We start from the raw sequence: 72,089 nt of genomic DNA, 5'->3' as shown, positions 1-72,089 counted from the left end.
CAATTAGGGCCATGGATTGCCTTTTATTATAAGGTGGACGAATTCTAATGGGGAAGCCCATATGAAGTCGTTCAAGGCTTTAAGAAAAGGGCTCCATGGGTTGCTTAGGGCTTAAGCAACCAAATTAGGGTTTTCTTGTTAGATAACCCTAATAGCCTTACTATATAAAGACCCCTTATGCCTCAAAAACGTGGACAGGCAACCTTCTAGGGTTTCACATGTTTTTGGGCAGCCTCTAACCTCTCTCCTCTTCATCCTCTTGCTTATGGTGTTTGTGAACCATTAGAGGAGTGACACTTGTGACTCTAAGCCTTCCAAAGTCAATTCAAGGAGGAATTGGGATTGTTATTGCTACATAACAATCAAGGTAACATTATAAACTTATTCTAATATCTAATATGATTACTTGTATGCTAGAATTAAGGTTTACAGTCTTGGATTCAAAGCATGTACAATAGAGAAACCTAGATCCAAGCATTAGAATTTGTATGAGCACATAGGATGTCATATGACTAAAACCCATCAGTCACATCATCCACCCGTTAGAGGGAATTTCATCCCAAAATTTTGAATTTAGGCAAGGAGTGGGCATGAACAATCGAGCCATGAAGTGGGGATACTGTTGGGGTTTGAGCATTCTAACACTTCCTAAGTGTACATGCAACCCTAAATACCTTGGATCTATGTTTTCTCTATTATACATGCAAATAAGAACTTCCAAGGTATTATCCTAATCTAGCATACAAAACAATAATGTAACAAGATAGAATACATACCTCTTGATGTAGAAAGTCTTCATGAAGCTTGAGTGCTTAGTGCCCCAAGTGTGACACCTCAAATGGAATCACAATCATCAAAACACTTAGAATGACTTGAGAGAATTCTACACTCACCAAAATCGGCTAGCCCTTTCTTGAATACTACTAGTGGCCCATTTTTCCTCAATAATAAGATGCTTATATAGTTACACAATTAGGGTAAACTCTTAATTGTCATGGCTTTCCATTTCCTTGGATCCATGGGTTCAAATACACCATGGAGCATCCATGGACCATCCTATGGGTTTTAGCCCAACTTGATTATCCATGGAGCATTAGCCCACTATACAAGTATGGATGATTTACACAATCAACCCATATATTTAATTAGTCTTCTTTTTGATCACTTAATTAATCCTAGATTAATTCTTGATCAATACTAATTGAATAATCTTATTATTCTTATTATTAATATACTAGAACTTATAATATATTAATAACCATAAGTGTCTTATTTCTCTCATTCAAGTGCATGATGGTATGCAACCCAAATGGACCATGCCGGGTCGGGTCAAGTCTTACCAAATATAGTTATGGACTTAGACATTAATCCAACAGTCTCCCACTTGGATAAGTCTAAAACTATTATTGCGTATGACTTCAGGAACCAACCGGCAATCGTAGCTCTCAAAAGCTTCTGTCGAACTCTGACCTTGTAGATGAACTCTGACCTTTGTCAGTGACTTGTCCATTAGATAAGGGATCATATATTCCTCCATTCTAGATATCATATGGACTGAGACATGGATTATAATCATTCTCTCTGTCCATTTGTTGTTTCCCGATTTCCGATTTATGACGACTGACTAATTGAACAAATCAAATCAGTCCTGGCCCGGCCGAGCACTTCCATTTGTCATCATCAAATCATCGAGGGGCCCACAGATATCGCTTTTATCCCGAAGGTAAAAGGAACGGATAAACTTCGACTCATATGGCTTGTTCTACTACTTGTTGAATCATACACAAAGGCACGTTTTATAGCACAGAGTTACCAAATGCGGTTTCGTGCAATCAATGTACTATCAACTCATAGTAACAACTCATATCTCTAGGTTTGAAGAATATAAGATATTATCGTCTCATGATCACTCGTGATAAAATCCATGAAGTGTTTCCAATGAGCGCGGGTTGAATCCAATACTCAGAACTTATGAGCACTCATGATTGTTGTAGCCTTGTCCAACACCTTAGACCTCTACAACCCATCATGACAGTCTTAATTCATATCTACTTCCAAAATATGACCGACTGTGGATGGTTTGAATAACTTAGTCATTCCGGAAGAATAACCTAGTTTATTCGGGAAGTCAAAACATGCAAAGTGAAACACAATAATAATTGAATCTAATATGGTATCAACCCTTTGAACATAAATAAAACACCTTTTATTTATCACCATATGATTACACATTATTCATTGTATACTGTTTCAGCTATCAACTTTATTCTTGAATTTAAAACAATAGTTGTCCCATGCTCCAAGCATGTACACTATGTTTTCTTAAACACTAGTCATGCCACACACCAAGTATGCATACTATGTTTGTCTATGATCTTTACTTTGTGAACTAGATCAATTGAGCATAACTTCAATGATTCTCTTTTCACACTCCCAAATCCTTACTGCAAATGCAAGAATTCCAAATTCATGCCATTTACTGAAATCTGTTAGATTCTAAACTTATATGCATTGATCCTCTTGTAACGATTATGCACAAAGTCAGAAAGACTTGCCAAAAATCATTACAGAGTATTCCAAAGGAGATCAACTCCTTGGAAACATCCTTCTTGCATTAAGTTTCCTAATCTTAAACAGATTGAAAATTCTAACTTTGAAACATTTCCAGATTCCATTTTGACTATCACTTCTGAACAAGAGTTGCCTCCTTACAGATTATGTCAATATGGTCCTTCTAGAATTATCACTATACTTCCAACTGTCCTTGAGCAACCAATCTTTGGTAAACCTTAGATTGTTCTCGACAATTGTTTAATCCTTTTAGTCATATCCAGTTCTAAACCTTTTTCCCTTCTTAATGCCCTAGGCATTTGGAAAATTTTTAGAAAGGATGAATATAGCACATGTAATCAATCCTATATCCGAAGCATATGGGACACGATTCATGATGTCTCACATAAAGACTAAACCAGTCTTTTGCTATAACATTTCCATTTCTATTTGCCAAGTTCTCATATTTCAGATTATAAAAAGGGATGCCGTAATCATAATCGAATTTTAGAACGCAAATAATGGACCCGTATACAGAATTTCCTTATGTTGAGCCATTCCAACATGAAATTCATATATATCCTTGACTAAATGATTAAAACCTCACGATCTAAGCTTATAGATTTGAGATGAAGTATAATTTCCTCTCCCTTAATTATAGCAAAACAACTCTTTCCCAATTGAAACTTTTGTTTTCTATAATTAACATTGCTAACTTGCAATACTTATCATAATTATCATGCTCCCACTAACATGATGATTATTAGCATAACACTTATGCTCCCACTAGCTTTGACATTTATTCAGAAATCAGCTGGACTTCTAGAAATCAATACTTCATTGACTTTCTTACCAAAGTTCAAATTTCTGATGCTAGATTGTTTTGATAAAGTTGTATCAAAATCATACACCTTCCCTTAGATAGCACACTTGTGAGTCTAAACAATTATGAAGAGGTATGCCGTAATCATAATGGTTAGACCTTTTTGCCACTTCTCACAAGTCCAGGTTAGTGTGCCGGTTAACCACACGCGCTCCACTAACGACTTTGAGAATGCAAATATCACAATTGCTATCTAGATAAAATCTACTTAGTGAAAGTGTTTCCTCACCATCATTTTCATGAATCGGAGAGAAACCTTATGACACTTAGATTTATATGGTGTATGTGTTCTTATCCATGTGAATTGTCAAAACCATAATCACAAGACAAAGATAATGACAAATCCAAACTCATATGGACCGAACTCAATCTTAACTTCTTGCCACCTGGCAGCTCAAGGGCCTGCCATTGCTTCCAAGTTGTTGTGCAACAAATTGAGAACTCTAAGAACTCATATGCAAAACCAACTTTAACTGGAATGGGCACAGAATATGTCAACACAATAGATTATAAACCTCAAATTGTGTGCTAGAGAAGAACTTTAGGTTTTATTCTTGATTAGTTCTTGAGACTTTCAAGACCTTTAAGACTCCCACTGTCCTCTTGACATATAAGACTCCCTTGTCAAACATCCAAGAGATAGTGCGGATTCTAATCAAGAAAAACACTTTACCCAATTGGCCTAAGTTGGTCTTTGTTTTATCCAAAACATCACAACTTACCAATTTCAAATGTACAAGAGTAGAAAACTTTTACTCTTACATTTGACAAGTGTTTTAAACCTTCTTTAAGACATGTCACTCAAATGACAATCTTGGAGTATGACTCTAAGACTTGTATTGGAACGAAGTATGACTCATCTTCTTGATTTAACCATTTCAACAATTCAAGTTCCTCTTCTTAGTCATAAGAATGCACTAAGATTTCCTTAGAGAACTAATTGTGATATGGTTTCTTAATCATTAAGATGATCACAAAACTGATACTAAAGTACTCTCCCATCTTTTCAGATTTGAGAAACTTTTATCCTTCTGCCTTATTTGATTCTTCTTATCGATCTTTAGTGGTGGACTTAATCAGTGCACAAGAATGTGTACTCGATCCCTAAGTCCTTTACTTGACTCACACATCCATGTGAACAAGTAATTAGTCTTAATTTTCCAAAACTTGAAAGTTCTCATTCATCATGCTATACAACTTGCATGATTCCAAGTTCCGGTCCAATTGAAACTTGGGTGATGAGAATCTTTCCTTATTTGGTAAATTTAGACATTACCACAAATGAAAGAATCAATTTCATATTTCCACTCTTGCTCTTAACGGAATTATATAAGCAACAATTTTTCCTCAAATGCCATTGTAAGGATATTTTAAAATAAATAAAATCAAAAAATTCTCTTTTATTTTAAAACTTTGCGGAAAAAACTTATCCTTACAATCCATATGAGAAATTGTTGTTATCTATTCCTAGGCAATATCTCATAACTCCTAAGAAGTAGCTCAAGAATCCGATTTTTCAAACTATGCGATAGAAATCCATCTACGCGATCAGATTCAGCATATTCTTTCTTTAAGTTTCTTCACTTTTTTTTCCTTTGATTCTTAAAACATCGCCATGTGACCCAGTCACATCATGTATCAAGAATCTCAGAATAGAAACTTAACAGAGTTAGATAGTGGAATTTACCTGAAGTAGAGTCAAACTTATTGACTTTAACATCCTTAGGTAAATTTGGCAGCTTCGCAACCAATGCCCTTTCTTTGGCAATACAAACATATGGACCCTTTGATAATGGTACACAGGACTATCACAGACTTAGCTTTTCTCTTTACCATTTGGTCAACCGAGTTGACTATAGCCGATCCCTTTCCATTGGGAAGAGAATGCTTTACTGGATATCCAATGTCATCATTGTCAATGTCCATAAAGTTTTAGGAAGTTGATCTTAACAAATAGACAAGATCATTAAGGGTCTTGTCATAGTCTTTTTCATAGGTGTTCCAAAAGAACTCACTATGTGACTTAGAAAGTAGTTGAACCACCAACTTTCTCAAGACTTTGACACCCAACTCTCCCGGCTTGTCAATATGTGACTACATCTCCAAGATGTGACCACACCTAGACCTTGCCTTGCCAATAGGGCCTGAGTGACCTTAAACTTTTCAAGAACTTGTGGGTTAGGGAGAATAATTTGAAGAGGTGAAGAAGTATGATATCCATGGGACATCATCTTCATTAGGAAACCTTGTTTCAAGAGATTTGGGAAGATCATAGGTGTCTAAACCAGACATCTTTTGGGAGATATTCAAGATAGTTGATTTAAAGTCCTTAATATGACACCCAATATGAAATATTAAGGCTAGGACCCAACAAACTATTTTATAACTTAGAAGAGGTATGCCGTAATCCAAGCTATAAAATATTTGAAGGTAGGTGAATGACGATTCACCAATTTCCACCAAGATAAACGAAATGTATTATTAGGTTTTAATTGGTTTTGAAACTCCTAGATCTTTGAGATTCATTGAACTTTTCAAAGGCATGTTTCAATCTCGAGTGTGCCCTTCAGGTTTTGTGACTGGGATGCCGAGGATCACAAAACAAGGTGTGAAGTAACCATGCAAATCACTTGGTACCCTTAATAAATTACCCCTCAATCGATGTGCCGGTTAACCACACACGCTCCATCGATACTATGATAAATATTAAGTCACCCTTTACCTACCTTGTTAAGTCCAAGTTAGTGTGCCGGTTAACCACACACGCTCCACTAACGACTTAGACAAAGTGTAAAGTGCAATTTCATGGATTAGCACCTTATTCACATTTTTCCTAAGTAACTAAGATTGGGTATTATTAAGAGTTTAGTTACTTAGTATTATCATTAATACTTTTAATGAAGGGAGAATTCTAGTCCTGTCAAACCCGTTCGGCTAACGACCCTCCACCAGTCAAGCAAGCGGTGGGTGAGAGTGGACACCCATTAAGTTGCCATTTTATAGGCAACAACCTTATACCCACCTTATAGACCGGCTTCGTGAATGAGGCGTACTAGCGGTAAGACTGACTTTACTCTTATACATATATATATTATTAACTTATAATATTATAAAGTATAAGGGTTGAATTTTAACTTTTAAAATTCTAAGGGCTAACTTGGAATTAAAGTATTCATAAGTGAAAACTTTACAAATTCCAAAACTTGAGGGCAAGTTTTGAAACTATTCAAAACTAATTAATTCCATAACTTATGTGTTTAAAGTAGTTTTAATCCAAAAACTCTTCAAGTTCCATAACTTGAGGACAAGTTATGGAAGACTTTAAACTAATAAAAGAATTAACTTTTCTTTATTTTATAACTTATGGAATTAATTAAGGTTACACCTTTTTTTTATTTTTATTTTATTTTATTAAATGAAGAGACTCTTGGTCCTCCATAACTTGAGGACAAGTTATGGAGTCATAAAACCATTTAATTAGAACTAGACTCTTCATTTTTTGTAACCTTTGCCAATTTTTTATGAGTTTTATGATTCTTAAATGTGACTTTTCATATAACTTGATGACAAGTTACAAAAACACATTTTAGAATCAATTCTTAGATTAATTTGGATTAAAACCAACTATCACATAATTTTATTCATTAATCTAAATTCACTCATAAAAAAGGTAACACAAAAAAACTTTTGGTGATCCATAACTTATTCTTAAGTTATGGAATCCTTTAAAACATTAACACCAAATTTTGTAACTCCAAAAAAAACTTTGAATCAATTTTTTTTTTAAAACCTTTTCATATCCATAACTTATGGAGATTTCAAAAAAAAAAAAAATAAAACTCTTTAGATCAAACTTTTAAAACTAATAAAATAATCATATTATTTTATCTTTTATTAAATTTGACCTAATTCAACTCATAAAGCAAATTATTCAAATTTTACAAATAATTAGTTTTTCACAAGAACAAGTAATTATTTTAAAATTTGACAAACTTCATGTTTTTTTTCTTTTTTTTTCAACTTTGAAAATAAAATATTTGCATCAATATAACAGAAAACAACCCGTGGCTCTGATACCACTGTTGGGGTTTGAGCATTCTAACACTTCCTAAGTGTACATGCAACCCTAAATACCTTGGATCTATGTTTTCTCTATTATACATGCAAATAAGAACTTCCAAGGTATTATCCTAATCTAGCATACAAAACAATAATGTAACAAGATAGAATACATACCTCTTGATGTAGAAAGTCTTCATGAAGCTTGAGTGCTTAGTGCCCCAAGTGTGACACCTCAAATGGAATCACAATCATCAAAACACTTAGAATGACTTGAGAGAATTCTACACTCACCAAAATCGGCTAGCCCTTTCTTGAATACTACTAGTGGCCCATTTTTCCTCAATAATAAGATGCTTATATAGTTACACAATTAGGGTAAACTCTTAATTGTCATGGCTTTCCATTTCCTTGGATCCATGGGTTCAAATACACCATGGAGCATCCATGGACCATCCTATGGGTTTTAGCCCAACTTGATTATCCATGGAGCATTAGCCCACTATACAAGTATGGATGATTTACACAATCAACCCATATATTTAATTAGTCTTCTTTTTGATCACTTAATTAATCCTAGATTAATTCTTGATCAATACTAATTAAATAATCTTATTATTCTTATTATTAATATACTAGAACTTATAATATATTAATAACCATAAGTGTCTTATTTCTCTCATTCAAGTGCATGATGGTATGCAACCCAAATGGACCATGCCGGGTCGGGTCAAGTCTTACCAAATATAGTTATGGACTTAGACATTAATCCAACAGATACTTCCTAATTGACTGATTCTCGCGCTCCCAAGTGACTCTAGGCCCTTGGTTAGTATTCCAGCGAACTTTCACTAATGGGAAGCGGCGTTGCTGCGTTCGCTTAATCTCTCGGTCCATGGTCACTATGGTTCTTTCACGAAGGTGAGGCTCTTGTGGAACTCAATCTCGTCAAGGTGGATTACAAGAGTCTCGTCGGATAGATACTTCTGCAAGTTCGGGACGTGTCGGGTAGAATGTACTTTACTAAGCTCGCGGGAGTAGATTGAAGTTGCGATTACAGGGCTGATTTTGACAAGAATCTCGAAAGGCATAATTATCTGGGGTTTTGGCTTTCCACGCTTTCCGAAGCGTACTAAGACTTCCCAGAGTGAGGCTTCCAGAGCAATTTGGTCTCTTATTTTGGAGTTCTAAAGGTTTCTCCCTCTTGCTTCTCTTCCCAGTCAAGGGTTGCTCCCTTCTGGGTCAAAGTCGTAAGGGGGTTCCGAAATTTTACGAGAAGTTCTAAAGGAACTAAGACGGTAGGTCAGCGAGACTCGGAATTTTAGCGTATTCCCGCTGACGCCTTTGGTGCTGATTGTTTCTCAATGGTTTTTGATCAATTAAAAGAGTCCTTAAGGATTTCCACATTGATAATGATGTGTCTTAGGAATTTGAGTCCTTAATTCCAAAACTCGTATCTAGAGAACTTCGGGTAAAGCTTCTCTGATCGTATTGCTTTCGCGGTTTGTTGTAGCTGCTCTCCTTGGTTTCCTTCTTAGTACGAGGGTAGATAATCAAGTCATTTACAATGCTAATGACTAACGGATCCTAGTAAGAATGACATATCCTATGAATACTGCGAACAGGTTGGTCCTATCCGAGGGGTATCACTACGGACTTGCAGCGTCCGCATCGAATTTGGAGGATTGTCCTCGGACATCCTTCTCCAATACTCGCGACTGGTGATATTTAGATCTTAGGTCCAATTGCTGAAGGGTACTTCGTTCCTCGCGGTTGGTCAGCCTATTCGTCTATGCGAGGTAGATAGTAAAGGTTTCTATTGGAGATATTGTCAGGGCCTCTGAGGTCAATGGGCCCTCGAGCAATTTTTCCTTTCTATTTGAAGAATAAGACCGGAGCTCTCCAGGGTGAGAAGCTTGGTTCCTTAATTTCATTGCTGAGTAGTTCGACAGGTTTAACCTGACAGTTCTTGTAGCTCGGTAGGAAGCATGTGGGTTTGGTTTACGCGACTAGGCCTTTTCGGATGGTAGGACATTTACTCGTCCGTCTGGGCAACCTTCGCCCGAGGTTCATGGCAGGACTCGTACCTGGTCCATCTATCATTAACTTGCGCATATAGGTCGTATGTGCTTAAGATTGGCAAGACAGTTGGATGGGTGACTCTGCCCCAAGTCCACAACCAGACATGGAACAGGAAATAGGGAGGAAGCACACATCCAATGTCTGTAGAATCTTAATTATACATTATCCTCGCGTATACACGTAGTAGTGGTGGACTAACCGTATCCGCCCCAAGCTTCTGTGCTTTAACCTTGTCTGCTACATGCGTGACATTCCCGAAAGTCTCATTTAAATACTTGTGATAAGGTTTCGGGATGTATAACACTCCTCTGGTGCGTGTTTTGGGGTTTCACCGTGAAAGATGACCCGGAGGTCCGTGCTGGACGCGTTTATGGGAGACAAAGATTCCGATATTCGGTGAGTTAGGTGAAGGGTTCTTTTGTAGCCGTTAAATCGGGAAGATGAGGGCTATATCCTTAAAATTGGATGATGACAACAATATCTTTTTAGATAACATGTGTTAAGTTGTAGTCATAAGAAGAGATCACTAGAGTGATAGAGTATCTCGTGTTACTTTTTCTTGTTCCGTTTTGTTTGATGTTATTATTATTGTAGATGATTTATACCACAGTATCTAGCACTGGTAGTGGGTGTGTTTCGATAATCAGTAATGATACTTGACATCGTGATCCCTGACATGTCTCTCTATGATCGAACGGTATATGAACATCATATGAGAGTTGATGTTGGCGAGATTGTCGAGTGGGTGGCCCCACTTAGTTCTTACTGCTAGACACGAAATAGTAGTCAGGATGGAATTATTTGTTTCATGACTTCGGTAATTTGATTATAACTAGCCCCGATGCATGTACAAGTCATCACATCTTACAAGTAATGATCCTAAGATCATATATGAATGCCTTTGGTTTGATTTGTACGAGGGAGTATTTTAACTACCCTTAGAAAGACATGGATTTTAGCAAGCATATAAAATTCATTACAAACATATGATACTTAAACGTTTTTGTCGTTGGAAACATTACAAAGGTCCTAATATGGTTCCATGTTACTCTTGTTGGTTCGTTGTCACACTCCTCCGGCTTCCCCATCATTCTTCTTAGTTGGACAATTTCTCCTGAAGTGTCCTGTTTCGCCACATCGGAAGCATGATGGGATTACTTTGGTAATGGGGGTTGAAGTGATGTACTGAGTCGGGGCCCTACAGAAACGGACGGTATGCCCTTTCATGTTGCAGTTTTTACAGTGCATATCTCGGCAAGCCCCATTGTGATGGAAGCCACATCGGTTACACTTTGGGAGTGATCCCTCATATGGTCTGGCCGGCGTTTGGGCGGCAGACCCCGTGGCTAGCGTCACGGTGTTCGTCATGACTGCTACTGTAATGGCAGGTGCAGCTACGGATTGCTTTCCTCTAGCGAGTTTTTGAGGTAGGTTACACTTCTTTTTGTCCCAGAACTTTCTCTTCTCGTTCGTAGGTTTGTGGCCTGAGGTATTTTTGTTGGCAGACACCCGTTGGTGTTCCTGATTGTTACCACAATCTGTATTGTCAGTACCGCTTCCACTCCTGTTGGCGTTGTTAGTATCGAATTGCGCCATGACGGCTGTCATGGCTGCTGTGACTGCAGCCTGAAAAGTAGCAGCATCTATCTGCAGAGTTGGCGCCTTGCTAGTTGGTTGGTTGCCTCTTGGTGAAGACATAGCTCTGTTTCACGATGAAAAACAGCTTCGTTAGTAGAAATGATTATCTTAAGTGCATCTCTACGATTTATATTTACGCATATAAATTCTTGCACAATACTGTACTATTCCTCATGTTTCCGCTAACGTTCCTGAGACGGATTTATGGTAGTGGGTATAAGTAGGTTTCGTGCGGGCGTTAAGCTTTTACTCATCTTAGAATCATGTTTGTCCGAACACGCTTGGCTGAGGAGTTTTGATGGGACCCGGTGATTTAGTTCCTGAACGATCGCAGTCCATAGGTCTATGGAGAAAGCATCCCCTCAATCATAAGGGTTAAGGGGAGAAACGGTAACGAGTCTTTAGAATGGCTATACATCGCGAGTTTTCTAACTAAGTTTATCGATCTTTGTTCAATTTATAACGTATTCCGGTTGTTAGGGGCGCTCTGAAAACTATTCATAACGGGAGTCTTTATATGGTAAACCCATGAATTTTTAGTAGTTCAATATCCAAGTGAAACCTTGTAACTTGACCCAAGCTAGGTCCTTATTATGACCAATTGATGGATGCTTAGTTATATAATTAAGGCTAAATAGATCTTCGAGTATGTTAGGTATGTCCTAAGCCCATCTTGTTAATATGACTGTAGTAATTCTGGTTTTGGCGAATTTTTTTTTGACCTAGATGTAGGTTTACCTCACATCCGTGCATGGAAAGTTTTGATAGCAATTGGATCTCTCGTTTAGTATGACCGCTTAAATCACAGTGTCATGCTTACGCCTAGAATAGAGTAGCACCAACGCATACTCACGAACCTAATTTACAAGGTCTTGTGAGCGGTATGAACTCTACTTACGACGATCTGTCCCTTGTGATGCCTGAGGCAAAGTCGATGCACCTTGCAGCTCTATCAATCGATGCTTGGCTGCAATCCTCCTCTTTTTGAATGTTGTGTGTCTACCCCGTTACTCTCTTGCCTCTGCCTGAGTGACGATAAGGTCCTAAACAGAGAGTTGGTCTCCGAAATAGTAGCCTCTTCCCGAGTCTCGGGTACGTGAGACAGTAGGGCCTGTAGTAGCGCGCAGTTTCCGAACTCGGGTTGTAGTCTACCTACTTTAATCCCCGATGTTCGTGATCTGCCGGGTCTTCGCCGTGAGGGCTCTGTCATTCGGTCCCCCGTGGTTGAGGTCATAGCACCCTCGTTGGTCTCCACATGGTGGTTGTTGTCATTGCTATCGACATTCAACCCTCGATCACGATTGCCCAACGGGGCACATGTTCGATGTAGTCAAAACGGTTCGCGGAAACCCTTGCTATGCATGGAGGATTGATTACCTCCGGTTCCGCTTTTGATTCTCCTCATAACCATTCACCATTTCTCGGGTTCGGATTGAGAAAGTAGGGGTCGTCCGGTAAGTAGGATCTTGCTATGTTGTACTTGCGAGAATAAGAGTGGAAGAGATAATTACTAGGCGTATAACTCTATAATTAATTACTTATAGGGGTGATCCTTATTAGTTACTTCTATAATGACATAGTTCATACTAATTACATATAACAAGATATGATAGACCTTCGAATAAGTGATCCTACCCTAGATCCACATCCAAACAAGGAAAAGGAAGTAAGGCAATGACCACAAATTCTAAGTCTATGATTTCTAAGTTATATAATATCTTAGGGTATCCACTTAGGGACTATAGACCTATTATTAAGGATCTATTTAGTTTTCATATAAGTTATGAAATCACAAAATACTCCTCTAGTATTTTAAACTCGTGTTCTGTTCTAATGTTCTCATTGTGGTAGTGTCGGTAAGTATTTAGACTTGTTGCCATATCACAACCATTCTTGGGCATGTGTTAATCACTCCTCGGACTAGCATAGTTGATCAGGCTATGCCACTCCCAAGACTGACCATACATCCCCGAGCTTACCTGTGATATCCAACAATCATTACTTTTGTTTTGTTCTAGAATGATGCTGACCTTAGTATGTATGCATGCATGTATACTTTTAATAAGAAATTATTTATTTCTAAAAGTATAGTTGTTTTAAAAACTTTAATCAGAGACCTTAGTCCCAATGCATTTATAGTTTGTATATCTTATGTGGTTCGATATACTGAGTTCACTATAAACAATGCTTTGATACCAATCTGTCACACCCCCAAACCAAGGATGGCGGAAACGTCCGGGGGTGGAGGACTTCATGTAGAGTATCACAACAATGAGTATAATAGTGCTCAAAGTAAATACAACCATCATAAATATAATTTAAAAAGTTACACCAAAGTATATGTTTACATGATTCGAATCAATTACATTATGATACAAAATGAACTGTTTGATGATTTATCGTCCCATCCTCAAAACGTTGTTGATTTCCTGTTTTCACTGAATTCCTGAGAATACAAGTAGTTTTGAAAAGTGTCAACACAAAGGTTGGTGAGTTCATAAGCTTTTGACAGTAAGAGTTTAAAAATCAATCTTTGTAAAGAGATGTATGTTTCCAAGAAAAATCCAATATTTTCCTTATAAAAGTTATGTGGTCCTAAATGCCAGTACCGAAAAAGTACAAGCATTTGTCATACTTAAAGATATAAAAGTGGTTTCAAATTGGCGTAAAACCCTTTCTGATTTGAGAAAAACTCCCGTAATGAATGGTGTGTAGTCTTAAATACTAAGACTGAAAATATACAGCTATATTTGTAATTGATATAAATTTTAAATTAACATAAAACCCTTTTTAATATGAAGACGTACAAGTATTTTTCCATACTTAAAGTAATTTCAGTGAGCTAAATAGACATAACTCGCGATTTTATAGTTAGAACCCGTAAATCTTATGATTTGTTAATACCACATGTGAGCTATCATAACCATACTTGACTTAGACGGCCTCGTAATTGCGACGTTCTTCAGGCGTCGCAAAACTGAAATGACACTTGTCACCACAGACCTGCTGGTCTAGCTGTTGCAAGCAGCTCTGGTGTGGGTTTGTCAAACCCAATATAGATCTATACACAACTATCACGTTCTCCCTACAAGAGACTCTGGTTACAATTTACAGGACTTTTTGACTTTGTTACTTTGGAAGTAACCCGAAGTGAATGACTCACAAATTTATTCATTAACAGATTTACGTGAACTAAACTGAAAACCTTTGGTAAATAAGTTTGAGAAGTAAATGATACATAAACTATACCTATTATAGTTTATCCAAAACGTTTGTAATGTATAAGAATTCTTTTATGAAAATGCCTTAATGCTATGAATCCATAAACTATGCTCATTATAGCTTAATATACGTGTTCTAAATGAATGAATAATCTTATCATGAATGACTATGTTTCAGTTTATGATGATAAACTAACAAGGAAACACATTCAATATTTAGAACTTATCGTTATACACTTTGCTCAACATAATACAAAGTGTTATGACAGTTATAAGCTGTTAACTAATTTTCAACATTTCTACACTGTTTTTGAAAAGTCATAGAAAAATTATACGAAGTCGAAAACTAAATCCGTAAATTCAGAGAGTTCCCAAAATGTGTCTAGTTTACTCATAATTTTTATCGTGATTTTTAATGACCTTCAACTTGGGTGAAAAAGTCCATAATCACAGACTGGTCCGGATTGGAGTTTGAAATGATAGGCAGTTTTGTAAAAATCACCATAAATTGTAGAAAAATCGTATGGAGATGTGCAAGTAGTCATTTTAAAGCTAAGAACTGGAAATACTTACACCTAAAACAGTTTTTCAAACAAAAATGCTTAAGTTGTCCAAAACAGTCCGTGAATGGAGTCCAACTTTTCTGATGAAAGCTGTAAGAAAAGTTTAGTTATGTTCTTGGTGTTTTAACTTGTATTCCCCCCCCCCCCCCCCTAAAAACTTGAGAAAACATGAAAATGTAGGGGTATGAACTCACCTTGAGTGATTTCAGAAGATGAGTGTTGAAGAAGAGAAGCGTTCAACCCAAGAACACTTGAAGATTCGAAGATCTAACACAATTATGATGGAGTTTGTGTAAGATATCCATGATTTGAGTAAGAAGTGAAATAATCATAAGGAGAATCGATTTTGCTTACCAAATGTGGAGGAAAAACCCAAGATCATCCCTTGAATCTCGAATTCTAGAGAGAGGAAGTGAGAGAGAAAAGAGTTTGATCTTTTTGGTGAAAATAGAGATAATGAGAGAAGTGAGGCGAGAGGAGACTTTTCTAGCCTTTGACCAATTGTGTGGTTGGAAAAAGATGGTAAAAGTACAATGAAGTGACTAGGTAAAGGCTGATGGGGAATAGTGACATGGAGTGGGTATTGGAGGTTGCTTGTGTCATAAAATAAAGGAAAGTCAACACTCCACCTTTGTACTTCATCCACTCTTTTGGATAAGGTTTTATCCTTAAAAACATGATAATTTAATAATTATGGGTCCTTATATGTTAAAATAAAGTTTTGGGTGACAATCCCACATTAAAACAATTAAAAACGAAGCTAAAATGAAGTCGTAGTCGAAAACCGGGAAGAAAAGCACTTCCAGCGAGACCTCTCGGTCCTAGGACGAGGTTCGGTCCCTAATGATGCCGAGCCGGAGGCGAGATGGGCGAACCAGAAGTGTGAAGCGAAGGCGAAGGCTCGGTCAAAGGCTCAGAAGCGAGGGCTCGATCAAGGCATCAGGATCCGAAATGGACCGAAGGTTCGGGTTCGGGTGTGTAGGCAAGGTTCGGGCCCGAGAGGACCTTTCGGGTTCGGTTCAGTAGCCTTCGGCTCAGAAGGGTTCGGTCCCTTAAGAGGACTTTCGGCTCCTAAGAGAGGTTTCTAGTCCTAAGAGGACTTTTGGTTCCTAAGAGGAGTTTCGGCTCCTTAAGTCTGTTTTTCGCGTAGACTTCCGTTTTTGGGCTGTTTTCGCCAAATTCGAGGGTCGGGATGCCCCGAGTGATTATAGAAAGTTGAGAGAGATTTTGAGAGAGATTTGGGAGAGATTTGACATGCTTGGAGAGATTTCTCATACAAAAAGATATTTGGGAGAGATTTCACATACTTAGAGAGATTTGGGAGAGATTTCACATAGTTAGAGAGATTTCACATAGAGAGGGATAAAGTGAAAACGATTGAGAGAGGTTTCATTTGTGACCTTTTTGAGTGTCTGGCTTCGCAATGCAAGGTCTGTAAACCCCGTTAAGCCTTGTTTAAGGATCTTGCATACTCCCGATGAGTATGCAACATTGTTTTATCGGCTTGGCTCGCCACGTACCACAGTTTTAGGTTAAGGAGAGCTAGATTTACACACTTTTCGATTTATAATCTCTCGTTAGAATAGCGAGTTGTTTAGTAAATACATAACGTAAGCCCTCGTACACAAGGGTTAGTTGAGTTGACCGGTTTGACTTGTTGACTTTAGTTGACTTTGACTTGACCAAAAATTGATGGTTGTCACACTGGATTACCGGCTCCCACTGATAGCTAGTCCCAACACCACCACTAGTCGCTCCCAGCAACTTCCGAAGAAACTTCGACCACCAATAACTGCTCAATCTATTCCGCCATTCAGGCACCACAAACCTGGGATCCCCGATCCCCTAACTTGACTCTAAGGTCCCTACCAGGTCCCACCTGCGCTGCTAAAACTCACGGGCCTCGCCCATGGGTCCCACCCGCCTCTATCCTTCTAGTCCCACTAGTCTAATCACTCTCGCTCGGGCCTCGCCCACGGGTCTCACCCAACCATACTACTGAGCAACCCTGCTCTCAGGTCTCATCTACACTGCTAATCTCATACGGGCCTCGCCCATGGGTCTCACCCAACTATATCCTGGAGCGGCCTCTCCCAATGTCTCACCACTCTAGGGCTATACAGGCAAACTCCCTATCATACTCATCCACTACCCATCCCTGATCCCTATCTGATCACTAGGAGATAAGGGCCTCGCCCCAACTCTGCTAACGAAGCTACTAAGGAATGCTACGGCTTACCCGTAGTCTTACATCACCATCCATTGCTGACTGCTAGTGAATGCTACGGCTGCCCCGTAGTCTTATATCACTTTCTACCACTGACTGCTACTACGAGGGCACCCATGTGCCATTAGCTCTCAAGATCCTCATTCTGACTCCATCGAGCCCCACGGGCGATCCACATCCTGAATTCCCAACCACATACTAACCATTACCATCACACGTACTAGCTGATGGGGAGTTTCTCAAACTCCCAACCCTGAAATCCTCGATCCATCAAGCGCTGAACCACTTCTTTTCCTTCTCGGAGGATTCTCCCGCACCTCGATCCTGCTTACCCCTTGTTGCTCAATACTCAAAAGAAATCCTTGCTACCATTCCAGAATCAATCTGCTGAGGAACCCAAGCTTACCATAGCTAGGGATCTAACCAATCCATTTCTAACACTATACAACTCCGATCTAGCGAGGCATACCAAGTCCCTCCCAAGCATGCTATAGTTACTGCATCCTATGCAACCTTCTCCAATAGGGCACATCCCCCTCACTACTATTCGGATATCCAAGGTATGCAGATGGCATATAACTCGATCACAATCAACCGCTCAAAAAATAAAATACTCATACCGATAATGATCCAGAACCATAACAATATAATCATGCACAAATAAAAGAACTGAAAACAGAAATCGCATACCTGCAACGTCCGGTGCTGATCGCGCCTATAAGGTAGTCATCTGAAGAGCTCTGCCTCCTACCGCAGGCGCCTCTGCACGGCCCTGACGGCCATCTGTGATCCTCAAAGTTGCAGGAGCAGGCGCCATCACCCGTCCTGCTGAAAACAAACTGGGGCACTGGGCCTTCTTGTGACCCCGCTGGTTGCAGTGAAAATATAACAGGTCTGATCCCTATGAGGTGGTGACAGTACAATCCCTGCTGAAATGACCAGTCCGACCGCACTTGAAACAGCCAGACTCACCACCGCTACCACTCCTGCACGCGCCCCCGTGCGCCCTGCCACACTTTCCGCACTGGCTGCGGTCCTGATAATCCCTCGACCTCGAATCTAATCCCTTGGGCCTTTTGCCCGAACCGGTAGCTACCTGAACCTCATCTGGCTTCCTCTTCCGGATTTGCTCCAAATCAATTTCCCTCTCTCTAGCCCGGGAAATCATATCTTCCAGCGTCTTACAGCTGGATTTGCTCACGAACTCCCTAATGTCATCCCTCAACATCTCATGGTATTGGGCCTTCTTCATCTCCTCATCCGCGACATACTGCGGTACAAGAAGAGCCCTCTCCCTGAACTTGGCGGTGATCTCCACCACAGTCTCAGTGGTTTGCGTCAAATCCTGAAACTCCCGTGCCAACTGCTGCACCTCAATAATCGGCAAAATCTCCGCCCTGAACCTGGCCGAGAAATCGCTCCAGGTCATCGCGTCCAACGCGGCATCATCCCCCAAAGCATGACCAATCTCCTCCCACCAATCCCTCGCTCTGTACTTCAGAAGACAGGAAGCGGGTCTGACCTTGTCCCCCTCAGGGCACCGGCTCGTACGGAATGCATTGGCAACATCAGCCAACCATCTGCTGCTAGCGATGGGGTCCCTAGCCCCATGATAATCTGGTGCCCCGCAAGCCCTGAACTCCCGATATGTCAAGGTACGCGTTCCCATCAATGCCATCATCTCAGTAAGGAAGGCTCCCAGCCTTTCATCCAAAATCTCCAATATACCCTCCTTGACCGTGCCAAAGATCACAGGAGTCTGATCCAAAATACTGCGTGACAACCCAAAATTTCCATTCTGTACAAACAATATCACTTCAATAGAAGTTATAACAATCATAGTCAATTTTCAGACTTTTCGTATAAGTTGGAGTAATCCAGGGTTTACACTTCAGTAAATATCAGGAGAGTGGATGCACTATGGTTTTGTGCAACACTTTTATTCCAACACTCTGTTATATTAGAAATCATTTCAGGAATAAAAATATTTTCTGTCCAAAATATCTCAGGACTATAAATAGATTTATGAACCAAATTCATTCATTATTCACATTTCCAACTAGAGAAAAGCCATTTTCTCTCTCACGGATCTTCGGGTTTTCATCCCAAATCACGAGTACACTTCTCTAGTTGTTTTATAATGCTTATTATATGCTTAATAACGTAGATTACATGTCAAATATGTGAGATCCGGGAGTTTACCGCCCAAGAACGTTCTTGGGGAGTAAACTCCAAAATGAAGCTTAAATGCTATCTAGTCCCATTTCCTTGTTAAGTAACTAGCTTAGGATAATATGTATGTACATTTGAGACTAGAAAACAATCAAAAACACCAAGTTTAGGGTGTTCACGGCCCAAGAACTTCTTGGACCGTGAACTCCAAATTCAAGGGCTAAATGTGCCCTAATCACTCCTAAGGTTTTAGACATTAACCCTCATTTACTTCTAGCTAATTTGTGGACTTAAAAACATCAAAAGCACCCCTTAAAGGGAGTTTACGGCCAAGGAATACTCTTAGGCCGTAAACACCAAATAAGGGCACCAAAGTGTGCCTAGGGTCCTCATTAGCCTTAAACAAATGCCTAGAAATTATCCTACTTGTGCTTGGGACTTGAAAGAATAAAAACACCAATCCCATGAGAGTTTATGGCCGTAAACTCTAAGGGATTTGGCCTTAGGTCCGTAAACTCCTCCAAGGAGTATTTCTATGCCCTAAACTACCCAAAGGATTAAACAACCAAGCAAGGCTTATTCTAGAAATCCAATAGCACTTCAAAACATCAATTACCACCAAGATTGGAGTTCGCGGCCGTAAACTCAAGGGTTTACGACCGTAAACTCCTTGTGTGGGGTTTATTGAGGAGTAAACACTTATATAAGGCCCTTTTGTACATTAAACCCCTTTAGCCTTGTCCCATAACAACTTAGATGCAACCATTAAGACCTATAACACTTATGCAAAGTGTTTACATGTTCCTGAGTGTCCCAACTTATTTCATTAGTTATTATTTGGCTAATTAGTTATATATATATGCTCATTATATGATAACTAGGCTCGGGCGTGTGAACAAGTCTCCGTTTGCCACCTAGCACGGTATCCGACACTTCAATCCAATCCACTCACCACAAGTGAGTTCATACCCCTTTAATTAACCTTTGAAATACTTTTAAATGTTTTAAATACTTTATGGGGGGATACAAGTTAAATACTTATAGTTATTACATCAATCACATGTGATTAATAACTAGAAAACCAATGATTTTATTACTGTTCAAACTGTTTATCAAACTGTTTTACTTCAAACTATTTTACAAACTCTTTTACTTATTAAATACTTTTATTTAAACTTTGTTATACTTCTTATAAATTGCATGCCCATATAGATATATAAGCAATGTTTAAAGGGCTTAGGAAGGCCATCCGCCCTATTTCCTTTTCGCGCTTGAGATGTGGTCTGGTGGGATTTCGGGTAGCCCTCCGAAGGTCGTTTCAATATTAATTATATATCAAATGTACATATATAGACATAAAAGTACTCCTTTATTCATGCGTATCAGTACATCATTAGTAAGTTACCATCGGGGTAACACAGGATCACACTACTACAATTTCTAGATCAATAAGTCAGTTCATTCATGAGTCAATACTTATTACTACAAGTACATATACAACTATACTAGAAAGAGAACATATACAACTATACTAGACAGAGAACATATACAACTATACTAGAGGAAGAACATATACAACTATACTAGAACAGTTCATTACATTACATATACAAGAATACGTTCATTATTGTGATATGAATCGAAGCATGACTTAAATGCCATGGCCCGAGTTGTAGCCAGAGTCTCTTAAAGGGAGAGCGTGAGTTTGCGTATAGATCTATACTGGATCCTACACCTTGCTGCTAGCTACAGCCGGACCTGCAGGTCTGCGGGTGCCAAACGTCATTCCGTTATTACGACCATTCGTATGTCGTTGTTACCAGTCGATAGTATGGTGCAATTAGTCACATGATACCTTAATATAAATCCGGTTTAAGGTAGTTAGTACAGCAGTAGTTCCTATAATACAACACTACAATACTACAATGATTTACCCATTACATATATTTAGTGATTATTTCACTTAAACATTAATGTACAAACTATATTTTGCTAAATGATAGTTACACTTGGGAAATTACACACTTTTACAACAAACGAGCATACAAAATAGTTAAGCCTTGGTAGAAGGCTACTTTAATAGAAAATATAGGTTTTTCTGAGAGATTCAAACTTTTACAAACACTTACAAACATTTACATACATTTTACAAACTTGCACTTGAGACATGTTCAAACGTTTTGATAACAAACACCGACACTAAAATACTTATGAACTCACCAGCTTAATGCTGATAAACTCTTTCAAAATAACTTGTATTCTCAGGTCATCAGTAGACAGGTACCGAGGCCAGCTTTTGAGAAGATGGAGCGCATCCAAGACTCATCTTATTATTTTGATTTACATTATATTTTTAGTGTCTAAAACTGTACAGAACATGCTTGTATTAAAATTATATATTTAATGCAATGGATGATGTTGTTTGCTTGTTTACATTTACTGTGTTGTGATAATTTACATGACGTCCTCTGCCCCAGAACGTTTCCGCCGTTCTTGGTTTTGGGGTGTGACATACTGCGCGTAACCTCGGCGGGTATCAACTCCCTCATTCGCTCCTCGAGCTGCTCGGCCCCTGAACCCGAGCCTGATCCCTCTCCGGCGCCTGATTCGCCCGCTGGTCTCTCTCGCAATGTCACCATACTGAAAATGTAATACATCCACTGTCAGAATACTCATCACTGCTACGAGACCAAACTCACTCCCTACTAGGTTCCTGGTCTTGTCTTGGCCTTTCCCGAATCGAGTACGGATCCTCTGCTTTCATTAGTACGGGCCCATACTACCTTCCACATTTATCCGTACTTTCCTCAGGAATTGCTTTGACTCCACCAGGTCCCTTAACCACTACTACTGCTCCCAGCACGATCTCATCCTAGGCTTACCCTAGGGAAAACTTTGACTCCACCCAAACCAGTCCTCAACTGTTGAGGGTCTCCTTGTGATGCCAATTAGCCATCACCTGAATATTATCACATGTGATGAGGCTCAGATAATCCTTCAAGTAAAAGACTCGTCCCTACAACGTTTGGACTCAAACAAGAGCTGCACAATAGGACCAAATCCAACACTCTGAGATTATTCAACCCTGATCACATGTGACGTGTCGTATCCACCTAATGGCTAACTCCCATCACTCAGTATCCCACAATGCCCAAAGCAAACAGCATTCAGACAAGGGAAAATCTAACCATAACATACTCAAGCAATCATATGCACATAGCAAGAAACTGAACTAGTATGCAACACAAACTCATAACCTCAGGCATAACCTAAACAGGCTATCCTACCACTGTCTAATCAGCACTATCATGCAGCTCAAAACACATATAACAGGCACATAAGGCATCATCCCTAGATCCTTAGCCCTATTCTAGCATGCTGTTCTGTTAGTTGATAATCAAAACATAAACTTGTATGGGTATTTTGGGGTACTTACTTGAGCTCGGTTGATTGCATGCACCACACCCTTTTTCTCTTTTCAAAGTTCTTTTCTTTCTGAATTATTTTTGATTTTCTAAAACTGTTTTCTTTCCCAAACTCTCTTTTTACAAAACTATCTTTTTATTTTGAAAACTTCTATACCAATTCCTCGGTTTGAGTTCAGACACACCCGAGAGTATGTCCGAATTCCTCAAACCAAGGCTCTGATACCAACTTGTAACGTCCCAAAATTCAAGACTAAAAATTTCTTTTAATAAAACATTACTTTAAGCAAATTCATCATTTTAAAACATAAACAGAGTATTAGTTTCCAAAATACATGTTCGTTATCAAAGTAAACATTCCCAGGCTGTCTTAAACTATGGTGTGTGCCATGCGATCACCCCGAGCTCTTCCCTCCGCTACCGGAAGTACCTGAAACCGAAACTGAAAACCGTAAGCACGAAGCTTAGTGAGTTCCCCACCCTACCACATACCATGCATAACCACATACTGCACATATTGGGCCACGCCCGCTATCCTGGGCCTCGCCCCTACCTCGGGCCTCGCCCGCTACAACGGCCCCGCCGCTCCAGGCCCCGCCTGGCTTCGAGCCCCGCTCGGATACAGATCTGTTTCACTTAGGCCTCGCCTGTCACAAGGCCTCGCCTACTAACATATAATAGCACGTAAGCATATCACATCACATCACATAATCTAAACACATACTAACGGATCCTGTCCTAAGGCCTCGCCTATCTCTGGGCCCCTCCCTTGTCCTGCTACTGATGAGTCATGGAACCCCGTCCATACTCCTGCTGATAGTGAGGTACGGGCCCAACCCACCCTCACTCCTTCCCTAACTTGGGCCTCGCCCCCGCTCTGCTGCTACTGAGATGTGGAACATCATCCACACTCTGCCATTGGTGAGATACGGGACCTCGCCCACACTCAACTCCTTACCAGGCACATACAAGTATCACACAGACAACAAGTATAAACTATCACATAAACCATTCCTTGGGCACCCGCCCTCTATCATTGGACCTCGTCCCGAATATCATACTAGCATACTGTGCATAGGGCTAACCCCCGGGTCTTCTACTCATAACTACATGGGCCGGCATTGTGGCCGTAGACCCATTCATACAAAGGGAAACTCACCTGCACTGGCTAATCTGGCTGATGAACCCACTAGCTGCTGCCCGGCAACTCTCTGAACTCTGGCTCCACCCGCTCCCCGAGCTACCAATGACAATGCAACACTGAGTCTAACTAACCCCCGAAAGACTACCAAGTCAACTCTGGTCAAAGTCAAAGTCCTGGTCAAAGTCAACCTTCCAGGTCAACCCTACTCGCCGAGTCACCCTATTGACTCACCGAGTTCATATGTTCAGAGTCCTTCTCTTTGCGACTCGACTCGCCGAGTCAGTCCATGACTCACCGAGTCTACCGATTTCCGAGTCCTGACCTATCCAACTCACCGAGTCTCCATTCGAGTCTCAACTCGAAGGGTTTGGGGTTCCACGACCTGACTCGCCGAGTCCAAGAACAGACTCGCCGAGTCCAAGGCAACCTTCAACAGACTCGCCGAGTTCCTGCCCAACTTCACCTGACTCGACAAGCTGTTTATCCCACTCGTTGAGTTCCTCCAAATCTTCATGCTACTCGTCGTGTCCACTCGAAGGACTCGCCGATTCCATTCAGATCTCCATACATGCAAATGACTTTTGAGTCATGCATGGACTCCAAACTGTAGATCTACCCTTCCCAAGCCCATTCCTCACGTAAAGTTGCAAACTTTACGTGTAGAGAAGAAGATCTAGGCAAAATACACCATAAACTAGGGTTTAAGGCAAGGAGGCTCCATAACCAACTCAAGGGCTGAAACTTTATGCTTCCCAAGACCAAAATCGGCTTAGATCTAAAGTAGTAACTCCAGATTCGACTTCTAACTCAAATGGGCAACTAATCATGGCTAAAAAGCCCCAAAACTCACAACCAAAATAGATCTAAGGGAAGGAAATGACTTAATACCTTCAATACCTCAGAAAGGCTCCACAAACTCTAGATCTGAAGCCAATCCTTGAAGCTTCACTGATTCCCCTCTTTCTTCTTCCTTCAAATCACCCAAAAATGGCTTGGAAGCTTGAATGCACTACAATGGAGGCTTAGGGTTCGCTTTCTGAATGAGGGAGGCTCTAAGGAACCCTAATGGAGAGAATAAGGAGCTTAAATAGCGCCAAAAGTCCCGGATTTAGGGTTTTCCTCGCACAGACCAGACTCGCCGAGTCTCCTTGGCCGACTCGCTGAGTCGGTCACTTACTCCTCGACCTGGATCCCGCTCAGACTCGCCGAGTCTCCCCTTAAAATTAGGGTCTTCTTTCCTTTCTTGGCCTTCCAGATTTTGGGTGTTACAATAAAACTTACATGGGCACAATAGAAACTTTTTCACAACACAAGGATCAAATAACAAATAATAGAAATTAAACAACTAATTTTTCATTATCTATATTTGACCTAATTTCAATTTCTTACAAGATAAATTACCCAATTAATACAAATAATCAATCTTTAATCATATAAGGAAGTTATTATCTAATCAATTGATAATTATCTTGTGTTTTGGCAAGGATAATCTTTTAAAAACATTAAAAAATCATATTTTATAAGTTTAAAACAAATATGGTAATTATCCTTAAGCAAAACAACAATAAAATCCGAAATTCCCTCTGTCTAACGCTCCGACTCGCCGAGTCACACATTGGAACTCGCCGAGTAGGGCAGACTCGCCGAGTCCATGTAGTGACTCGCCGAGTCAGTTCAAACAGAAGGCCATAATTCGATTTTCAGTTAATAATTCAACATAGCATCACGTACGACAGAAACCAATCAAGGCTCTGATACCACTGATGGGTTTTAGCCATAAGAACATCCTATGTGCTTATGCAAACCCTAATGCTTGGATCTAGGTTTCTTTATTGTACATGCAATTCATCCAAGGCTTTAAACCCTAGATCTAGCATACTATTAATCATATTAACATAAGAATGGGGTTTAGATCTTACCTTGATTGTTATGTAGCAATAACAATCTCAAATCCTCCTTGTAATGGATTTAGAAAGCTTAGAGTCACAAGTGTCACTCCTCTAATGGCTCACAAACACCAAGAGCAAGAGGATGAAGAATAAGGAGAGAGGAGGCTGCCCAAAAGTATCCAGACACCCCTAGTGGAATTCTTAGCCACGTTTTTGGGGCTTAAGGGTACTATATATACATGTAGGCTATTATGGTTTTCAACTAGGAAACCCTAATCTGACTGCTTAAGCCCTAAGCAGCCCATGGACCCTTTTAGAATATCCCTTGGACGATTTCTAATGGGTTTCCCCATAGAATTCGTCCAACCTATTATTCCAAGGTGATCCATAGCTCAAATGCAATTATCTTATAATTACAGTTCCAGTCCCTTAAGTTTAATTAATCTCTTTTAGCCACAAAATTAATTCTTGACTAATATTAATTAAACAATATGATTTCTCCTTTAATATATTATTCTCATAATATATTAATACATCATAATTAATCCTTTCTCTTCATAATTCATCCTATCAAGTTCCTTTGGTGAAGACAACCCAAAAGGACCATGCACCATCGGGTCAAGTACATACCAAAATAGTCATGGACTTAGACACTAATCCAACAGTTATAACGTCTTGGAAAGGGTACAAAGTGTAATTTCATGGAATAACATCATTTTCACATTTTTCCTAAAGTAACTAAGATTGGGAGTTTTATAAAAAAAACATTTAGTTACTTTATTAACCATTATACTTTTAATGAGGAATTAGTTGCCCTATCCCACCCGTTCGGCTAACAACCATCCACCATCAAGGAAGCGGTGGGTGAGAGTGGACACCCATTAAACTGTCATTTTATAGGCAGCAACCTTATACCCCCTTATACATCGGCTTCGTGAATGAGGCATACTAACGGCAAGACTAACATTAATCTTATACATATATATATATATATATATATATATATATATATATATATATATATATATATATAATCATTATTCTTATCATGTTATAATAGTATAAGGGTTGAATTTTAAACTTGTAAAATTCTAGGGTTTAGAATTTAAATATTTTAAAATTAAAATTTTTAATCAAAATTTAAAATTACAAAACTTGAGTGCAAGTTTTGAAACTTCTCAAAACTTTCTAGATCAAAATTCAAATATTTTAAATAAATAATTAATCGGTGATAATCTAATTTTGACCTAATCAAATTCCATGGCAAGATAATTCTTTCAAATAATTAAAGTTTATCATATAAGACAATAGTTATCTAATAATTGACAATTATCTTCTATTGTGATAAGGATAATCACATCATATTTATAAAATTCGGATTTTATCAATCAAAAACGTTTTTGGTAATTATCCCAAGTCAAAATAGGTCGAAATCTCGAAATTTCCTTTGTCTGACTCTCCGAGTCACCATCTGGACTCGTTGAGTTCATCTGACTCGTCGAGTTCATCAGGTGACTCGACGAGTTTGTCAGGCAGAAAGCAAAAATTTTGATTTTAAGCAATGAATAATCATACAATGCATCAAATACAATAGAAATCAATCAAGGCTCTGATACCACTGATGGGTTTTGAGCAATACATCAATCCTATGGTGCAAATGAAAACCTTAAAGCTTTGATCTAGGTTTCTCTATTGTACATACAAATCATCCAAAGCTTACAAACCCTAATCTAGCATACAACAAAACTTGAAAAATAACATAAATAACTAATAAGAATGTTACCTTGATTGTTGCTTGAAGATCTTTAGCTTATGAGAACCTAGCACCTCAAATGTGATGCCTTTAATGGATCACAAACACCAAAGCAAGTTGAATGATCTTGGAGAGAGGGGATGGGAGGCTCAGAATCGGCTCTAAGACTTCTTAGGGTTTATGGGTGCCAATTTCTGAAGCCCTAGGGGTCCTTATATAGTGGAGCTGCCAGGGTTTCAGTCAAAACCCTAATTGGATAGCTTAGGCCTTAAGTAGTCCATTGGAACCTTATGGAATAGGGCCTTAGATGATTTCAAGGTGGGCTTCCAACCTAATTTCGTCCACCCCTTTATCCATATGATCCACAACCCAAAATCCAATTATCTTATAATTGCAATTCCAGTCCCCTAAGTTTAATTAATATATTTTGATCACATAATTAATTTCTTAATTAATTATTGACCAATATTAATTAATCAATATGATTTCTCTTTTAATAGAAAAACCAAACGGGTTAAAGGAAACATAAACAAGATTATCAGTAGTAAATTTTAGAACGAAACATAGATTTTTAACTAATTGAGGTGACACCAAGACATCTTTTAACAAAAATTAGTTTTTGGAAAACGGTAGTGTAGTGTAACCTATAAAAGTAGCCGATATGATAGCACCATTTAAAACCATAATAGACTTAGACATACAAGGTATTAGAGAAAGCATGTTACCTTGGTTGAAGGACATGTGTGAACTTGCTCTTGTATCCATGTAATAATTGTTGTCTTGCGGAGGTTGAATGGACATGGCTTGAAAAACATAGCTCAAGTCGGTAAATTGAGGTTGATTGGTTGGAACATAGCCACCATAAAAGGTGGCTGAAGGCATCATAGAGGAGGGGCCAGGGGCCTGATCGGAACAACAGAGGGCTGCTGGAAAACACCGACGGGATGTTGCGATCCGGCAAGAAGAGCGGCAGCAGCCAGCTGTGTCGGAAAAGAGGCTGCAGCAACAGCGTATCGTGGTGGTAGCTGGTAACAACCGGAGGGAGGTCCAAGCAAGGGATGTGGCGTGATTCCAAGAGATGATGACATGAAAAAATGCTGAAATGGAGAGCCTTGAATGTTGTTGTTTGCGAGTTGTTGCTTGTCTTGAGGTGCACTTCCAAGTAAACCTGCAAACTAAGACTGAGAACTCGTGTTTGTGCCTGCAAAAGGATTAGCATTCACAGAAGTACCAAGATTACCCCCCCTTGTTAGAACCCTTACCACCAGTGTGATTTTTATTCCACCTATTATTTTTCTGTTTCCCGGTTGTGGTAGAAACCGAGTAGAGAGTAGTGGTGATGGCGTTGTTATCAGTGGGCATGTCAACATTTTCTTCACGAGCTTCATGTAGTAACAACATATTCTTAGCCTCAAGAAAGAAAGGGAACGTATCCTTGTGAATGATGAAACTTACAATGTTGTGATAAGATGACATGAGTTGTCTCAAGATCCGCATCACAAGTTTCGTTTCTGAGATTTCAGAATCGACATTTGCTAGAGAATCAACAATGTTTTTCAATGTATGACAAAAATCTATAATTAAAGAAGCACCCTTCTTTGTATTGCGGAATTGGTCTTGAATATGTAGCTTATCCCATAAATCTTTTGTTGTACAGTCATCACTAGATATAATTTTGAGAAGATTTGAGTCACATGTAGAGTAAAACCAAGATCTGACTCGGGAATCAATAAAGTACCAATCTTCATCATCATCTCTAGTAGGGAGAGATTTCCCATTAACATGACCTTGAACTTTTGCACTTCTGCAAAGGTCTAGAAAAATACGCCTCCAAAGTTTGTAATTGGATCCATCCGATGTTAGTTTAAAACTAAAATGGTCGTACACATTCGTAACAACATAGACCGATTGCTGTTTTGTGGGAATAGCAGTAGAGGATGTTGTTGATGTTGTCATAGATATGGGGAAACAGAAACAATAACATGTAAAATAAAGAGATGCAACAGTGATAAGAATTATACCTACAAAGACGGTAAGGCCAACAAACTGGAATGATGAACCCGTAGATAACTAGTGTAATGCTTGAACTGATCCGAGAGAAAGGGGTGAAGCTTCAACATTTGATTCGGGGGGCCGAAAATATAATATGTATAAAAATTGGTAAACAGGGGGGCCATAGCAAAAATTTTATATTTTTGGGCCTAAAATGTATAAAATGCAACTATAAGGACTATTTATAAACAAAAAGGGGGGGGGGGGGGGGGGGGGCACAACCCCCTTTGCCCTTATAAAGCTCTGCCAATGCCGAGACAGGTAGCAACGAAATGGAGCATGAGATGAATGACCAATTGATCGATTAATCACCGAAAATAGGCACGATATTGATCCAAGAGAGGTAGCAGCAAATTGCAGTTGACAGGGATGTTGATGTTTGCAGCAGGTCCAACGAAAGAAAAGAATTTTTTTTTAGGGTTGGCGCCGTTTGAATGCTAGGCTTGATATCATGATATATATTTAAAATAAACCCTGTTAGGGTATGCATGTATTCCATCTAATATATATAATACAAGAGTATACAATATTTACATATAACACCCTACATTATAAACAATGATACAAAACATATAAAATCTAACAGAATCAAAAGTTTAGTTTTATGTGTTTCGAATAGTTTATTAGTCGGAAAATAAAATTTGTTTTATGGTCATGCATTCAAAGTAACAAAACCTAAATTATCGTCTATTCAAGGTACTCCTTTATACGTTTTAGAATAATAAATCTAATTAGCTTTTATCTATCAAATTGACTCTGTGGCCCAATGGATAAGGCGCTGGTCTACGGAACCAGAGATTCTGGGTTCGATCCCCAGCAGAGTCGTTCCTTACTTTTTTTTTTTTTTTTTTTTTTTTTTTAATTATTATTTTTTTTTTTTTAAATTATTTTTTATTTATTTATTTTTAAAATCATGAACTGAAATATAAAATATCTGAGTTCGAGTGATGGCAAACTTGTAAATTTTAAACATTATTGCACACGTAGAACAGTAGAGGTTTTTGAGACGATACTCTGTTATAGAAAACGAACGCAGATATTTAGCTCTTCATCACAGGGTTTAACTAGGGTTCTTCCAAAATCCCAATCCCCACGTCCAACCATGACGGTTGCTCGATTAATTCTCCGATCTCTCCGCCGTCCCACTTCTATCCTTACCACCACCGCCGCCGCCGCCTTCAACCTCCAGTCCCTATCTCTCCAGTCTCCAACAACAAACCCTAACTTCCTAATCCCTGTTAGAACCTTTGCCTTTACTTCAGCAGAGGAAGCCGCCGCCGAACGCCGTCGTCGCAAGCGTCGCCTCCGTATTGAGCCCCCACTCCACGCCCTCCAACGTGATCCAAATGCTCCACGCCCTAGACGCGACCCTAACCAACCCGATACTACGTCTGCCCTAGTTGGACCTCGACTCAGCCTCCACAACCGTGTCCAATCGTTAATCCGAGCCGGAGACCTCGAAAACGCCTCTGTTGTTGCTCGACAATCGGTTTTTTCCAGCACACGTCCTACAGTTTTCACCTGCAACGCGATCATTGGCTCTATGTATCGCGCCAAGCGGTATTTGGATGCCATAGCTCTTTTTGCCTATTTCTTCAAGCAATCTAACATAGTTCCTAATGTTGTTTCCTACAATTTCTTGATTATCTCTCACTGTGAAAACGGAGAAGTTGATAAAGCCCTGGAAGTCTACCAACACATTAAGGACAATGCTCCCTTTAGCCCCTCTGCAGTTACTTTTCGTCATTTAACCAAGGGTTTAATTGATGCTGGGCGTATTGATGAAGCAGTGAACTTGTTATGGAAAATGGTGAGTGATGGCCACGGGGCTGACTCTATTGTCTTCAACAACATCATATCTGGCTTTCTCAATTTGGATAATCTGGAAAAAGCCAATGAATTCTTTGATGAGCTGAAAAGTAGGTGCATGGTTTATGATGGTATTGTTAATGCTACTTTCATGGAGTGGTTCTTTAGTAAAGGTAAGCCAAAAGAAGCCATGGAGTCTTACAAATCTTTATTAGATAAAGAATTCAAAATGGTTCCTGCTACATGTAATGTTCTTTTAGAAGTTCTTCTTAAATGGGACAAGAAACCAGAGGCTGAGGCTTTGTTTGATAGCATGTTAGATAGGCACACTCCACCTGTTGTCCAAGCAGTGAATTCTGATACCTTTAATATCATGGTAAATGAATGCTTCAAAATGGGGAAAGCATCAGAGGCTTATAGTGTTTTCAAGAAGGCTGGTAATGCACCCAAGTCAAAACCTTTTTCAATGGATGCAGCAGGTTTTAACAATATAATCATGAGGTACTGTGAGAATGACATGATAGATGATGCAGAAAGAATGTATGTGGAATTATGTGGCAAATCTTTATCACCTGAAGTCAACACTTATAAAACCTTGATTGATGCTTATTTCAAGGCGGGAAGAATTGATGAAGCTATAGATAAATACGCCAAGATGGTGGATGTTGGTTTGAGAGTGATTCCTACTTATGCCAACAAATGGTTCTCTAGTATGATTGAGAATGGAAAGATTGTGGAGTGTGAGCCCATTTTGACTAAAATGGCTGAAAGAGACCCGAAACCAGATGCTACTACTTATGATATGGTGATCAGGGCACTCTGTGTCGCTTCAAATTATGACACGACTTTGATTTTGTTGCAACAAATGGTTACCTATGGTGTTGGGGTTGCCCCTGTTCTCAAGGAGTATGTGTTAGAGGTGTTTGATAAGTTAGGGCGTAAAGAAGAAATTGATAGACTTTTAATTGCAAGAGGGACAGGTTATGTGCCAGGTGTACCTCGAACTGTAAATGGCTATGGACAGAGGAATCAGTATGGATATGGGCAGCAAAATGGTAATGGAAATGATATTATGAATAGACAACAATACAACAATGGAAACACACAGCAATATGGTAATGGAAACGGGCAACAATACAATGGAAGTTGGAATGGAAATGGGCAGCAGTACAACAATGGAGGCTGGAATGGGAATGGAAATGGCCAGCAGTATAACAATGGAGGCTGGAATGGGAATGGAAATGGGCAACAATACAACAATGGAAGCTGGAATGGGAATGGTGGTGGACAAAACCATGGGAATTGGCAGCAGAATGGGAATGGAGTTGAGCAGCGGAATGTAAATGGGGAGCAGGGATATGAACAAGCTCAATCTGGTTCTGTAGCAGCACTTTAAGGTATTTATATTATATCTGTTCTTTGATTTGGTTAAAAGGAAAAAAGGGCTGCAAGATTATATTTTCCAAGAAATGGATGTCTCACATGCTGATCAACACTTTCAAGTTTTAACAGTCATTTATGTGAAACAGTTTCTTGGTTTATGCTATGTCTAACTTATACATTGAGGTTATAATGACAAATTATTATGAAAATTTCTTATTGGTTGAAGACACTAAACATGCTATGAAATACCTATTTTTCATGATGTTAATTCATAAACTAGTATTTTATATTTTAGTTTTATTTAATGTTCTTTGAATCTTTTTAATTATTTACATAGTCTTCTTCTATTTGATTCTTTTCTGTAACAGTTTTACCACTTCCATCATCTTTCTTCTTTGAAGAAGATTTAACATCACCTAAATTACCAGCATTACCCTTTTTAGCAGACAGCTTAAGTGGCTTGCTATCTGAATCACTTTCCTCATCTTCCTCAACATTTTTACTTTCTACCTTACTTTTCTCCCCCTTTTTAACCTATTGTTTCAGTGGTTTAGCATCTGAATCACTATCTTCTCTTTTCTTCACAGATTGTTTTTATAGTCTCATCTACTTTCTTACCCTGTTTTTCCTTCTTTTCCATCTGATCACCCACATCCATTTTCTTACCAGCCTAGTTGCTCTTCTTCCTTGATTGTTTTGACGATTTTGCCCCTGAACTACCTGTGTCCACTTTCTTGTTGTGCTTCCTCAGAGGTTTATCATCAGAATCACTAGCGGCTCCACCATCTTCTGATTCATCAATGGTGGCCGGAAGTTTGACCTCCTTGGCAACAACCGCCTTTGGATGGGGAATCGGCGTTTTCAGGGGCGATTTCGTCTTTTTTAAGAGTTTGTTTTTTAAAGACCGGACGGGTTTCTTGAAGTGACTTTCATTTGGAAGGCTGTCGCTTTGAGATGGGGAAGGGGAAGAAACATTCTCAGCCTAACTTTCAGGGGCAGTTTCGTCTTTTTCTGTTTCTGATGGACTATCTGCTTCATTAGAGGACTCTTAACAGGCGAACAATGAACTTCATGTTGTTTCTCTGCTTCTTCTTTCTCACCTTCAACGTGAAAAGAATCAGAAGGCCCCCCAGAGTTTACTGCTGTTTCGGATTTAGTCCCTCTCCTTTTGGAAGTCTGTTCTGGTTTTAATTCCAACTTTGCCACATCAGCATCTGACTCATCATTGAGCATTTCAACTGAACTTTCTTGCACTTTCTTCTAAAACCAATACCATGGTCATCAATGTCCTCCTGAAAGAGTGTATTGAATTAATGCTCTCATTGATGGTTTGAGTGCATCTTGCATCGACTTTTTCAGGGACTGGTCAATATGGGCAATGTACTTTGTTCTTCACACATAAATAGCAACATATTTACATTTCTTTACTGATAATAGCAATGTACTTTATTTGTTTTTTTGTACCTATAACAGCAATATACTTGCATTTTGCTACAAATATAGGCATTGTACATTATTTATTATATATTGCAATTATTTATAAAGAATTTTACTTGTTTTGCTATTATGAATAAAGAATTGTAAGTACAGTGCTATAATGCTATAATGAGTTAAATATTGTTCTTATTGGCAAAAATGTAAGTATGTTGGCTATATTGGTAAAAAGAGTAAAGTATGTTGCTATTTCTTGCAATTTGTTCCATAGTGGTTTGATATTAATAAATGTACATACTTGAAGGCTGTTGCACACATTACAGAACATAAAGTACACATTATATTGGATTACTTGGCCATAACTGTTTAATTTATATATGTGCTTATGAATATTTGTTAAAGCTTAATGTAAAATACAAAATACATACTAGTATTTGTTTTATAAAGCTTCATTTAAAACACATAAGAATTTGTTTCAAACGTCAACTATCCATTATCAAAAAACCTTTTCTTTTAGAGTTTATGTGCATGAGGGAAGCAGATAAAATAAGAAGCAAAAAAAAAAAAAAAAAAGAAAAAGAAAAAGGAAACTATACCATTCTTTTTAGAACGACAAACACGCATAAACAACTACTAATCCTATTTTTAATCCATATTTTTTTTGCACCATGGTACTTGAACCCTCTGCCACATCAGTTAGGAGAGAGAAGCATTTCCAATACATTTGATATTATGGACTACAAACCTTTGGTAAAAACCGTACAAGTAAACTACGATAGATTACATTAATTTATTTTTGTGCAACATTTCAATCAAACCAGGAAATCGAACATAATAATAATAATTTATTTTTGCTAAAGTGGCCATTCATTTCTATATTAATAATGATAATAACTTATTTCTCTACCCTCCTTATGGTGGTAAATGATGGTCTCTTTATGACATGTCCATATCATCTCAAACGTCACTCCCTTAATTTTTCATTGATGCATGCGCCTCCTATATGAGTTTCTTATAACTCCATTCGGTACTCTATCCAACAAAGTTTACCACAAGTCAACTTCAACATCCTCATTTTAGCTAGCTCCATCTTCCTCTCGTCCTTTTTCACCGGCCAACATTCAAATTGATACAACATAGCAAACCTAATTACTACTTTGTAAAGTTTCCCTTTCGGGTTCAACAAAACCTTCTTGTCACACAAGACATTTGACTAGGGTTAGCCATCTTAACCTAACTCGTCAACTTAACCCGAACCCATCCTAGTAATTAGCATGTTGGGTTGATATTCTCAATCGTTTAATTAAACGGGTCAACCCGTCTAACCCTTTTAATTAAATTGGTTGGGTTAGGGTTGAAATTTCCAACCTGTTTACAACCCGCCGCTGTTTAAATTTTTTAAATCTTTTTTAATTTATATTTATTTAGTATTATTATTTAATTGAATATTATATTTTGATTATTATTTGGGATATATACAGTAAAGTCCCAATATTTTCATCGATTTGACAAGAAAGTCCTAAACTTTATTTTTTTGACAGTAAAGTCCAAATCACCGGCAGTTTTTGACACTTTTACCCTTTTTTCCCGGTTAGCCGGTAATTAGGACTTTTTTGTTAAAAAAAATAAAGTGTAGGACTTTCTTGTCAAATCGTCAATTAGGACTTTACTGTCAAAAAAATAAAGTTTAAGACTTTTTTGTCAAACCATTGAAAATATTAGGACTTTAGTGTATATATAATTTTTTTGGTTAAAAATTTAATGGTATGATACGCTTTAAGCATAAGAGTTTTTGAAACCTTCACTAATCTGCTAGATCCTGTTGAAATCCTTAACGTTTGCTTATTGTTAAATCGTTTTTTTAATCTCAACAAACCGACATTGAAAAAAATTGAGATAATCAAGAAAAAAGAAAGAAAGAACCAGAGTTCTGTTGGCTTTTTGCAGCCCCAAAAATGGAGAAATAAAAACCGAAAAAAACGAAATTGTTCTTCTTTCTCTTCTCCACATTCACACCCTTTTGACTATGCATGTGTTGTTTGTGTTTGTATAAAGCCAGGACAATTTTGTTTTTTTAGGTTTCTAATTTCTCCATTTTTGAGACTGCAAAAGGCCAATATAACTCTGGTTCTTTATTTCTTTCTTGATTATCTCAATTTTTTTCAATGTCGGTTTGTTGAGATTAAAAAAACGATTTAACAAGAAGCGAACGTAAAGGATTTCAATAGGATCTAGCTGATTAAAGAAGGTTTCAATAACTCTTATGCTTAAAGAGTATTATATCATTAAATTTCTAACCAAAAAAAATTATATATACACTAAAGTCCCAATATTTTCAATGATTTGACAAAAAAGTCCTAAACTTTATTTTTTTGACAGTAAAGTCCTAATTGACGATTTGACAAGAAAGTCCTAAACTTTATTTTGTTGACAAAAAAATCATAATTACCGGCTAACCGGGAAAAAAGGGTAAAAGTGTCAAAAACTGTCGGTAATTTGGACTTTACTGTCAAAAAAATAAAGTTTAGGACTTTCTTGTCAAATCGATGAAAATATTGGGACTTTACTGTATATATCCCTTATTATTTTTTATTTCTCAAAAAATGCAGGTTAGTAATCATTATTGGAAGTCGAGTTGGTGAAAATGAATCGAGTTGGGCAAATTCAGAAATTAAATATTTATAATGTTTTATGGTCGTAAAGATTTGATTTGTATTTTGTTATGGACTTATAGACGTATGGTTGTATTATTTCCAAACTTCAACAACTATTGGAGTTTTAAAGTTTTAAGTTATTTTTTAAGGATTATTTCAAATATGTACTCTCGTTATTTTTTTAAGGATTATTATTATTATTATTGTAAATTTAAATGGATGAACCCAAGTTCAACATGTTTATTAAACAAGTTAGGTTGGAAAAATAATACATAGGTCAACTCGATTTTAACCACATTACTAAAAAGGTTGGGTTGGATTGAGCTGAGAATTCTCAACCTATCTACTTAAACAAGTTAGGTTGGATTGAGTTGGGTAGAGATTTTCAACACGTTTGATTAAACTATTCAACTGCTTTATGACCCAACACACCCCCTTGCCACCCCTACTCCTAAGGCCGCCCTCCACTTATACCAATCAACCTTTATGCAACGTGAAACGTGTACCTCCACACCTCATCTTGTATGCATCATAGAACCTAGATACTTGAAGCTTTCTTTTGAAGAAAGAGCCAACTCCCCTAAAATTACGTCTACTCCTTCTTTATTTACTTCCCCACTAAAATTGCACCACAGATACTCAATTTTAAGCATGTTGATGTTGGATAAGGTGTCTAAGTCCATAACTATTTCTGGTATGTACTTGACCCGACCCGACATGGTCCATTTGGGTTGCATGGCATCATGCAATTGGATAGACTAAATGAGAGAAATAACACTTGTGGTTATTAATATATTATAAGTTCTAATATATTAATAATATTATTTAATTAGTTTGATCAAGAATTAATTTTAGAATTAATTAAGTGATCAAAAGATAACTAATTAAATATATGGGTTGATTGTGTAAATAATCCATACCTTATATAGTGGGCTAAGAGGCTCCATGGATAATCAAGTTGGGTTGAACCCATTGGATGCTCCATGGGAGTTACAAACCCATGGGTCATGGAAATGAAGAGTCATGACACATTAGGGTTTACATGGTGTAACCCTAGATGTGTCAACACTATATAAAGCTCATGTGTTCTCCCAAAATCGGTTAGACAAGAAACAAGAGGGCTAGAGCCGATTTTTAGAGTGTTATACTTTCTCTCTAAGTTTACTCCATAGCAGTTGGTGTCGTGTGAAGCATTTGAGGCATCACACTTGGGGTGCTAGGCTCACAAGGTTTCAAGGACCATTTACAACAACAAGGTATGTAGTTCTATATATTATTTAAGTTAAAATTGTTCCCCATGTATGCTAGATAGGATCATAGCCTTGGAAATCAACTTTGCATGATAATTAGACAAACATAGATCCAAGGTTATTAGGGTTGCATGTACACTTAGGAAGTGTTAGAATGCTCAAAACCCTTCAGTGGTATCAGAGCCTAGGCTTGTTTGTTTGTTATTTGTGCTAAAAAGTTGAAACAAGTCGAAAAACTTGCTGTCTGCCTGATGAACTCGCCAAGTCCATGGGGGGACTCGTCGAGTTCATGTGTATCTTCATCCTACTCGGCGAGTAGGTTCGTGCACTCGGCGAGTAGGAGCCACAGAATGCAGATTTTCGACTTTTGCTGCTGGAAATGGACTAGAAACATTACCCTAAACTGTTTTGGTGTCTTAAAACTTGTTTTAGATGGTGTAATGTTTGTTCTAATCCATTTACAATGGCTAATATCAATTTTTCATGATTATATGTGTTCATATGGTCTTGAAACTTTGATATGGATATTCATGTTCTTGATCTTATGAATTTAGATGATCATAGGAATTACTTGTAACCTACTTGGTAGTTTAATTCTTGATCATAATGTGTTTTAATGGAGTCCATAACTTGTCCTTAAGTTATGGAAAACCAAGACTCACACTTGAATTAAAACCATTAAAAGAACACAAAGAGTTGGAAAAATGAAGAGTCTTCATTTTTAATACTCTAATTAACTCATAAGTTACAAGAAATGAGAAGTTTTGAAAGTTTACAAAACTTGCCCTCAAGTTTTGGAACAAGTAAAGTCTTGATTAAAACTTTAGTTCTAACCCTTAGTTTTTTAAAAGTTAAAATTCTACCCTTATACTTATAATATTATAAAGTTATTAATAATATATATATATATATATATATATATATATATATATATATATATATATATATATATGTATAAGATCAAAGTCGTCTTACCGCTAGTACGCCTCATTCACGAAGCCGGTCTATAAGGTGGGTATAAGGTTGTTGCCTATAAAATGGCAACTTAATGGGTGTCCACTCTCACCCACCGCTTGCTTGACTGGTGGAGGGTCGTTAGCCGAACGGGTAAGACAAGGACTTATAAATTCTCATTAAAAGTATAATGATTATTATAAAGTAACTAAATGTTATATAAATTCCCAATCTTAGTTACTTTAGGAAAAATGTGAATAAGGTGCTATTCCATGGAATTACACTTTGCACCTTGTTTAAGTCGTTGGTGGAGCGTGTGTGGTTTACCGACACACTAACTTGGACTTAACAAGGAAGGCAAAGGGTGACTTAAGGTTTTTCATGAAGTCGGAAGGAGCGCGTGTGGTTTACCGGCACAACGATTAAGTGAAAAATATTAAGGGTACCAAGTAATTTGCATGGTTACTTCACACCTTGTTTTGTGATCCTCGGTATCCTAGTCACAAAACATGAAGGGCACACTCGAGATTGAAACATGCCATTGAAAAGTTCAATGAATCTCAAAGAATCTAGGAATTTCTAAAAGCCAAATAAAACCTAATAATTTATATTTCGTTTTCATGGTGGAAATTGGTGAATCGTCATTCACCTACCTTTCAAATATGTTATAACTTGGATTACGGCATCCCTCTTCTAGGTTATAATATATTGTGATTGGATCCTAGCCTTAATATTACATTTGGGTGTTTTATTAAGGATTATCCCTATATCTAAACTAAACCTTTTTTCCTTCTTTTCAGATGTCTTCCAACAATGCTACTCCTGGCTCAAACCCTACAGGCTCCTTCTCTCTCATGAACCTTTGTGGGGGAGTCATCTTTGATGGATCCAACTTTACTGATTGGATCAGAAATATCAGGATGGTCACTCGTTACGAGAACAAGGAATATGTTCTTGACAAGGAACTCAAGGTGCCTGAGCCAACTGCTACTCCTGAGGAGTTTGCTGAATACGAGGCACATGAAAGAGATGCTACCAAAGTGGCATGCATCATGATGGCCACCATGACAACCGAACTCCAAAAGTCCTATGGGGACTACTATCCTTTTGAGATGCACCAGGATTTGATGGACCGCTACCATCAGAGTGCTCGTCAAGAGCGATATGAAATCATCTCCTCTATGATCACAACCCGAATGAAAGATGGCGAACCCATCACCGGCCACATGCAGAAAATGCAAAGGTATGTGGATAGATTGATGAAGTTGAATGTGAACTTCCCTGAGGAGTTAGCAATAGATATTATTTTGCACTCCTTACCTTCGTGTTATGATCAATTCCGCATGACATACCACATGAATAAGGAGGAAGTTACACTTATCAAACTTCAGGGACTCCTAAAGACCGCAGAATCAGGTCTTAAAGGTAAGTCGGTTGTGACCACTCCTGCTACTACTCCAAACTCAGCACCTGTCTTGGCAATCGGGAAAGGTAGAGGGAAGAAGAGAAAGAACCCTTCGAAGGGTACCAAGGGTAAGACCCTTGATGGCTCCTCTTCTAGCGGAACCAAGAAAGGTTTCGTTACACCTTCTTCTGATCCCAAAGAGGCTGAATGCTTCTACTGCCACGAAAAGGCGCACTGGAAGCGTAACTGTCCAAAGTACCAGCAAGATTTGAAGGATGGGAAAGTTAAACCCAACCATGCAGGTATTTACATTATCTCATCTAATAATTCACTATATTCTAAATCTTGGGTCCTTGATACCGGTTGCAGTATTCATAGTTGTACTGAATTGCAGGGACTAAGAAGAAGTGAGAATGTGGAGCATGGAAAGATAAACTTGATCATGGCAAATAGGAAAGTTTCACTTGTCACCAAGATTGGAGTTTATACTTTGTTGCTTAGTAGTGGATTTACTTTAGATTTGAATAAATGTTGTTATTCGCCAGAAATGGCAAGAAATGTTATTTCCTTTCATGCTTTGTATAAACAAGGTTTTACCTTTTCTTTTGATAATGAAACTGGTGGAATAAATGCTTTCTTTAATAATGTGTTTTATTTTAAAGCATTACCTTGTGATGGTGTGTATGAAGCTGTGTCTATTGTAGATAACTTAGGAAATAATGTATTGTGTATTGATTCTACTAATGATAATAACTTGGATAAAGCATCATTATGGCATTGTCGTCTTGGACATATAAGCAAGAAACGCATAGGCCAACTCCAGAAGGATGGAATCTTGGAGTCATTTGACCTAAAGTCAGATGATAGTTGCGAATCATGCTTACTTGGAAAAATGACAAAGTCACCCTTCACTGGTTCAGGTGAGAGGGGTGAAGGTTTGTTGGATCTTGTACACACGGATGTATGTGGACCCTTCAAACATACCACAAGGGATGCTAATCGTTATTATGTGACTTTTATGGATGATTATAGTAGATATGGATATGTCTACTTAATCAAGCATAAGTCAGAGACTTTCGAAAGGTGTAAGGAATTTAAATAGGAAGTCGAGAATCAATTGGGCAGGAACATTAAGATGCTTCGATCCGATCGTGGTGGTGAGTATCTTAGTACTGAGTTCCTCGATTATCTATGGGAATGTGGGATTGTCTCACAATTGACACCTCCCAGGACACCACAGTTGAATGGTGTAGCTGAGAGGCGTAATCGAACCTTGTTGGACATGGTTCGTTCCATGATGAGTCGAGCTACGCTACCAATCTCATTTTGGGGGTATGCCTTAGAGACTGCCACTCATATCCTTAATCTGGTCCCTACAAAGAAGGTTGCCAAAACACCTCTTGAGATGTGGACTAGAAAAGTTCCTAGTCTAGCCCACATCAAGGTTTGGGGTTGCGAGGCTTTCGTGAGACGTGAGACTCATGACAAGCTCGAACCTCGAAGTGAGAAGTGTATTTTCATCGGCTACCCACAAAAATCCTTTGGTTACCTCTTCTACAGACCTAGTGAGAATGTGGTCTTTATAGCAAGGAGGGTTGTCTTTCGAGAGAGAGAGAGTTCATAAGCCAAGGAGACAGTGGGAGGCTAATTGACCTTGAAGAACTTCAAGAGTCAAGTGGTGAAGGAACCTCAAACCCTAACAGTCAACTTGAGGAGGAACCTCCTGTTGATCCAATTATACCTCCAGTTGTACCTCTGAGGCGTTCCACAAGGGTTAGGAATGTACCTGAGCATTACTATGGTTTCCATATTACTGCGGAAGGTGAGACACTTATTAGTGATGAGACACTAGTAGGTCTAGATGAACCTAACAACTATGCGGAAGCCATGGCAGGCCTTGAGTCTGCTAAATGGAAAGAGGCAATGGATAGCGAGATACAATCCATGTATGACAATCAAGTTTGGAACTTGGTTGAGAATGTACTAGGTCGTAAGACTGTAGGGTGCAAATGGATCTTCAAGAAGAAGACCGACATGGATGGGAATGTACACACTTATAAGGCTCGACTGGTAGCAAAGGGCTTCTCTCAAACTCCTGGAGTGGATTATTATGAGACCTTTTCTCCAGTAGCCAAGATCAAGTCCATTAGGGTATTGCTAGCCATAGCTGCATTTCATGACTATGAAATATGGAAAATGGATGTAAAAACCGCTTTCCTTAATGGAAAGTTGGCTGAGGATGTTTACATGAATCAGCCAGAGGGTTTTGTCAGCACAGAGTACCCTAATAGAGTGTGTAAGCTTGAGAAATCCATCTATGGATTAAAGCAAGCACCTCGCAGATGGAATATTTTCTTTGATGAGAAAGTCAAGGAATTTGGCTTTTCTAGGAGTGAAGATGAATCTTGTGTATATGTCAAGGCTAGTGGGAGTATAGTTAGCTTTTTGGTACTGTATGTGGATGACATACTACTCATAGGAAATGACATCCCAACTCTGCAGGAAGTTAAGTCCTGGCTTGGGAAGTGTTTCTCTATGAAGGACCTAGGAGAAGCTGCCTATATTCTAGGGATAAGGATTTTGAGAAACCGGAGTAAAAGACTAATTGGACTTAGTCAAAGTACCTACTTGGACAAGGTGTTGAAGAGATTCAACATGCAAGATTCCAAGAAATGAGAGTTACCCGTCCAGAGTAACACTAGACTGAGTAAGACTCAGAGCCCGAGTACTGAGGATGAGATAGCAGAAATGAGTCGGATACCTTATGCTTCGGCAGTAGGCTCGATCATGTATGCTATGACATGTACTCGTCCTGATGTACCCTTTGCTTTAAGCATGGTTAGCAGGTATCAGGGGAATCCTGGTAAGGTTCATTGGACAACGGTAAAGAACATTCTCAAGTACCTGCGGAGGACTAAGGACTGGGTCCTTACCCTCAGTGGCTGTGATGACTTGAGAGTTGTAGGGTATAGTGATGCTAGCTTCCAGACTGATAGGGATAATTTCCGCTCTCATTCGGGCTGGGTCTTTACCTTAAATGGAGGAGCAATCTCTTGGAAAAGTTCCAAGCAGGAGACAGTGGTTGATTCCACTTGCGAATCAGAGTATATAGCGGCAAGCGAGGCAGCAAAAGAGGCTATGTGGCTAAATAACTTCATTGGAGACCTTGAAGTTGTACCAGCTATATCGAATCCTATAGAGATTTTATGTGATAGTGAAAGTGCAGTTGCCTTAGCAAAGGAACCAAGGGATCATGGGAGATCCAAACACATCGACATAAAATATCATTTCATCAGACATCGTATAGAAGAAGGACTCCTCGTGGCGAAGAGGGTATCATCGGATGAGAACCCGGCAGATCCCCTCACGAAGGGACTGGGTAGGGTTAAGCATCTCCAGCATGCTAGGAGCATAGGGCTGAAGGATGGTATTAGTTTTAGTAGTTAGATAATTTTGAAATTTGTAAAATGTAATTGACATTTGATGATGAATAATAGTTGTGTTTATTTATGAGTAAAGTGTTACTATCTTTTGTCAATCGTTTACTATTATTTCTTTTGCATGTTTTGACTTCCAGAATATTTATGTTGTTTTACATATTATTCAAATTATCCACAGTCAGTCATATGTTGGAAGTAGATATGAAGTAAGACTGTCATGAGTTGGTTGTAGAGGTCTAAGATGTTGGACATGGCCTCAACACTCATGAGTGCTCATAAGTTCTGAGTATTGGATTCAACCCACGCTCGCTGGTATCACTTCATGGAATTTATCTCGAGTGATCGCGAGACGGTAATATCATATAAGTCTTCAAACCTAGAGATATTACTTGTTAACTATGAGTTAGTTATGCATTGAACGTACGAAACCGCATTGGTAACTCGATGTTATAAGACATGCGTTTGTGTGTAATTTAACAAGTAGTAGAACAAGCATATGAGTCGAAGTTTATATGTTCCTTCTTGGATTAGAAGCTGATATCTGGGCCCCTCGATGATTTTGTTTTGACCTATGTACCGGGCCCGATCAGAACTAAGTTGATGTGTTCAATTAAGTTCTTTGTCAAACAAATCGGAAATCGGGAAACAAACTGCTGGACAATAAGCAAGACAATGTTCCATGTGTTTGTCCGACTGATATCTAGAACAAAGGATTATATGATCCCTTATCTGAAATGGCGTACCATCATCTTCTCAGTTCCGAGAAACCTTGAAAAGAGCTACGATTGTCGATCGGTTCCTGAAGTCATACTTGCAGTTATAGTTATTAGACTTATCCAAGTGGGAGACTGTTGGATAAGGTGTCTAAGTCCATAACTATTTTTGGTATGTACTTGACCCGACCCGGCATGGTCCATTTGGGTTGCATGGCACCATGCAATTGGATAGACTAAATGAGAGAAATAAAACTTGTGGTTATTAATATATTAATAATATTATTTGATTAGTTTGATCAAGAATTAATTTTAGAATTAATAAAGTGATCAAAAGATAACTAATTAAATATATGGGTTGATTGTGTAAATCATCCATAACTTATATAGTGGGCTAAGAGGCTCCATGGATAATCAAGTTGGGTTGAACCCAGTGGATGCTCCATGGAGGCTCCATGGGAGTTACAAACCCATGGGTCATGGAAATGAAGAGTCATGACACCTTAGGGTTTACATGGTGTAACCCTAGATGTGTCAACACTATATAAAGCTCATGTGTTCTCCCAAAATCGGTTAGACAAGAAACAAGAGGGCTAGATCCGATTTTTAGAGTGTTATACTTTCTCTCTAAGTTTACTCCATAGCATTTGGTGTTGTGTGAAGCATTTGAGGCATCACACTTGGGGTGCTAGGCTCACAAGGTTTCAAGGAACATTTACAACAACAAGGTATGTAGTTCTATCTATTATTTAAGTTAAAATTGTTCCCCATGTATGCTAGATAGGATCATAGCCTTGGAAATCAACTTTGCATGATAATTAGACAAACATAGATCCAAGGTTATTAGGGTTGCATGTACACTTAGGAAATGTTAGAATGCTCAAAACCCTTCAGTTGATTCATAGCCTTTCTCCTCTAATGTCGCTCTCCAGGTGTCTAATGGGGAATTCAACTCAGCCTTCGACTTAGCCACCAAGACAATGTACTCGGCAAAAAACATACACCAAGACAATGTAGTGGCTGAGAGTTGAACCTGATATAGGCCTATTTCTGACAGAAAAGGCTATGTGTCTCTGACAGGAGTCTAGGCACATGTGCTATGTCGGCAATACACACCGTGAATAGCCATGACATATCTCCTAAGGACCCTTCTAGTTTCTAAAGTCCTCTAAATCGCCTCCGGTGAGATTGTAACGCTCGTAGATTTGGGCTAGTCAATTTAGAGATAATAAACGTTAAAAATGACTATTTGATAGAAGATTATTTATTATAAATAATCTTAACCAAATTTATATTATGTGTCACAAGAATTCCGTACATATAAAGAACATTGAAATCCGACCTATAACGAAGAAGTTATGACCCGTCGAAGTTTCGCGATTAAACATACACGTCTCCGCATATCGTAAAAAGTAAATTTTTGATAAATTACTTTTTAGCCTTAGTAATCTAAACGAAAGTCGTAGTAGTTGTTAAACCGAGAGTGTGCATATAGAGAACGTCCAACTCTGACTTCATTTGAGGAAGTTATGATTTTTCTAAGATTCAGCGTAGTAGTGTACAACTCAGAAATCGAATTTTAGATCGATTGATTATTGGCCGACACAATCTAAATGAGAATTAATGATCTCGTTAATAGGAGCTCAACAATATAAAGACAGTCGAAAACGGACGTCGGATGACAAAGTTATGAATTTTTAACGAACTTTAACTGTCTAAGACTGTTAAAATATAACTTTAAAAATAAAGTTAAAATTAGTCGACGGAGTATAAATGGAACTTGTAGATCTCGTCGATAGCTACACGTAAATATAAAGAACGTAAAAAAACGGATTTCGTATGCGAAAGTTATGGATTTTACAAGATAATTAATTTTCGGATTAACAAGAGGGCGACGTATGTCGCAATTTGACACACACCTTCCTCCCCAAAGCTTGTGATATGATGCTAAAACATGCCCCCCAGTACGCCCTACATAAGTTGAGTACGCCATGCGTACTGGACCATTTGCAACCTATAAATAGAGGCCAAATTTCACTCTTTTCTTCACACATTTCCATCACTTCTCTTCCAAAACCCTCCCAAGGTCCCAAGACCTTTCTCTAGCACTTCCTAAGTGTTAGTAGTGAAGCTCCTGAGCGCCAGCAAGCCCAGAGAAATAGAGCTTTCATTTTAGAATTTTTCCCCGCATAGAGTCCGGTTTCTCGCTAAACCACCTGTTAGTTGAGTTATGCTTACTGTACTTTAAGTATAACTTACATTTAAGTTCAATATCATTATTATGAACCTATAAACAAGATTTATCAGTGTTTCCAAGTTGTTATACTGATTGATCTACTTACGAGAGATGTGTTTAGAATGGTCAAGTTGGTTTGGTTGTTGGAATTTAGAAAAGTTATACTGCGAAATGATCCTGCCTCCCAACTGTCTTGTTCGGCTGATCCTTACTTGATAGATCTTGAAGTAGACTTTGAATTAATGATCAATCTAGACTAATAATTAGTCGCAATAAATATTAGACCATGAATTATTGATAATGATACTAGGTTACGTAAAAGGAAAAGACAGTTGCTAGAAGCGAAGCGATGTCCGAATTTCGAATCGTCACTTTAACAAGTGAGTACATAGTTACTTTCATCTTAAAAATAATATGAAGTATTTAATATAAATACATGTTATATGTGCCTATTATCCGTGTTCCTAATATCTATGCTACATTAACGATTTATACATGTTTTACTTGATTTAAACTGTATATGTATTTTTATACATAAATATATTAGGTAAAGATGGGTAGATGAAAGATGATATAGATGATGGGAGATGAAAGATGATATAGATGATGCGAGATGAAATATGATATAGATGATAAGAGGGCTTGACTTTAAAGATGATGTCATCTAGCAGAGTATAGATGACAACCATAGACTATTCTAGACAGTCCAGTGGAACGCTAGTAGGCGCACAACCTGTAGGCGTTTGTGAACCATGTGTTCATCAGATGTACTCTAAAAGACCCATTGACATGTATTGTGGATGGATTCCTAAAATAGTATTAAACTCTGGCGGCTATGGACTTAATGCCTATTAGATAAACATTGGTAACTATTGACTTAGTGCCTAATAGATAACACTGACAACTATCTTAGTGCCTATTAGATAAACCTTGGAAGCGATAAACTTCATGCCTATTCCTTAGGACAAATCCTTAGGAATAAATATGGAAGAATACCCACTGACATGTATCATGGAGGAATCTCTGAACTAGTACTACCAACATAGTTGATCCTTATGATAGATCTTTAAGAATAAAGAAGATAATGGAGATGAGAAATTGGGTTAATTGTTTGATGGTTAAACATATTAATTATATTATTATGGGTTGAAAACCCTATGTACTCACCAGGTTTCCCAACCTGACCCACTCAGTTTATTGTATCACAGGTAATGATATTAAAGATACATTCTGCTGAGAGATTCAATGGGATGTAGATCATTAGTGTAAATTAATGTAGGGTCTGTTTACGCTTATGTTTATGTATTGATGATGACATCCTAATGTTTTAATATAAATAAAATACATTTCTTTGGAAATGTTTTGATAATATCATAATCTTGTTTTCTGGAAACAAATTCCGCAATATTATTTTTCAAAATGGTACTTTGATTTTTAAATAAATATAAACAAACCAGTCTTTTCTGGCCATGAAATTTGGGGATGTCACAGGGACACTATTATACACCTTCTCAAGGTCGATAAACACCATATAAAGATTCTTATTTCTTTCTCTATATTTCTCCATAAGGTGTTTAAGGAGATGGATCGCCTTAGTCGTCGACCCCCTTTGCGTGAAAATGAATTAGTTCTCTATAACAATCATGATCTTTCACAACCTAGCCTCCACTACTCTCTCTCATAGCTTCATTGTATGACTAAGTAACTTAATACCTCTATAATTCCTATAACTTTAGGCATCCTTTTTGTTCTTATAAATTAGGATCATAGTATTTAATTTTTACTTCTTATGCATGTTGGTAGTCTCTAGGATAATGTTAAATACTTTTATCAGCCACCTAAGTCCTTCATCCTCAAGCCATCGTCATACTGTAACGCCTGTGTTTTCGGGCTTGCCATTTGTAGCAATGTAATAGTCTAGGTTGACCTTTGTAACCCATTTTGAAGTAATAAGATTGTATTATTTGAGTATTATGTGTTTTGTGCTTAATTGCTTAATTATATGGTTTGATTAATTAAGAATAAAAATAAGCGTCGAAATTTAAGTGTAAAATAAACTTAATATATTTGATTAATGTTGTAGTAATTGAAACGAGTTTTCCGAATATATATAGAACGCCCAAATCTGACTTCGTATGAGGAAGTTATGATTTATCGAAGTTCCGACTTAGCGATATACAGCCTGTTTTACTCGATTTGAGATCGAGCGGTTGTTAGCCGAAGCAATCTAAATGAGAATCGAAGATCTCATTGTTGGTATTGAAACGATAAAAAGTTAGGCGAGAACGGACGTCAAACGAAGAAGTTATGAATTTATAACGAAAATTTCTGTCCCGGCCTATTAAAAATAAATAATAAAAATAAAGTCAAAATTTGCCGACGAAGTCTAAACGAAAGTCGTAGAGCGTGGTCTCACCTTCGCGTGGATATAAAGAACGTCGAAAACGGAATTCGTATGAAGAAGTTATGAATTTCCGAAGTTTATTAATCATTTTGTATTTATTTTTAATTCAAAATTCGGAAGCATTATCCGAAGCCGAGTCACCGGTGTGATCCGGAGTACGCCCCGCGTACGAGGTTACGCTACCGCGTACTCAGCATAGTGTCGACACTTCGGATGACGCATGCAATGACGATTTCGGACGCGTACACGCTGCGTACGCCTGTACGCCCCGCGTACTCCGAGGCTCCAGCCTCTATATAAAGGAATCCGAAGACAGCCTTATGTCTTGTTCATTTTCTTCTCTTCTCTCTAGTCTTTTGCATCGTTTTTCGTGCCGAAGCTACCCCGAAGTCCCGGTATCATACCCTAGCCCCGAGGCAAGTCCCGAGATCCCGAAGATCCCGAAAAGTGCGGTTCCCGAGTCGAAGCTCTGCCCGCGAGAAGTTCGATTTTTGAGAAGATCTTCCAGATCTGCTGTGGATTACTACTTCTATAAGCCGTAGTGCTGTCCGATCATCTTCTGATCAAGTGAGTGTGTAGTTATTTCTTCTAATACAATAATACGAAGTATTTTATATAAAAATACGTGCTATGTGTATATATTTGGTTGTGTTATGTGTGAATGTGTATTCACTCTCTTCTATCTTATAGATCTGCTTATTTCTTTATGAGATATGTGTTATGTGTGTGTGTGCCTCATCTGTTATGTGATATATGTGTTGATTAAAGCATGCTATACAGGTTTTCTTTAAACTATGTATACAAATGTATATTTTTATCTACTAATATGTTGGGTAGAACATGGGTAGACAGTTGGTGTGTAATAAACAGATGAGAGGCCTCGTTGTTGTTTGATTGAGTCATCTAGCGGAGTTTAGATGACGACCACTGGCTATTCTAGACAGTCTTGTGGAAACATTAGCAGGTTCGCCACCTGTAGGTGTTAATGAACTTGGGTGTTCATTCGCTGTACTCCATCCCCCTCATGGTTGCCTTATTTGACTTATATTGCTGAGGTACCCCCGAAGCATGTGTTGTCGCCCCGATGAAATATTCTTAGACTAGGTCCCTTATGTTAGTTGTTTTAGGGACATTAAAGTGAGAATAACGGGAATGGGTAATTGGGTTATTGTTGGTTGGTGAAAATTAAATATGGTATTTATTGTGGGTTGAAAACCCTATATGCTCACCAGGCTCCCAAGCCTGACCCACTCAGTTTTAAATTGTATTACAGGTAGTGGCGGAAGGGCATGAGATGGATGAACCATCAAGTTGTTTTGTTTACAAGTCTGCATATGTTTATATTTGTTATATGACTTGTAATGTATTCGTTTATGCTTATTGGTCTGTATCGGAACATGACACCCCGAGTTTTGATTATAATGAAAATACATTTCTTTTACGAAATGCTTCGGTAAACAATGTTTTATCATGTTTTGTTTTTGGGAACAAATTCCGCAACTCTTTCAAATCAAAAGGATTTACTCTGAAAATATTTAAAAGCATAAATGAAAAATCGGTCTTTTCTGGCCGAGATTTTGGGGATGTCACAGTTGGTATCAGAGCATTAGTTTAAGCGAACTAGGAATTTGTTGGATTTCTAGACTTAAACTTAGAATGCTAAGTGAAGTTTTGAGATGCGTGTCTGTTATGTTTTAGACACGAGCACTAGTTTATTTTAGGAAAGTTGCCTAAAATGCTTTATGTGCTAAATGTTATATGCTGCCATATATGATATTATTTGTTCGGATCTATGGTCTGTTGCCGACCGGATCTAGAAACCTTATGTGTGTAGGATTCTAAGCGTACATCTACGATATTAGAACCTGCATGTAAACGTTTCGGAGCGATAATGATGATTTGAATATCTATCATGATTGAGGATCTAATTTCACCTTATTCGGTGTAGATCAAAATGGTGAGAACAAGAAGTGGAGTTGGAAATGCTGACGAAAACAGGAATCAACCACCAGTGATTGAGCCAATACCTGTCGTAGCAGCAGCACCTGAGCCAATAACCATGGCTGGTGTGCAATTGATGATTCAGACGATGTTGGATCGTCAGATGGATGAAACTAGACGGTTGCTTCAACAAAATCGTGAAGAACTGTCGATTCGTGTGGAAGAGCCTGAATTAAATGAAGGGCACTCGGAAGGTGGAAACTTCAGTGGGTCTGTTGGTCCAGCTAACCCACCGATAGTTAGGCAAGATAACCATGAAGGAAGGAATGATGGAATGGGATGCAAGTACAAGGACTTTTTGACTTGCAAACCATCGACCTTCAATGGAAAGGAGGATCCGATTGGGGTTATGGATTGGATCTCCGAAATGGAGTTAGCCTTTATGACATGTGGCTGTAGAGGCAAGTTGCAGACTATCTATGCCGTGCGACAATTCCGAGGTGGATCCGTTCGTTGGTGGAACACTCTAGGGAAGACCTTAAGCCCTAACGAGCCACTGCAATTGTCATGGGCAGAGTTCTTGGTGCAGTTCAAGCGTAAGTTCTGCTCGGCTCAAAATCTGTTGGAGTTGGAGAATAAGTTTTTGACATTGACGAAGGGTAGCATGTCAGTGGATGAATACACCAATAACTTCACCGATAAGATGGAGTTTGCCTTGCGTATCGTCCCAGACGAGCTGACAAAGGTGGATCGGTATGCGAAGGGACTTCCATGGGAGTACGAGGTGCCGGTACGTCAGGCACTTACTCTAGAGGCAGCTATCTGGGCTGCCAAGTCTGTGGAGAACATGATCAAAGGGAGAACCACCGTCAAGGTTGAGGTTGGTGAGAAAAGGAAGTTTGAAGGAACATCTGGTTCCAGTAAGAAGAGTAAATTTTCGAAATTTGATTCGAAAAAGTTTGGAGGAAAAGGAGGCGAAGCAAAGTGGTGTGATAAGTGTAGGAAAAAGCACTTTGGGAAATGTAGCGAGGATGTGACCTGCTACAAGTGTGGAAAGGTTGGACATTTTGCCAATGAATGTCCAAACAACAAAAGGATGTGTTTTGGTTGTAATGAAGAGGGGCATATTTTGAAAGACTGTCCGAAGAAGAAGGAGGCAGCTAGGCCCAACATTCCACCAAAGCCGAAGGCAAGAGCCTTCCAGATGACACTTGAGGCTGCGAAAGATGAAGCTGATGTCGCTTCAGGTACCTTTCTCGTAAACGAATTACCTGCTCATATATTGTTTGATTCTGGAGCCAACTACTCCTTTATTTCGCATGAGTTTGGTAGAAAGCTAGCTTTGCCTGTTGATAGACTAAATAATGCTTTATTAGTCGAAGTAGCTAGTGGCAAGTTTGTACCTGTTAGCCATCGTATGAAAAACGTCTTGATCGACCTTAATGGGAATAAGTTTCTCGAGGAATTATTGCCTATCGAACTAAATGGTTTCGACATCGTCTTGGGAATGGATTGGCTTAGCGCCAATGATGCCGAAATTTTGTGCAAGAAGAAGATAGTTAAAGTAAACCCGCCTGGGAAAGATTCGTTTATGGTGTATGGGGACAAACGCAGAGTGAATTCTGGAATCATTTCTCTAATGAAAGCCAGAAAGTGTTTGACCAAGGGATGTACATCATATTTAGCATTTGTGATTGATGCTAAGAAGGAAAAGAAGGTGATGCAGAGCATTCCAGTGGTGTGTGATTTTCCGGAAGTGTTCCCCGAGGATCTTCCTGGATTACCACCTGATAGACAAGTGGAGTTCAGAATAGACTTGTTACCAGGAACCACGCCAATTGCAAAAGCACCTTATCGATTAGCACCGACGGAGATGAAGGAGCTGATGATACAACTTCAGGAGTTATTGGACAAAGGTTTCATTAGACCTAGTTCATCGCCCTGGGGAGCTCCGGTGTTATTTGTAAAGAAGAAAGATGGAAGTATGAGAATGTGCATCGATTACAGAGAGCTGAACAAGGCAACAATAAAGAATAGATATCCGTTGCCGAGGATTGATGACCTGTTTGACCAATTGCAAGGTTCGAGCTATTTCTCGAAGATCGATCTTAGGTCAGGATATCATCAGCTAAAAGTAAGAGAGCAAGATATCGAGAAGACTGCATTCAGAACTAGATATGGACACTACGAGTTCTTGGTTATGTCGTTTGGACTAACTAATGCTCCAGCAGCGTTCATGGATTTGATGAATAGGGTTTGTAATCCTTTCCTTGATAAATCCGTGATAGTGTTCATAGACGACATTCTGATCTACTCGAAAAGCCAGGAGGAGCATGGCAGACACTTGCGAGAAGTATTAGAAGTTTTGAAGAAGGAGAAGCTTTATGCGAAGTTCTCCAAATGTGATTTTTGGATTCGTGAGGTCCAATTCTTGGGTCACGTGGTCAACCAAGAAGGGATAATGGTTGATCCAGCGAAGATCGAAGCTGTGATGAAGTGGGAACAACCGAAAAGTCCCACGGAGATTCGAAGCTTTTTGGGATTAGCCGGATATTACCGCAGGTTTATCCAAGGCTTTTCTTCGATTGCTACTCCATTGACAGCTTTGACCCACAAAGGAGCTACTTATGCTTGGAGTGAGAAGCATAAAGAAGCATTCGAGAAGTTAAAGAAGAAGCTATGCGAGGCACCGATACTTTCTCTACCCGATGGAGTTGAAGACTTCGCTGTTTATAGCGATGCGTCTGGTGTTGGATTGGGTTGTGTTTTGACCCAAAGAGAAAAGGTGATAGCATATGCGTCTCGACAGTTGAAAGAGCATGAAAAGAATTACCCGACTCATGATTTGGAGTTGGCAGCGGTAGTTTTCGCTCTAAAAATATGGAGGCATTACCTCTATGGCACGAAGTGCAAACTTTTCACTGATCATAAGAGTCTCCAATACCTCTTTAATCAGAAAGAATTGAATATGAGGCAACGACGCTGGCTAGAATTACTTAAAGACTACGACTGCGAGATACTTTACCACCCCGGTAAAGCTAATGTTGTTGCTGATGCTCTCAGTCGGAAGGTCAATCTTGAAAGGAAGAGGCCAAGAGCGTTGAAAATTGAAGTTGTCTCGACTATTGTGGAAAGTATAAAGAAAGCTCAAGAGGAAGCTTCTGAGAAAAATGACCGAAAGGAGGAACGTTTGGGTAAAACGTTGGTGTTTGGTACTAACGGTCATGGACTGAAGGTATTCCAAGATCGTATTTGGGTACCTAAGTCAGGAGGAATTAGGGATCTTCTGATGGAAGAAGCTCACAAGACCATGTACTCGATTCATCCGGGTAGCACTAAAATGTATAGGGACCTGAAACCCTACTACTGGTGGCCGACGATGAAGCTTGATGTTGCAAAGTATGTGGCCGAGTGTGTGACTTGTGCGAGAGTCAAGACACAACATCAGAAACCGTACGGGAGTTTAGAACCTTTGCCTGTGCCTATGGGTAAGTGGGAAGACATTGCTATGGATTTTGTCACTAAACTGCCCAGAACAAAGAATGGTCACGACATGATTTGGGTGGTCGTTGATCGATTCACTAAGAGTGCGCATTTCATAGCGGCCAGGGAGAAATGGTCTATGGAAAAGCTTGCGAATTCTTACGTGAAGGAAATTGTGAGGCTTCACGGTGTTCCGTTAACGATTGTATCGGATCGTGATAGCCGTTTCACCTCAAGGTTTTGGAAATGTCTACAAGAGGAAATGGGTACCAAGTTATGTTTAAGCACAGCTTACCATCCGCAGACTGATGGTCAGAGTGAAAGAACAATACAAACACTTGAAGATATGCTGAGAGCATGTACCTTGGAATTCCTAGGTAATTGGGATGAACATTTACCGTTGGTAGAATTTTCCTATAATAATAGTTTTCACTCGAGCATTAAGATGGCACCTTATCAAGCTTTGTATGGACAGAAGTGTCGTACGCCGTCTTGTTGGATTGAGGCTGGGGAAAAGCAGTTTATGGGACCGGAGATGGTTCATCAAACTGCTGAAAAGTTGAAAATAATTAGGGAAAGAATGTTAGCAGCTCAAGATCGTCAAAAGAGCTATGCTGACAAGAAGCGAAGACCGATGACTTTTGAGGTTGGAGATTCGGTTTTGCTTAAAGTCTCGCCGTGGAAGGGACTTATAAGATTTGGTAAAAGGGGAAAGTTGAGTCCAAGGTTTATTGGACCTTTTAAAGTCCTTCAGAGGATTGGGAATCAAGCTTACAAGCTCGAATTACCCGAAGAGCTGAATGGAATTCACAACACTTTTCATGTGTGTTATTTGAGGAAGTTCACGGGAGAAGTTCCCGATATAATTCCAATTTCTGAATTGAGAATTGATGAGAACAAAAGGTTGATTGAAGAACCAGAGGCAATTGTTGACCGAAAGACTAAGAAGTTGCGACGCAAAATGGTTGGGTTAGTGCTTGTCCGATGGAAACACACGAATGGGCCGAATCTCACCTGGGAGACGGAGAGTGACATGTTGAGTCGCTATCCGCATTTGTTTGTTGATGTGTGATTCCGGGGACGGAATCATTCTAAGGTGGAGAGAATTGTAACGCCTGTGTTTTCGGGCTTGCCATTTGTAGCAATGTAATAGTCTAGGTTGACCTTTGTAACCCATTTTGAAGTAATAAGATTGTATTATTTGAGTATTATGTGTTTTGTGCTTAATTGCTTAATTATATGGTTTGATTAATTAAGAATAAAAATAAGCGTCGAAATTTAAGTGTAAAATAAACTTAATATATTTGATTAATGTTGTAGTAATTGAAACGAGTTTTCCGAATATATATAGAACGCCCAAATCTGACTTCGTATGAGGAAGTTATGATTTATCGAAGTTCCGACTTAGCGATATACAGCCTGTTTTACTCGATTTGAGATCGAGCGGTTGTTAGCCGAAGCAATCTAAATGAGAATCGAAGATCTCATTGTTGGTATTGAAACGATAAAAAGTTAGGCGAGAACGGACGTCAAACGAAGAAGTTATGAATTTATAACGAAAATTTCTGTCCCGGCCTATTAAAAATAAATAATAAAAATAAAGTCAAAATTTGCCGACGAAGTCTAAACGAAAGTCGTAGAGCGTGGTCTCACCTTCGCGTGGATATAAAGAACGTCGAAAACGGAATTCGTATGAAGAAGTTATGAATTTCCGAAGTTTATTAATCATTTTGTATTTATTTTTAATTCAAAATTCGGAAGCATTATCCGAAGCCGAGTCACCGGTGTGATCCGGAGTACGCCCCGCGTACGAGGTTACGCTACCGCGTACTCAGCATAGTGTCGACACTTCGGATGACGCATGCAATGACGATTTCGGACGCGTACACGCTGCGTACGCCTGTACGCCCCGCGTACTCCGAGGCTCCAGCCTCTATATAAAGGAATCCGAAGACAGCCTTATGTCTTGTTCATTTTCTTCTCTTCTCTCTAGTCTTTTGCATCGTTTTTCGTGCCGAAGCTACCCCGAAGTCCCGGTATCATACCCTAGCCCCGAGGCAAGTCCCGAGATCCCGAAGATCCCGAAAAGTGCGGTTCCCGAGTCGAAGCTCTGCCCGCGAGAAGTTCGATTTTTGAGAAGATCTTCCAGATCTGCTGTGGATTACTACTTCTATAAGCCGTAGTGCTGTCCGATCATCTTCTGATCAAGTGAGTGTGTAGTTATTTCTTCTAATACAATAATACGAAGTATTTTATATAAAAATACGTGCTATGTGTATATATTTGGTTGTGTTATGTGTGAATGTGTATTCACTCTCTTCTATCTTATAGATCTGCTTATTTCTTTATGAGATATGTGTTATGTGTGTGTGTGCCTCATCTGTTATGTGATATATGTGTTGATTAAAGCATGCTATACAGGTTTTCTTTAAACTATGTATACAAATGTATATTTTTATCTACTAATATGTTGGGTAGAACATGGGTAGACAGTTGGTGTGTAATAAACAGATGAGAGGCCTCGTTGTTGTTTGATTGAGTCATCTAGCGGAGTTTAGATGACGACCACTGGCTATTCTAGACAGTCTTGTGGAAACATTAGCAGGTTCGCCACCTGTAGGTGTTAATGAACTTGGGTGTTCATTCGCTGTACTCCATCCCCCTCATGGTTGCCTTATTTGACTTATATTGCTGAGGTACCCCCGAAGCATGTGTTGTCGCCCCGATGAAATATTCTTAGACTAGGTCCCTTATGTTAGTTGTTTTAGGGACATTAAAGTGAGAATAACGGGAATGGGTAATTGGGTTATTGTTGGTTGGTGAAAATTAAATATGGTATTTATTGTGGGTTGAAAACCCTATATGCTCACCAGGCTCCCAAGCCTGACCCACTCAGTTTTAAATTGTATTACAGGTAGTGGCGGAAGGGCATGAGATGGATGAACCATCAAGTTGTTTTGTTTACAAGTCTGCATATGTTTATATTTGTTATATGACTTGTAATGTATTCGTTTATGCTTATTGGTCTGTATCGGAACATGACACCCCGAGTTTTGATTATAATGAAAATACATTTCTTTTACGAAATGCTTCGGTAAACAATGTTTTATCATGTTTTGTTTTTGGGAACAAATTCCGCAACTCTTTCAAATCAAAAGGATTTACTCTGAAAATATTTAAAAGCATAAATGAAAAATCGGTCTTTTCTGGCCGAGATTTTGGGGATGTCACACATACGGTAATAGGAATTTGGTTTGGACGCAACTTTGTTCCTCCCCATTTTCATCAAATCCCTATTCACTTCCTCACTACTAATCCTCCAACACGCACTCTCTACTTCAGTATGAGGCCTTGCTACAGAGCCTTATACAATCATGTATCTTGTAAGGTACTATCATTATATAAGGAATGCAAATAACTACCACATTTACTTTGAATATCATCTTCATTCACTAGAACATGGTCATTGACATCTTTAATATACCTAACACCCCCTAAATCCCTATATCTTCTTTCTCTGGCTTTAGCAAGCTTGTAAATTTTTGCTCACCTTTTTGGTGTCTACTCTTCGTATGCATTAGCCTTAACTATAACCACAACTTTCTTTGCCTCACGATTGGCATCGTTGTACATTTCATTCGTCCTTCCTATTTCTTTCTTTCCAGTAGCCTCTAGAAATCCCTTAAAGCAAGTATGTTTTACCCAACCTTTTTTCGGACCTCCTCATTCCACCGGAAATATTCTATATGGACGATTGTGGGAAAATATGAAACAAATTACAAATTCAAAGGATGATTATGAGAGGAATCAAAAACTTGGATCTAACTTGCAACTTTTGGTAAAGAATAGGGACCAAACTTGTAATTTAATGTATATAATATTATATAAAGGTGTTAGTTACATGGACAAACGGACCTCCTCATTCCACCAGAAATATTCTATATGGACGATTGTGGGAAAATATGAAATAAATTACAAATTCAAAGGACGATTATGAGAGGAATCAAAAACTTGGATCTAACTTGCAACTTTTGGTAAAGAATAGGGACCAAACTTGTAATTTATTGTATATAATATTATATAAAGGTGTTAGTTGAACATTTAAGTCATCTCAAGTCGTTAATTATAAATAGCTTAATTAACTTATAATTATTAATTTGTGGATTTTGGCAATTTCGGATGATTATGCCAAAAATCATCTTTATTGTTGTTTTTTTCATTAATTGGGAATGAAAAAACATATCATTTAAATCCAACCTGACCATATTTTGATCATTTTGACCTAACCTTGATAATTTTGACCGGCATGATCATATGTGTCCCAAACGACAAAATTCATTGATCCACCACTCCCATCGATAGCTACTTTTGATTCCTCTTGCCATTGAAATTGGATTGCATGTCCTATACTTATGATCTTAAAAGGTGTTTGTCCTTGTGACCTTGACTTTGCAATTTGTCATATACGAGATCAGACTCTCCCTCACTAGTGTGTACTAAGTGGATGTTCTTTTTAATTTTTTTTCCTTTTTTTATTTATTTTTTTTAATTTTATGTACGAACAATGTGGCCGAATAGATAAAGATGTCCATGTGTAGATAATATATATATATATATATATATATATATATATATATATATATATATATATATATATATATATATATATATATATATATGTGTGTGTGTGTGTGTGTGTGTCTAATTTACCATTGTGTTTAACAACAATGATAAACGTAAACATAAAATGATGTTCATTAGGAGCATTTTATTCAAAAATTTGGTAACCATGCAAATAAATAATGCATTGGTATTTTCTTCCTATCGTAAGAACCATTTGTGTAATTTTATCAAAAATAACTTGTGATGACGATTCCTGAAACTAGGATTTTAACAACGACGTAATATTACAGCACATCACTCTCAAAGTATTGACTTCTTTTTATTTAAATTTGAAATATGAATTTTGAAAGAGTGATTTATTCTTACCCCTTTTATTTAAACACACCCATTAATCTTCAAACTATAGTGAAAGTTACTGCCACAGTTATTACCTACAAAAAACCATAAATACATTTAATATTACTTTATGGTCTTTTTCTTATATAGTATATTCTATTTTGATCTCTTTAACATTTAATACATTAAATTTATATAAATTTAATCAAAAGTAATGCAATATTATCTACAAGAACATCTAAAACCGGCAAATGCAATTAATATTACATTACTTATATATTATTTTCTGTTTTCTCCCTTTTGATTTTCTTAAAAGTTAATTCATTTTAGTGTTGTTTTTTAAATAAATGTCTATAATTTTATTGTTCATTTTCTTTTTATGTTTCTTACAATATAGTTTTATAACCTCATATATTATTCTGTTTTAATGATGAAATAAAAAATAAAATGGAAAAGAGATTGCAACAAAAACATATACCATATTATATTTTATTAGTTTTATGTTTGAATATATCTATCGTGCTTAATTTTGAATAAAAATAATCCATCTCATATATAAATAAATTTTACATGTATGATCCTTAAATTGATATAGTTTTTTTTTATTATAATCCTTTTTCTATTTTTAACATAAATAATTTTAAGTATTTGCTTCTATATTCTACATTTATCTTTTTTTATTTTTATTTTGAATAATATATATATATATATATATATATATATATATATATATATATATATATATAGTTTTAAAATAAAATAATATTGTATTAAAACAATACAATTTGTAAAAAAAAATACAATTTGTAAAAGAAATTCTAAAAAAATAATACAGTAAACTAAAAGGTAAAGTTTGAATTAGTAAAATGGATTAAAGTAAAAGGGAAATAAATGAAAATTTAAGGCAATACAATTTAAATTGGTAAAATAGATTTAAATGTCTACAATACTCATATTATTTCAAACAGAATCATCAGACAAATAAAATACCCCTATAGAATATATTATTTAATTATATGTCGTGAGTAATAATTAGATGGAGGATGTGATTATGTATAGTTGATTAGACATAAATTTTATATAAATATTTTACTAAAAAAATAGGAATATATTTAATAGGACCCATTCAGAAATACATTATTAATTAGGCAATAAATCAAATCAAAATGTTAAAAATGTAGGTCCCGTTTGTTTACCTCTTAATTGCAAAATTAAGAGGTAATGTCTTAAAATTTCAGATTCAGAGTGTTTGTTTGAGTATTATTTTTTACCTCTTAATCTAAAAGATGCCTCTTATTTTTTCAGATATTAAATGAAGTCTGAAAAATAAAAAAAAAAGGGACGCATCCTAATTTACCCTAAACACATCGATCGACAGTCTCTTCTTTCTTTCTTCGCTTCGCATATGCGCCTCCCTCCATTCTTCCCATCTGCTTCGAAGAATCGTTGACACTGCATCACTCCGGCGCAATCGTCGACGACGGCCCAGCGCGCTGCTCCCGACGGTGGTTCTCTCTTCCCTCTCCGTTGACTCATCGACCGCAACAGGTATGGGTGCTTGCCTCCTCTTCTTCCTGTTATATGCTCAATTTTGTTGGCTGAGAAATCGATTAGGGTTTTTGGAATGGGTGTTTGCCTCCTCTTCTTCCTGTTATATGCTTAATTTTGTTGGCTGAGAAATCGATTAGGGTTTTTGGAATGGGTGTTCTTCCTCTTGTCTATGATCGGTGGCTTTGTATTTGATTATGGTCTTTGGAATGAATGATCTGTTAATGGTTTTTGATTCAAGGAATTCTTGGTTCTGAAAATGGTTTTTGATTCAAGGAATTCTTGGTGTGCCTTTGAATTAAGTTCTGGAACTGAATATATATATATATATATATATATATAAACATGATGAATCATATCTAAATAATTTTTTTTATATGATATAGAGAAGTGTTGAAGCACTTCTTGGTGGGTTGAATGTGTTTAAATAAATCCTAATTATGGGACAAAACAATCCAAATTCACCAAATTCACATATAAGAACTGGTTTTATATACCAATTTCATTAGTGGTAGTTTGAGTGATTCAACAACAACAACCGGTTTTATATACCAATTTCTAAACTGTTTTTATAGTTGAGACTTTGAATTCTATAGAAACGATGAGAGTTTGAAAATAGTTTGGTTTACCAACTTAAACGTTTGAGGAGAATATCATTTCAATTTAATCATCAAAGGTTTGATTTATTTTTATTTTTCTTAAAAAAAAAAGTCACATTTCACTTAAAAAAATATTCTTCCATATGTTATTTAACTTGCTGCCGGAAAAAAACCGTGTGGTGTTGTTTTTTTTAAATATAAAGTTTCAACGGTTAAACTTGGAAAAAAAACCAATGATTAAACCATAACAACTCCAAAGTGCTATGGTTTTTATGAAATTTGGTCTTAAACTTATACATAAAATTGCGTTGTTTCAGATTTTTAGTTCATTTCAATTTTTGTATAACCAAACTCGGACAAACTTTTTCTTTCAACAACAACCGGTTTTATATACCAATTTCTAAAATGTTGTAGTTATAGTTGAGCATTATTTTTGTTGTTGTTATCATGAAATATTTATATTTATGTTTGATGTTATAGTTGTTTATTGAATTGTACACTTGTTTTGTAGAAATATTTGTTTGAAATGTGCATTAGTTTTGTTGCTGTTATAAAGAAATATCCATATTTGTGTTTGATGTTATAGTGAAATCATATATATTCTTGCTTATATCATGACATTATACACTTGTTTTGTTGAAATAGTTGTTGATAAGGTGCCTTTATGTTGCTTAAATTGTTGCTGAAAATGTGTTTTTAAATTGCTTAACTTGTTATTAAAACATGCATTTTTTGTTGAATTGATCAAAGAAATGGGAGAAAAGAAGGATAGGATTAGTTGGAAGGTTGAAGGTGTAGAAAAAACGTTTCTAGAAGCTTGTTTACGTGAAGTTACGGTGAATGGGCGGGAAGGGAGTAGTTTGAAAGCATTATCTTGGAGGAATGTAGCTGAAACATTAAAAATTGAACACAACTTTATTGCGGACCAAAAACAAATGAAGAACCGCTATGACTACCTAAAGTCAAAGTTTGGTGCTTTTTTGAAGTTAAAAAACAAAACCGGCAACGTGTACAATTCAACAACCAATACCTTCAACCTTTCCAAAGAAGAATGGGAATTAGAATCAAAGGTATTTTGTTTAGTTATAAAAAAACATATTATCATGTTTAAGTAATAAAATATTTTTTTCAAACAGTCAAACAAACATGTGGATTCTTTGAGACGTACGCCATTACCCTACCCCGACCTTTGCACACAGTTGTTTGAAGGCGCAACTGCGACAGGCATAAATAGTTGGGGACCAACTTCTACCCTTCCCCGTCCTACTCAAGAATCAAGTCATTATAGTTTGCATGACTTTGATGACATCGATTGCACTCAACAAGAAACTGTAGGTGTCAGTGACGAGTCATCCGCTCAATCAAAAAAACAAAAGACTACAGATACGGCAAAGAGTCAAAATAAAAGTAAAGACAAGGGTAAAGATAAGGGTAAAGATGCATCCAACTCAAGATTGCTTGAAATCGGTGAAGATATTGCCGCAGTTGCTAAAATATTTATGGAAAAACATTCTTCTTCAAATTTGGATGCGTGTATGGAAAAATTGGAGAAGTTAGGATGGGGAATATTTGATCCAAGATACACTACTGCTGTTGCTCTTTTTGGTGAAAGTGCGGATAAGAGGCGTGTGTGGTTAACCATTGATCCAGCTATTTGTGAGAATTGGGTCAAGACTGTTGGAGCACATTATGGAATGTTTCGCTAAGTAGATTTTTTGAATGTTTTGATGGTTTTTTTTTTGGATAACTAGATGTTTGGTCTGAACTAGATGGTTTTTTTTTGGATTACTTGATGTTTGGTTTGAACAAGATGGTTTTTTTTAGATTACTTGACATTAATGACTTGATGTTTTGGATTACTTGATGTTTTGGATTATTTGACATTAATGACTTGATGTTTTGGATTATTTGATATTAATGGCTTGATGAATTTTTATGTTATATGTTGTTAATATAATTGTTATGTATTTTCAAAATAACAGATTGCTTATGGATTCGGATGAAGAAATTGCATTTTTCATGTTATTATGTTGCTATTGGTTGAATCTAGCATCCAACAGAATTGGAAGGGCAATTGATAATGATTCGGAAATGAGTGGTCATCAACATACACAAGAATTGTTACATGGAACTTCTACACAATGCCATGACTTGATGCGTCTTTCACGTGAAGCATATGTACTTTTATGCAATCATTTTAGACGAAACAATTGGTTGCAAAGTAGTAGGCATATTAGCGTTGAAGAAAAGATGGCTATGTTCTTGACAACTATAGCACATAATAAACGGTTCAGGATCATCAAACGAAGGTTTCAACACTCCACAGAAACAGTTCATAGATGCTTTCATGAGGTGCTAAATGCAATGATGATTTTTGCAAAAGAAATTATAGTGCCAACGAATTCTAATGCAACTGTGAATTCCTCAGAGAGGCATCGTAAGCTAAAAGAAATCTTTCCTGGAGCAATAGGTGCACTAGATGGAACTCTTGTACATGCAGTCGTGCCTGCTGATCAACAAACTCGCTATAGGGGAAGAGGAAAAGGTGAATGCTTTCAAAATGTTTTAGGAATTTGTGATTTTGATATGATGTTCACATTCGTATGGGCCGGTTGGGAGGGTATAACACATGATTCGCGAGTTTTGAAAGAAGTTGCATGTAACCCGACTTCAGGCTTTCCGTTCCCTCCTCCAGGTTTTTAATTCTTTTTAAGATTATTCTAAAATACGATATTAAATTTCTATATATAATACTTCCTTTACTCATGTGTACAGATAAATATTACCTTTGCGATGCTGCATACACCAACACTCATGGATTTATGACTCCTTATCGCAACACGAGGTATTGGTTAGCCGACTATCGACGGCGACGTCCGTTAACTAAGGAAGAAAAATTCAATCATGCACATGCGCAACTAAGAAATGTTATTGAACGTGCTTACGGTGTTTTGAAGGCGAGATTCCCAATCCTAAAGAGAATGGCTCCTTTTCCTTTTTCAGTGCAAAGAGATATAGTCGTTGCTTGTTTTGCAGTCCACAATTTCATAAGGAAATGCGATATTCATGATGAGTTATTTATGGCGTTCGAGGAGAACAATGCTCAACCACAAGGGGGACAAAATGATGGCGAAAACGTACACGATATGGAATGGGGTTCACAAGGAAATGAATACATGGATAATTTACGTGACCAGATTGCGAATCAATTGGGGTGAAATTAAATTTGTAGGATTTTATTTGGATTTTAGTATGATATTGTGGATTTAAAAATATTTATGTTTGATTTGGATTTGTGTTTAATTTTGATTTATGCTAAATTTGGATTTTATATGGTGTTTATATATTTTTTTAATACATAATTAAGAATTTTTTAATACATAATTAAGAATTTTTATTAGGTTATTTTCTAAATAAACAGTTGAATTTAATAAAAAATAAAACAGAAGGGTAAAATGGTCATTTTAATAATTCAGCAGAACAATTCAGAGGTCCCAACCAAACAGCATGTTAAACATTCAGCTCTTAAAATTTCAGACCCTCTTAGAAATTCAGACCTCTTAAAAATTCAGATCTTAAAAATTCAGATCCTGCCAAACAGCCCCTAAACACATTGTTTCAGTTCTTCACTCTTATTTCAGTCACTTGCAAACAACCCCAATTTCAAAATTCCGACAGTAAAAAAACACTTAAATCATTTTTGCAGAATCGTTATCTAAGTGAAGGTTTTTATTATGGAAGCCAGTACTTCTTCGAAGATGCAATCAAGAAATCAAAGGAAATCATTAACAAACATGCCATTGGAAGTGATGGAGAAAATAATAGTCGACTTGGGAAAAATTTCAGTAGTTGTGGTGTAACGCCCGCAGATTCGGGCTAGTAAATTTAGAGACAATAAGTGTCGAAAATAACTTTTTTATAGAAGATTATTTAGAAAGAACAGTCTTAATAAAAGATGTAGCATATGTTACAAGGATTTCGTACATATAAAGAATGCCGAAATCCGAATTATAATGAAGAAGTTATGGCCCGTCGAAGTTTTGCGACGGAACCGGCACGACACTACACGACGTAAATAGTGAATTTACGATAGAGTGCTTTTTAGCCTTAGTGATCTAAACAAAAGTTGTAGTATACGTTAAACCGAGAGCGTGCATAAAAAGAACCCCCAAATCTGACTTCGTATGAGGAAGTTATGATTTTTCTAAGATTTGGCCTAGTAGTGCACAACCCGAAATTTGAATTTTAGATCGAGTGGTTTTTGGCCAACGTCGCCTAAATGAGAGTTGAATATTTCATTATTAGTAGCGCAACGATAAAAAGACAGACAAAAACGGAGCCCGTACATAGAAGTTATGAATTTTACGCGGTCATTTAACAGTATAATATCCTCCTACTGTTAAATATAAGATCGGTCAAGAATTAGCCAATGGAGTCAAAAGGGAAGTTGTAGATCTTGTTTTTACCTACGCGTGGATATAAATAACATCGAAAACGGAGCTCGTATGCGAAATTTACGGGGTTTAGAAGTCGGCAGGGTGCTGCTGCAAAAGGGGTGATGTGGCACAATCTTGGTCATTGTTTTCTCCCCAAGGCTTGCCACTAGATGGTGACATGTGGCACCAATTTCATCCATATTTCATCCTATAGATACAACCCCTTCCACCCTCATTTCTTCACACCTCCACCCTTCTCTCTCTACTCTCTCTCTCTCTCTCTCTCTCTCTCTCTCTCTAAACCTCCCAAAACTCCCCTAGCGCTAGAAGAAAACCCTGGAGCACTCGACGGCTCCGAGACGAAGAGCTTTCGGCTTGGAAGTTCTGCCCCTGCAGAGCCCGAATTCTAGCCAAACCCCCTCGTAGGTTAGATACGCCTACCCTATTTTAAATATAGCTTTTATTTAAATATAGTATTGTTATTAGGAACTTATAATAAATATTTGGGCTATTATTATGAGTTATATAAGTGTCGTTATAATATCTTTTTAACCACTCGCGGTACGGAGAATCTGGTTTAAAGGGTCACATAGGGTTGTTGGATTTCATAAGTGTTATATGCCAAAATGGTCCTGCCCTCCGGTGTTTTATGTATGGCCCCTGTCTGTACATAGTGGGTGAAGAGTCTTGTTTAACGCTTATATAATAGTAATAATAGCTAGACTATTAATTAGTCACGGTGAATATTATACTAAACTCTAGTGGTAATGATACTAGGTTTCGTCGAAAGAAAATAAATTAATAGAAGCGAAGCGCTGTCTGAGTTCGGATTCACCACCTTAACAAGTGAGTGCATAGTTACTTTCATCATACACATAGATATGAAGTATTTTATATAAACTACGTTCTATATGTGCATATTATATGTATACTAGCTATCTATGCTGGATGAACGATTTTATACAAGTTTTAAATGATTTAAACTGTATATGTATTTTATATCTACGAATATATATTGGGTAAAACATGGGTAGATGAATGATGAGAGATGAAAGATGATATGAGTAAACATTGGCAACTATAGATTTAGTGCCTAATAAATAACATCGACAACTATGGATTTAGTGCCTATTGGATAAACGTTGGTAGCTATGGACTTAGTACCAGTTAGACAAATGTTGGTAGCTATGGACTTAGTACCTATTAGATAAACACTGGTAGCTATGGATATAGTACATGATGAATGAACTTTAGCAGCTATGGAATTAGTGCTTTACGAACGAGCATTGGCAGCTATGGACTTAGTGTCTGTCGTATAAACCCTGGAAGCAATGGACTTCGGTTTGAAGGAATATAAGATAAATAATTCTTAGGGTAGACCCTTAAGAATAAAGAAGATATTGGGGATGCGTAATTGGGATAATTGTTTGATGATGAAACATAATAATTATATTATTGTGGGTTGAAAACCCTACGTACTCACCAAGTTTCCCAACCTAACCAACTCAGTTTATTTGTATCACAAGTGTCAATATGAAGTTACATTACACTGAGAGATTAAGGAGATATAAATCACTAGTGATAATGAATGTAAGTTCTGTTTATGCTTATGTTTTTGTATTGACGATGGCATCCCAATGTTTTAAAATGAATATAATACATTTCTTCGGAAATGAATTGATAACGTATTTATCATGTTTTTCTGGAAACAAATTCCGCAACATTTTTATTAAAAGAGATAGTCTGATTTTTATAAAGCATAAACAAAATCGGTCTTTTCTGGCCGTGAAATTGAGGATGTCACATGAGGATTTCAGGATGAAGAGTGTGTTAGTTTTGTCTTCGATCATTCTATTTGACAAGTGTATTTGAGCTGTCTTTACATTTTGGAGTGAATGTTGTGTTTCGTTTGCAGTTGCAGATTCTTTAACGAGGCAGGAAAAACGGATGAAGTATATAAACATATGGAGGTAGATGAATTACGATTCCGTGGTTGGTCTGACCAGAAACATATAGTTGTCAACAAATGCATAGTGATGAGAAACCCAAATATTATGTTTAGGAATAGATTTGTACATTGTTATATATATATATATATATATATATATATATATATGCATAGTATTAATTAATTTGTTTCTTATTTTGCGTTACCTTAACTAGAAATTATGTGTTTAATGTTTTTTTTTTCAGATGAAGTTATTTTTCTTAGAAGTTGATCATGAAGGGAAAACGATGCTTGAAGAAGCATTTGCATTGGGACATTTGGATTCAACATTTGTCCTGGGAATGATGGTGCTGGCTAAAGGGAGACACAGGAAGCAGGAAGCTTTGGACATGTTGAACAATGCTTACCGCAGAGCAAAAGGTAAGTGGAATCTTAGAGCAAATTGTTCTAAGGTTCATCTCAACTTAAATAGGGAGGGGAGGAAACATGTGCACTTCCATGGCATCCGTAAAACTTTTGCAATGCATAAGTCTATAATTAGTGTGTCAGACGCTTTTGTGAATGGATACAAATGGGTGTTTAGGTGTGAAATTTGTTTGTGGGATGCTTGTTTTGTTAGCTTTTCTAGGGAGTTTGGTATAATTTGTGAGTTGTTTGTTGATATGTACTTTCATATTATGACAATTAATGCTATGTACATTCTTTTGGTTTAATATACGAATATATAGTAATTTACTTGATAAATAATTACTTGATTTTGTTACTTGATTAGTAAATATGTTGTTTTGTTAATAAGGGACTAAAAGAGTAATAGTTTGGAATGAGGTTTGAATAATGTGTTTTGGACTGTCACTATTAGTGTTTATATTGTATTGTGATTATAGTTGTATGTAGCATATGTTTATTCTTTCCTGGTATTATATATATATATATATATATATATATATATATATATATATATATAATACAATAGTAAAGGCATAAACATACATGTATTTTATTTTGGATTTGGTAATTTGGTTTAATATCAACTAGTGGAGAAACCATGCTTTATATGGGCTAAAATTGTAAAGGCATAAACATAGGGACTAAAAGTGGCAACAAAGAAAAAGTATTGTGGCTAAAATCAAAGTAAAAAAAAAAGTTACTATAAACATAGGGACTAAAAGTTGCAACAAAAGAAAACTATTGTGTCTAAAATCTAAAGTAAAAAAGTTTACTGTTAAAATCTTGTTCCACTTTTAATATATATATATATATATATATATATATATATATATATATATATATATATATATATACACATGAATATATACTAGTAATTTGGTGAAACGTTAATATAAATGTATTACATTATGGATTATGATATATATATATATATATATATATATATATATATATATATATATATATGTTATTTTTGTCTTTTTCATTTCAACAATCAAAAGTCCACTGTTACCTAGCTATAAAAGGTTATAATATTTGAATAATGTGTTTTGACACAAATACCCTTAGTATTCACATATTTGGAATGATTTCAGGGGCAATTTGGTCTTTTTGCACTCTAAATTGTTAAGGCACCATCATACCTCTGACATCACGTCCGCGTTCTAATTCTTCAACCATTCAGAACATCTCAACTTTTCCGGACGATAAATCTGCATACAAACACTAAAACCCCCAAATCATCGAAGGATAATCGTTCTCAAAAACGATTTTCTCCAATAATAGAGACTCTTGTACTCCTCTCGACCAGATCATCATAAAGTAAGTTTTTTCCATACCCTGTTACACTGTCTTTCATACTTATGCTTAATTTAAAAAAAATGAAATCAACTACTCCAATGTGTATTTTGTAAGTAGAATGTTGAATACTAGAAGTTGCCATTCGTTATATGATCTCCCACTAGAGATTTTGAGTCGGATATTTGTAGTATTAGGGGCAGAATCTGCGAAAGATATCATCTATGCAACACTTTGGTAATTTTCAATAAACATCAACTAATGAATGTATATTTGATGAAATACAACTTTATTTATTTGTTATTTACTGTGTATTTAAATTTTGTAAGTTCAAAGAATCCTCAAATGTATAGAACAGCACGCATTGACATGTTTAAAGGAATGGGTCCCAAAAATATGAAAGTTGGTTTATTTATACGCACATGTGCATTGCATAATAACATTGAAGCCATGTTCAGACAAGGAATATTATGTGTAGTTTCAGTAATTATATGTAATCTATACCATTTGTTAATATTTAGTGTCATTGATGTTATATATTGATATTGTTATTATGTCAACACGGTGAGTGCTTTTATTATGACAATTTTGATTTAGGATTGACTTTGTTGAGACAAGGAGCAAATGAAGATCATCTTGAGGCAATTTAATTGCTTGGAATGATCTACATTTCAAGAGGGCCTCATCAATGTGATGAAGGTATGTATATATGGTATATATGTAAATTATATTATATATATATATATATATATATATATATATATATAGTTAATTAAGGCATGTTTGTAGTTTGGGGTTAGTATTTAGTTGTGTTGTGTATTATAATATTTACCATTGTATTGAAAAGGATACATTGGATTAATTGATGGATATTTTAATGTGTAGGTTTACAATTACTTGATGCCTATTTTGGCTGGGCAGTTCCGGATGATAGGGAGTACATGGGTGTTGTTGATAGTGCCAAAGAGTTGTTGTGGGTTGTTGATGTTGTTTATAGACTTACAACAAATAACATCACATTCCAATGTGAAGACCCACGTCATTCTGTTAAAGATGCATTTGCAATAGGCCATGAAGAGGATGAGGATCAACAAAGATATTGCCTGGTTTGTCGTTGGTATGTAGAGTATGGTAAGTTTTGTATATTTCTTAAAAATATAAATGGTTCATAATAGATTGGACATTGAATATTAGTGTTCATATTGCATTGTATATGAAGGTGTATACTACTATAATTTTATTTTGGTTTTATGTTTACATCATTCTGTTAAAATGGCATTTTAGTCATTTTTGCTTGCTATGTTGTTTGAGTAAGAAGAAGTATACGTAAAACCCATGTTATTTTTGTGATGAAGTATAGTCAATGGAATTAAAAATAAGTTTGTTATGAATTCGTTATTAAGGAAAATAATCTACATAGATTATATACTTTAACATGCCCGATTTTAAGGGCGTGCAAGAATGCAACCGCACAAGCCCCGGAAAAAATAGTCATTATAATAAAATTATATGGTTAATTAGTCATTATATACTATGTTTTTCCATAAATTATACACAACTTGATTAGCACAATTCGCTTAATCGCCCCCTTTTCTAGCATAAGCTTAAGTTCGAGTCCGCTTGCCAGCAATATCTACTTTTATAATTCACTTTTACATTTTTAGTCATTAGTTTATGCCACATATTACCAATTCAAAAGCATTTCATTTAAACCATATCTTACAAATTCCATTGATCATAATAATAATTCATCCATAGAATAAGAAAATTAATTAAGCATAAAACATCCCAACAAATGTCGTCACAAATTAGCTATGTGTTTTGTTCCATAGCAAAACAAGCAAACGAAATCATATTCTATAGCATAATTCCCTAGAAAAATACCTACGAATGATACTTACATAGCAAATCAACTATGGATTTGGTTTTCGTCACAAACTCCGTTGCATAGTAACCACGATAATTAATTTCATAGCAGCAGTACAACAGAAAGTGATTTCGTAAAAAATGTAGTTGGAAAATTGCTACGAATTTTTTTTCCATAGAACTATCGGTAGCATAATACCAACGGATATGGAGTCGGTAGCATTTT

General features: G+C 37.3%; 2 protein-coding genes and 1 non-coding gene across 6 annotated transcripts; 2 read left to right on the top strand and 1 right to left on the bottom strand.

Annotated features, from left to right (window-relative positions):
• Positions 1 to 28,487: 28,487 nt before the first annotated feature.
• LOC111878401 (uncharacterized) lies at positions 28,488 to 29,562 on the bottom strand. The gene is made up of 2 exons (XM_023874907.1): positions 28,869 to 29,562; positions 28,488 to 28,774 (listed from the first exon to the last, which is right to left on the bottom strand). The coding sequence occupies exons 1-2, from the start codon at positions 29,560 to 29,562 to the stop codon at positions 28,488 to 28,490; spliced, it is 981 nt and encodes a 326-aa protein (XP_023730675.1).
• An 848-nt stretch (positions 29,563 to 30,410) lies between these two features.
• Positions 30,411 to 30,483, top strand: TRNAR-ACG (transfer RNA arginine (anticodon ACG)). The gene has a single exon. It is a non-coding gene; the product is annotated as a tRNA-Arg (tRNA).
• Positions 30,484 to 30,547: 64 nt separating this feature from the next.
• Positions 30,548 to 37,025, top strand: LOC111878388 (pentatricopeptide repeat-containing protein At1g10270). 4 transcript variants are annotated; one of them, XM_023874889.3, is made up of 2 exons: positions 30,548 to 32,864; positions 36,894 to 37,025. In XM_023874889.3, exon 1 carries the CDS (start codon positions 30,761 to 30,763, stop codon positions 32,861 to 32,863), a length of 2,103 nt encoding a protein of 700 aa, XP_023730657.1. In that variant the 5' UTR covers positions 30,548 to 30,760; the 3' UTR covers position 32,864; positions 36,894 to 37,025. The 4 variants fall into 4 exon arrangements, with proteins under 4 accessions (XP_023730657.1, XP_023730656.1, XP_042752596.1 ...); XM_023874888.3 differs by lacking the exon at positions 36,894 to 37,025 and adding an exon at positions 33,602 to 34,410; XM_042896662.2 differs by lacking the exon at positions 36,894 to 37,025 and adding an exon at positions 33,520 to 34,410.
• The last annotated feature ends 35,064 nt before the right edge of the window (positions 37,026 to 72,089 follow it).

This window comes from Lactuca sativa, chromosome 7 (genome assembly GCF_002870075.4).
Source record: "Lactuca sativa cultivar Salinas chromosome 7, Lsat_Salinas_v11, whole genome shotgun sequence".
Lineage (NCBI taxonomy): Eukaryota > Viridiplantae > Streptophyta > Magnoliopsida > Asterales > Asteraceae > Lactuca > Lactuca sativa.
This window is presented reverse-complemented; position numbering and strand designations above follow the sequence as displayed.

Bases quoted from the DNA above. Each gene is read 5' to 3' on its own strand.
- LOC111878401 (XM_023874907.1), bottom strand. From the start codon at position 29,562: ATGACAACATCAACAACATCCTCTACTGCTATTCCCACAAAACAGCAA. The intron at 28,775-28,868 runs GTAAGGGTTCTA...CTTAGTTTGCAG, and splicing joins GAATAAAAATCACACTGGTG to GTTTACTTGGAAGTGCACCT.
- LOC111878388 (XM_023874889.3), top strand. From the start codon at position 30,761: ATGACGGTTGCTCGATTAATTCTCCGATCTCTCCGCCGTCCCACTTCT.